The 70,290-nt window shown below is 51.0% G+C and overlaps 4 protein-coding genes across 4 annotated transcripts; 2 read left to right on the top strand and 2 right to left on the bottom strand.

Moving 5' to 3' along the window:
• Window positions 1-12,727: 12,727 nt before the first annotated feature.
• LOC136787762 (olfactory receptor 14J1-like) lies at window positions 12,728-13,642 on the bottom strand. The gene has a single exon (XM_066985079.1). It carries the CDS (start codon window positions 13,640-13,642, stop codon window positions 12,728-12,730), a length of 915 nt encoding a protein of 304 aa, XP_066841180.1.
• Window positions 13,643-20,742: 7,100 nt separating this feature from the next.
• Window positions 20,743-21,675, bottom strand: LOC136787660 (olfactory receptor 14J1-like). The gene has a single exon (XM_066984972.1). The coding sequence runs from the start codon at window positions 21,673-21,675 to the stop codon at window positions 20,743-20,745; it is 933 nt and encodes a 310-aa protein (XP_066841073.1).
• An 11,245-nt stretch (window positions 21,676-32,920) lies between these two features.
• Window positions 32,921-33,613, top strand: LOC136787659 (olfactory receptor 14C36-like). Its single transcript, XM_066984971.1, has one exon. The coding sequence runs from the start codon at window positions 32,921-32,923 to the stop codon at window positions 33,611-33,613; it is 693 nt and encodes a 230-aa protein (XP_066841072.1).
• A 10,826-nt stretch (window positions 33,614-44,439) lies between these two features.
• Window positions 44,440-45,366, top strand: LOC136787658 (olfactory receptor 14C36-like). The gene has a single exon (XM_066984970.1). It carries the CDS (start codon window positions 44,440-44,442, stop codon window positions 45,364-45,366), a length of 927 nt encoding a protein of 308 aa, XP_066841071.1.
• The last annotated feature ends 24,924 nt before the right edge of the window (window positions 45,367-70,290 follow it).

The raw sequence follows: 70,290 nt of genomic DNA, 5'->3' as shown, positions 1-70,290 counted from the left end.
ACAAGAATGGAAGGCCGCAGCAGCACTGACATCTTTGTCTCCGCAGCCAAGGCTTATGAGGAGACGTGTTATACTCATGGCACTGGGACCATGTATTTTCCTTTCAACCATGTGCAAACACTGGGAGGTTTCATACCATTGTCCTTCACATGATCTTATGGGCATCGTCCCCTACCCCACAGACCCCAGGAAGAGCCCTGAGTGAGACATGGGGGTGCAGGATCTGTCCTCCAGTGGCTAGGGTCAGGTCTTGGCCCTTCTGCTTCACCAAAACCAACCAAGACTTTTCTCAGCACAGCGCTTTGCCTGTCTGTAATCACGGCCTCCAGTTAGCTGCCCTAACAAGTCCCTGGGGATGCTTTGTTAGTAACAGACTAGAATAGCCAACAGAGTGTATAGTGTACTCTAATACTACAGGATAGAGTAACCAACAGAGGTGAGACAGGTACTCTGAGATCATGAAAGGCATCAGATAGCTGATCCCAGTTAGATGACTGATATGGGGATGTCAGGAGTAGCCTGGCAAGGAGATATGTGAGATTTGGGGGTGGGAAGAGGAAGGGAAGAGGAGCTTGGAAGCTTCCTTTCTAGAGGTTAGAGGGTTCATGTAATGTTGATGCTGTAACACTGACTTCAAACAGTCTTCTGTGTCCCTTACACTATTTTCAACAGTAACAAAAATCCCTCAACATAAACATTAGTCCACCACCCTGACAGGAATCCACTACTCTAATGCAGAAGTCAAAGTATCACTTTGAGGAAAACTCAGTCCATAGCCCCTTTCCCTTAACTTTCCTTTCTTGCTCACCCTAATCACTGCCCTTAACACTAACATTGAAACGCTCTATTTAAACCCAGACTTTTTGAGAAACCTAAGCAAAACCGTTAACCATACTGCATGCCCATACCCAAACCAGAGACCTGACTCCACAAACAGAAATCCAAAAACACCCACTAAAACTTTGCTTAATCTCTAACCGAGAAAGTGAAAAACAGGTACCGAGGGGGCTCTCTACGTCAGCTGCGTCTCCCCTAGGTCAGCTCTGCCTCAGGATCTCCTGCCCCAGCAGGAGGAATGTGGCTGGGGCAGTGACTGGGAGGTCACTTCTGTCTCTGCAGCTGATAGGGCAGCAGCAGGAACGTGTCACGGAAAGGGACTGTGAGGTCCCTTGTGTCTGGAGGTGGCAGGTCAGCCTTGGCTTCTCCCTGGGATGTGCACTTTGGGGCTGACATCTGCCAGTGGCCCTGCTAGGCCAGCAGAAGGCCCCTGCTTGGCATGCTGCCTGTGGGATCCCCTCTGCCTCCATCCCCAGGAGGACCCAGACACAAAGAAGGCCCGCAGAGGGCTTGTCCTGTCCCTTCTGCTTGAGGCCAGGACTGGACAGCAGGAGGCACAAGGCTTGGCTGTGTCTAGCCAAGAAGCTGCAAGGCCAGCAGCAGGCCCAGGCCTTGGAAGATGCTGCTGAGGTGACTTCTGTGTGCTTGGCTGACAGTCCGCAAGGAGCCTGATGGGTTGGGATGCCTGCTTCAGGAGTGGTTTCCACCCTGATGGAGCTTTCCTTGGTAGTAGGAAAGAGCAGGAGAGAAAAAAGTGCCACAGAATTCCCTTTGGAATGTTGGCACTCACCATGAGGAGGAGGAAAAATCCAGGGGAACAACTGGTCTTGCTGCTAGAGCCTGAGGCAAAGAAGACATTAAGTGCCTCAGCCTTTGCCTCATCTCTTGTCACCAGGTTTACCCCCACATCCATTAAAGGATGATGAGTCTTCTTAATCCTCCTTTATTAAAGTGTTTATATAAACGGTTTTTATTGTCTTTGACAGTAATAGACAGATTGAGCTCTACCAGCGCTTTGGCCCTTCTAACTTTGACCTGCACAGTCCCATAACATTCAGGACACAGCTCCAGACAAACTGACAGCATGCATGAGAAGGAAGCACAGAGGAGGTGGAACCTGGCAGCCTTCCATCCCCTGCCCTTCTGTGACTCTGTGCTGTGATTCCATTCAGCTGGTTACTCCTGTGTTATCCAAACCTTCCTGCAGCTCCTCATGCCACTGTCTTGTCAGAGAAAGCACAATCACACGAAGGTTGAACTGTCTGCCTGCAGATGTTAACAGCTGACAGAATGCAGCATCCATGTGGGAGAACCTTGAGAAACTGCAGGATTTTGCCTATGGAAACATCGTGGCATTTACAAGGAGAAGAGCCCAGTCCTGCACCAGAAGAACAATAACCCCACACATCAGGGCAGACTGGGACCCTGCTGAGTGAGCAGTGCCCAGGAGGGAGAGGGCCTGGGCACTACGAGGGATGCCATACGAGCAGAGGTGCTGCTCCCCAGGAACCAGGCCAGCTCCCTACAGAGCTGCCTTACGAGGAGCATGGCCACCAAGAAAATCTGAGTTATCAGACTCAGCTCAGATCCTGTGAGGTACCACACGGACAAGGGTCTGCAGCCAGCAAGAAAACAGGTACAGGTCTGGAAGTGCCTAGGACAGCCTCGTGTGGAGAGCAGCAAGGGCTGTGACAAGGCTGAGAGTCCCAACAGGACCCAGGTCTTTGTGTCCATGGCTCTGGCTGTTGTCTCTGCCACTGAGGCCTAGGAGGAGACAGCTTATTGGTAAAGCACCAGGGCCTCATTGCCTCCTCGCCCCCACCCACGAACCAGGCAGGGCTTGTACCATTCTCCTGCACTTGGCCATGCACATCCCCATCTCCTCCTGCCCCAGAAAGAGCCCTGAGCAAGGTGTGACAGGAACAGGTCTCTCTTCCAGGGTTCCAGGGGTCAAGGCCTGACCCTTGTGCTTGGTGAAACTCATCCAGTTTGCAAAAGGGACATCAGGGTCACCTTCACATTGCCTTTGTCTCCTTGTCCTCACTGCCTCCAATGCTCTGCTCTAACGAGCTCCAAGGGAGGCTGTGTCAGTGCTGGCCCTCAGGGGGACACTGCAGGAAACTTGCCTCTGACTTGGACTTGTTGAGAGATGTCTTCAATTGTCTCTCAGTGCCTGAGGTTCGTGGGCTCCTCACCAGAGTCCCCCGAGGGGGGATTCCAATGCCTTGGGCTGGGCGTGTGGTGCTGAGCTGGGCCGGGCTCGTGGGACAGAGAGAGCTCGTGGCAAGAGGGCCCTGGTGCAGAGAGACAGCTGTGCCCAGGAGCAGCTCCTGTGCACAGCGCAGCAGGGCTGGGGGCTCTGACCGCAGGCACCCAGGCAGAAAGGGATTCTAGGCAGCCTGCAGGGTGCGGGCAGAGGAGAGCTGAGTGCAGGAGAAACCTTCACAGCCCTGCACACGGTAAGTCTCTGGCTGTAGGACAGTGCAAGGGAGGCTCCTGGAATGGGCTCCTGGGTCCAGGACATCTCTGCCTTGCCAGGAGCTGCCAGGATATCTCTCATGGCTTGTGCGGTGTGGAGGAGAAGGTGCTGCAGGGCATCCCTGGGCAGAGGAAGCAGAGGGCAGGGGCTGCCTGCGAAGAGAAGGCACTTTCTTCAGTCTCTGCCTGCATTTTCCTTCTCTAATACTTGGGTAGGCTCTGTGTTAACAGAGTTGTAGGGATTGCACAGATGATGGAAATTCCTGTTTCATTGAACGGAGACAATTAATCCTATCCCCAAATTCCTACCATACGACAAGGAGCACATTCCCAACGCTTCTTGCACTCCAGAGCTCTTTTCCCTCTGCTGGCTGTGCCGGGCAGATGGCACAGGGGTGTGAGGACAGGCTCTACCTCACCGACACCGCAGCCTCGGCACCGCGTTGGGTCCGCCCTGCCTGCCCATGCCTGCTTCTCTCCCTTGCCCAGCGTGGCAGCTGCTGGTGCCTGATTCTGACAGGGAGTGCTGTGCACGGAGGGTGAGGCAGGAGGAGATGCTCCCTGCTCTCTCCGGCCAGACACGCACGATCTACCTGCTGCTTTTGTCTCCTGGGTGTTGGACAGGGAAGACGCACATGGAGTCACACAGCCAAACACCCCTCACTCAACCGAGGGAGCCCCTTCCCAGGAACCTTCCCTCTTGGGACCTCCAATGGAGCAGAGCAGGCTCATTGGGAGCTGCTGGGCAGAGGCAGCTGCAGTGTACAGGACACTCAGCAAGCACAGAGCAGGGCTCCAGACAGGGAGACAGACAGAGGTCCTCTTGGAAACAGGGAATGTATGGCTTTAATTGGGAATTAACTGAATTATACTCACAGACTTTACTCATAACACTCTTTTTTTTTTTTTTTTTTGTCATTTGGCAGTGCCATGACCAAAACCAGCAAATGCCCAACACCAGCTCTGTGAGCGAGTTCCTCCTGCTGGCATTCGCAGACACGCGGGAGCTGCAGATCCTGCACTTCGGGCTCTTCCTGGGCATCTACCTGGCTGCCCTCCTGGGCAACGGCCTCATCCTCACCGCCGTAGCCTGCGACCACCGCCTCCACACCCCCATGTACTTCTTCCTCCTCAACCTCGCCCTCCTCGACCTGGGCTGCATCTCCACCACTCTGCCCAAAGCCATGGCCAATGCCCTCTGGGACACCAGGACCATCTCCTACCAAGGGTGTGCTGCACAGGTCTTTTTCTTTCTCTTCTTCATATCAGCAGAATATTCCATTCTCACGGTCATGGCCTACGACCGCTACGCTGCCATCTGCAAGCCCCTGCACTACGGGAGCCTCGTGGGGAGCAGAGCTTGTGCCCAGATGGCAGCAGCTGCCTGGGGCAGTGGCTTTCTCAATGCTGTCCTGCACACGGCCACTACATTTTCCCTGCCCCTCTGCCAAGGCAATGCTGTGGACCAGTTCTTCTGTGAAATTTCCCAGATCCTCAAGCTCTCCTGCTCAGACACCTACCTCAGGGAATTTGGGGCACTTGTATTTAGTTTTTCTTTAGCATTTGGCTGTTTTGTTTTCATTGTTGTGTCCTATGTGCAGATCCTCAGAGCCGTGCTGAGGATGCCCTCTGAGCAGGGCCGGCACAAAGCCTTTTCCATGTGCCTCCCTCACCTGGCTGTGGTCTCCCTCTTTCTCAGCACTGCCATGTTTGCCTACCTGAAGCCCCCCTCCATCTCTTCCCCATCCCTGGACCTGGTGGTGGCAGTTTTATATGTGGTAGTACCTCCAGCAGTGAACCCCCTCATCTACAGCATGAGGAACCAGTACCTGAAAGCCACACTGAAGAAACTGATTCTAGTGGTAATATTTACTTAGCAATAAATTGGCTGTCTCACTTTTCTAGTTTTATTCAAGTTAATCTCAGGCAATTCTTGACCTTTAGGTACGTATTCTTTAAAATTCTCTTTGCAGATAAATATTTGTTTTCATTTCTCTTTTCCAGATGACCAACCCTCTGTGTGACTCAGAGGCTTGCTCTGAATGTGTTTATTTCTAAATGACACCTGCCCTCTGTTGTGGCTCCTTGGTACTAAAAGTGAAGTTGCTCAGTGCTCAGGGCTCTTCTTCCCAAACTGGAGTGCAGAAGGCGCTCAGGGAATGCCAGACTCAAGGCCTCACTCTTGTGCTTGGGTGCCACCTGGACACAGGGGCATGAGGGCACGGGGTGGGGGGTGAGGGAGCCAGGGCTGACCTGAGTCGTCACTGGTGGATTCCCAGTGCCCCTGGAGGCGCTGACCGGTCAAGAAGCGGCTTCCTGGGATTGAAATGTGACAGGGCTGGCGGCATCAGGGAGGTATCGGGAACCACCAGGATACCCTAAGGGTTCTCCTGGGATGCCGTGTGCCTTGTGTTGGGTGGGCAGTGAGTGGGTCTTCACAGTAAAGCCAAGCCAAACGATGCACGGGCTGATGGGAGCTCTGCAATGCCAGGACACACAGCGAGGCCACAACACGAAGGTCTCAGAGTCCTTCAGTGATCAGTAGGAAAGGGCCAAATGTGGGTGACCAGGCGAGGGCAGGGGGGTGGGGAGAGGTGGGCAGGGGCTGGGCTGGGCTGGGCAGTGCCCGGCAGAGGGCAGCAGCAGCGTCAGGGAGCGGTGGCAGCATGCAGGGGAGGGCTCCCAGCAGGGCTTGGTGCTGCAGAGCCAGGGCTGGGGAAGGGAGCCCAGAGCTGCAGGGGCAGGGGACAGGAGGCCGCTCGGGGCCCTTGCTGGACTGGGCAGAGCAGGAAGGGGGCCCAGGGCATTCGTCCCCTCACCGCAGCCTGCCAGGACCTGCATGGCACTCACGGAGCGTCCAGGGCCAGGCTCTGCCCCGTGGTGCGCAGGGAGAGGGCAAAGCCTCTCTGAAAAAGAGGCTGAAAGTGAGAAATGTCCCTCCGCTGCCTCGTGGTGTGACAGGGCCAGCGGGGGAGAGCTTACCTTTATTTGATGTAGTTCTTGTGTAATTTGCATTGGTGATGGCACAAAAAGACAGCTCCTTCACCAGTGATGTACATCCTTCTTCATGTTAGGACACCACTCAGCGTCCTTCACTCTGCTTTATCTCACAGATGAACTGGATTAGGTCTCCTTGATTACTCTGAGGCACAGTGCAGTGCTTTTTGCCTTCTGCTACTGCAGCACAATATGTGTGACTTTCCCTTACTCTGTGCATTGACCTGACGGGTCATTTCACATTTTTCACTTTGCCTAGTTAGAAGGGGATGATTCCCTAAAGTGGGGCAAGCTGATGGGTTCTGCCTCAGCCATTTGAAGTGTCCTGCTCTTGAGTCTTTCAGCCTCAGTTCTCCACAGATGACCTAGGACGGTAAATGGATGTTTAGGTGTCTCCTAGGAAGAAGGGAGAGTGTCTTGGGATCCCAACGGCCATTTCAAATTTAGGTCTATCCAAAGAAACGGCTGAAGAAGGAATTTGCCTTGAAGGGGTTTCCTGTGCTGGTCTGGGCTGCAGTTTCAAGGAGAAAGAGCACTGCTGGCAGTGGAGGTGCCCGGGAAACATCACCTGTCTCCACCGTATCCACCAACGGGCTCTGGTCTCCTGCAGGTCCTTTCAGACAGCTTCCATTCCAGGGAATTACTCTAACTGCACCAGAGCCTCTGGAGGCCTAATGATTTCATTGAAAGCATAACCAGGAAATGGGATTTCAAGGAAATATTTCAAATGTGAGTAAACTACTCTGAGGACCTTGGCACTGGTTGCTTATGGTCAGACAGCAAAGCTCTGCCTCAGTACCCAGTATTTTCTTCAGGACTTAAGTCATAAAGCTCATTACCTCATTACCTCAACTGATTCAATCCCTTCCGTAAAATGTCGCACAGTGTAGTTTCTCTCATGAAGAAATAGGCATTTTCAGGATGTATTTTCATCACAGAAAAAGAAATACTGGTGTTCACCTGTACTTGCATTGTCATCGTTTTGTCTATCATGGTGTGCTCCCTCATCTCCCAGGTACATCCACCTGTCTCGATTAAACAGTCCATGCTGAATGTCCCCTTTCCAGCTGCCTGTCTGGACCTATGCACTTCCCATGGTTCTCCTGGCTTGCCCTCCCCTTCCTCCTGGATCACTCAGACCGCCCTCACCAACCCAGGTGCTGCTTTGAGCTTCAGGGAGTTGAAGCTTGCCCAGCTATCTGCAGTCTGTCTAATTGTGTCCTTAGAAAGCTCATCATCATTTATCATTGAATTAATATCATATGGATTAATTCTAATCTTAACACTTATAATTTCCGGTCTATCAGTATAAAAGACTTCTGGTCCAGTCGTCCTTTTGGGACCATAAACCTCACAGGAGGCATACAGGATGAGGAGCTTGCTTTGCTTTTGGAAGATTGCCGCATGTTTTCCTGTTGTTTGGTTTGAAATAAGGAGAAACCCTTCTGCGCCTGTGTGCATCCAGGTCTCTAAGGCAAGCAGGAGGGAGCTGGTGCAAAGGAGCTGTAACACCCAGCTGCAGACCTCTGTGCCAAAGTCTGGTGGAAGGAAAAGTGATGCAAGCGCCAAAGAGAGAAATGTCAGGGCTGGGGTGCTGAGGAGCAAGGTTCTCCACGCAGTGTCAGACCTCAAGAGTCTGCTTTTCCTCCCTATGCAGGTCTCCAAAGGAGACACCCTCGATCAATATCAGTTGGAGAATAATGCTCCAAACCGAAATTCAGCTAAAGGCATCCTTTAAGATGAGAAAAGATTTTTTTCAGGTGCTTCTTGAAATCTTCCTCATTAACTACACCATGAAAGCTCTCCAATTAGCTCTACAAGTCTTGAAGACTTGAAGAAAATTATGGGAGAGATATGTCTGCCTAGGACATTCTGCATTTTAATGAGTTCCATGGTGTATTTTGGTGCTCAGTCTATGAAGCTCAGGTACTGAGAGGAGAATGATGTAACCGCTTGAGAAGGTAAAGTCAGGAGGAAAAGTTGAAGTGACTTGGAGTATTAATGGGCCCCACTGAGGGCTGTTCCTAACAAAGCCTCCCCAGGGACTTGTTAGGGCAGATCATTGGAGGCCATGATTGCAGACAGGCAAAGCGCTGTGCTGAGAAAAGTCTTGGTTGGTTTTGGTGAAGCAGAAGGGCCAAGGCCTGACCCCAGCCACTGGGAGGGGAGATCCTGCACCCCCACGTCTGGCTCAGGGCTCTTCTTGGGGTCTGTATGATGTGGTGGGCAGTGTGATGCCACGAGAAGAACTTCATTAGGACACCCCCCCACCCCTGCACAGGGTGTCAAGGAAGCAGTGAGGGCCCATTGCAATGACTCTGTCTCGTCTCCTCAGAAGCTCTAGCCAAAGGGACAAAAACTTCAGGGCTGTTGGGGCCTCCCATTCCTGACAGCACCCTCTGCCTTCTCCTCTGCAGGCTTTCCTAAGCTGTTCCACACTTTGCCCTATTTCCTTGAAGTCTGCAGACACCCATCTCTGTCCAACACCTTGCTCTCATCCCAGCATTTCCATCATTTCACCAATGCCTCATCAACCCTCACCAGCTGTTCCTTGAAACACAAAGCTAGAGACTGATAATAGATAGTCTTTGGGTGACCTCAGGCACCACAGTACTACTCTTTGAGGGACATTTCTTCCTCCTCGTGGCCAGTGCCAACCTTCCAAGTTGAACTTTGTGGCAGTTTTTTCTCTCCTGCTCTTTCCTACTAGCAAAGAAAGCTCCACCAGGGTGGAAACTACTCCTGAAGCAGGCATCCCAACCCATCAGGCTCCTTGCGGACTGTCAGCCAAGCAGACAGAAGTCACCTCACCAGCATCGTCCAAGGCCTGGGCCTGCTGCTGGCCTTGCAGCTTCTTGGCTAGACACAGCCAAGCCTTGTGCCTCCTGCTGTCCAGTCCTGGACTCAAGCAGAAGGGACAGGACAAGCCCTGTGCGGGCCTTCTTTCTGTCTGGGTCCTCCTGGGGATGGAGGCAGAGGGGATCCCACAGGCAGCATGCCAAGCAGGGGCCTTCTGCTGGCCTAGCAGGGCCACTGGCAGATGTCAGCCCCAAAGTGCCGATCCCAGGGAGAAGCCAAGGGTGACCTGCCACCTCCAGACACAAGGGACCTCACAGTCCCTTTGCGTGACACGTTCCTGCTGCTGTCCTATCAGCTGCAGAGACAGAAGTGACCTCCCAGTCACTGCCCCAGTCAGATTCGTCCTGCTGGGGCAGGAGGTCCTGAGGCTGAGCTGACCTCTCTCTAGTCTCCTAGCGACTAGATTTTACCTTTCTCAGTTAGAGATTAAGCGAAGTTTTAGTGGGAGTCTTTGGTGTTCTGCTTGCGGAGTCAGGTCTCTGGTTAGGGTATGGGCATGCACTATGGTTAAGGGTTTTGTTTAGGTTTGTCAGGAAGTCTGGGGTTAAATAGACCATTTTAATGTTAGTGTTAAGGGCAGTGATTAGGGTGAGCAAGAGAGTAAAGGTAAGGGAAAGGGGCTATGGACTGAGTTTTCCTCAAAGTGATACTTTGAGTTCTGCATTACAGTAGTGGTTTCCTGTCAGGGTGGTGGACTAATGTTTATGTTGAGGGATTTTTGTTACTGTTGAAAATAGTGTAAGGGACACAGAAGACTGTTTGAAGTCAGTGTTACAGCAGCATCAACATTACATGAACCCTCTAACCTCTAGAAAGTAAGCTTCTGAGCTCCTCTTCCCTTCCTCTTCCCTCTCCCAAATCTCACATCTCTCCTGGCCAGGATACTCCTGACCTCCCCATATCAGTCATCTAACGGGGATCAGCTTTCTGATGGCTTTCATTATACCAGAGTACCTGTCTCACCTCTGTTGGCTACTCTATTCTGTAGTTTTTGAGTACTCTATACTCTGTTGGCTATTCTAGTCTGTTACTATGAAAGCCTCCCGTGGGAATTGTTAGGGCAGATAACTGGAGGCCATGATTACAGACAAGCAAAGGCACTGTACTGAGAAAAGTCTCGGTTTGTTTTGGTGAAGCAGAAGGGCCAAGGCCTGACCCCAGCCACTGGAGGAGAGATTCTGCACCCCCCTGTCTCACTCAGGGCTCTTCCTGGGGTCTGTGGGGTAGGGGACGATGCCCATAATATCATGTGAAGGACAATGGTATGACACCTCCCAGTGTTTGCACATGGTTGAAAGGAAAGTACATGGTCCCAGTGCCATGAGTATAACATGTCTCCTCACAACCCATGGCTGCAGAGACAAAGGTGTCAGTGCTGCTGCAGCCTTCCATTCTTGTCAGAGCCCTCTGCCTTCTCCTCTGCAGGCTTTCCTGTGCTGTCCCACACCTCTCTGAAGGCTGCAGACAGCCACTTCTCTTCCCCACCTGGCTCTCACTCTGGTATTGCCAGGATTTCACTGATGCCTCTCCACTCTCACCAGTTGTTCCTTCAAACACAAGGGCATGGGCTGATCCAAACTCCCTCTGGGTGACCTCTGGACTCACAGCACCAGTGCCAGTGCCTCACCTCCAAGTCAAGAATTTCATCTGACTATCTACTCTAAATCTACCCTCTTCAAGTTTAAAACCATTCCCCTTGTCCTATCACTGCACACCGTGAGAAAAAGTCTCTCCCCAGCTTTTCTGTTGGCCCCCTTTAAGTACTGGATGGATGCATCTCCTCAGAGCCTTGTCTTCTCCAGGCTGAAAAACCCCAACTCCCTCAGCCTGTTTCAATAGGAGTGGTGCTCCAGCCCCTTGATCATCCTTGTGGTCCTTGTCTGGACTCACTCTAATAGCTTCATGTCATTCTTACATTGGGATCCCCAGAGCTGAACGCAGTACTCCAGGTGGCATCTCATGAGAGCAGGTGGGGTCTCATGAGGTTCCCACAAGCAACCTCTCGAGCCTGTCCAGTTCCTTACCCCCAAGAAGGAACATGACAACCTATAGCCAGGCCTTCTTCCTCTAAGGGTCCTACTGGGTATGTAGGCAGAGGGGATCTCACAGTCAGCATGCCAACCAGGTGTCTGCTTGTACTGGGTCTGTCTGGGATGGAGTTAACTTTCCCTGCAGCGGCCCACATAGTGTTGTGCTCTGCGCAAGGTGAAGTTGCTCAAGGACTCCTCCTAGCTTGGCATCATCTACAACTGAGCTGAAAAATGCACTCCATACCATCATAAAGGGAGATAACAAAGATGTTCAATGGTGTTGACCCACGTGCCCCATCACTGAGGGATGCTGCTGGTGTCTGGCTGGCAGGAGGACTTTGTACCACTTATGTCCAGCCACCCTCCCCCCCACATCATCATCTCTTTCTTCAGTCCAATTATCACCAGTCTGGCTAGAGGGAGACCCCAGGAGACCATGGCAAAGGCCTTGCTAATGTCTAGGTTCACCATGATCCCTTCTTTCCCCTCCCCTACTGCTTCAGCAATCTCTTGGTTTTCCTCCAAGTGCCTGAAGATGGCTGTGGCAGGACTTTCCCCATCGTGTTACCAGGAGTAGAGTTGACAATTGCACTTCTGCCAATCCTTTTTGTTTCCCTTCCTGAAGATGGGTTTGATGCCTGCCTTTTCCAAGTCCCCAGAAATCTCTGATCCAAACCTTTGACAGCCCAGTCCAGAAAGGCGGGGTATTGTGACATGGCAGAGAGGAGCATCTGCATTGAACCTGTGCAAGCGGGGGTTACAGGAATCTCACAAGGACACCAGGGATAGTTTCTGGAGTCACACAGGGCAGTGTCAGGGCTCTGTGAGGTGTCCACATCTGAGCTGTCCTCCTGTGCTCCTCACACACACGGGGCTGTTGAGAGACATGAGCCCCTGCCTTGCACACCCACAGGCAGTGCACTGCAGCACTTGCAGTGTCCCTCTGGCTCCTGCAGCCACTGATAGAGGCTGGGAGGCACCTCAGCCCTGCGGTGCTTCACCCTGCTCTGCCCTCCTCTGAGATGCCCCAAGGCATGAGGAGTGGGCACAGGGACCTCGGTTCAAGGAGGCACATCCCAGAGCTGCACTCAGGTGGCTTCCCAGGGGATGTTACTTGGACTTGTGGCACTATCTGCCCCACTGGCCTTCAAGAGGCTTGTAGGAATAGCTGATGGCCTTGGTGCTCACTCATGTTCATCTCTCCACATGCATGCGATGGCACCACCAGCAAAGGGTTTCTCTTCCCATTTTTCTCCTGCACACACAGGGGGACCTGCTCTTCTCCCATGACATCCCATCTCCCAAGGAGCATTTGCCAGGTGAGCACGTCTGCGCTGGCCTGGACAGACACTGTGGCAACCCTTCCCCATGCAACCCACTTTCTACACAGCCCCGAGTTGCTGCCCTGCCCGGCAGAGTATTAAAAATGACCACAATACCAATAGAATAACCCTTGTGCCAGTAATGTGTTAGATTAGAAGATGAAGGGCTGAAGACGAAGGGCAATATCTTGATTTTGAAGAACATCAAGGCATTAGTTTCCTCAAAGCATCTTTCAGCTCCAGGTTCCTCATGCTGTAGATGAGGGGGTTCACTGCAGGAGGTACCACCATGTACAGAACTGCCACCACCATGTCCAGGGATGGCGAGGAGATGGAGGGGGGCTTCAGGTAGGTAAACATGACAGTACTGATAAACAGGGAGACCACGGCCAGGTGAGGGAGGCACGTGGAAAAGGCTTTGTGCCGGCCCTGCTCAGAGGGGATCCTCAGCACAGCCCTGAATATCTGCACATAGGACACCACAATGAAAACAAAACAAGCAAATGATAAACAGGCACTAAATACAATAAGCCCAACCTCCCTGAGGAATGCCTTTGAGCAGGAGAGCTTGACGATTTGAGGAAGCTCACAGAAGAACTGATCAAGCTCATTACCTTGGCAGAGGGGCAAGGAAAATGTATTAGCTGTGTGCAGGACAGCATTGAGAAAGCCACTGCCCCAGGCAGCTGCTGCCATCTGGGCACAAGCTCTGCTGCCCACGAGGCTCCCGTAGTGCAGGGGCTTGCAGATGGCAACGTAGCGGTCGTAGGACATGACAGTGAGAAGGGAATACTCTGAACCAAAGAAGAAGACAAAAAAGAGAACTTGAGCAGCACACCCTTGATAGGAGATGGCCCTGGTGTCCCAGAGGGCATTGGCCATGGCTTTGGGCAGAGTGGTGGAGATGCAGCCCAGGTCGAGGAGGGCGAGGTTGAGGAGGAAGAAGTACATGGGGGTGTGGAGGCGGTGGTCGCAGGCTACGGCGGTGAGGATGAGGCCGTTGCCCAGGAGGGCAGCCAGGTAGATGCCCAGGAAGAGCCCGAAGTGCAGGAGCTGCAGCTCCCGCTTGTCTGCGAATGCCAGCAGGAGGAACTCGCTCTCAGAGCTGCTGTTGGGCATTTCCTGCCCTTCATCAAGGGTACTGCAAAGAAGAAAAAATACAGACTGTTAGGGTAATTTTCCCTGAGGAATACTCTTTTCTTTTCTCATTAAAGCCTTCACATTGTCTTTCTTTCAGGGTTACCTTTGTGTCTCTCCCTGGTTGTAGCCCTGATTTGTGCTTGCTGAGTGTCCCGTACTTAGCAGCCACCTCTGCCCATCAGCCCCCAATGCGCCACCTCTGCTCCACTGCAGTGGTAAATGTTGTTGCTGTGGCGGCACACCTCAGCCAGAGGTCACATCCAGGAGGGCTGCTCTGTCCATCCCCTGGTGCGCAGCTGCTGCCTGCTTGCAGCACTCAGGTGTGGGATGGCTGCACTCAGAGGTTGTGCTAAAAAATTACATCTCCTTGTCTGCAGGTCCTAAAGAACAGCACAGAAAAACCCTGGTGCAGTCTGTGAGTAGAGAGAAGGGAGGGGATATTCTGAGGTTCGTCAGTAACCTGCTTAGGTCTCAGTTCAAGGCAGTGGAAGCTCAGTCACCTGTGCAAATCCAACCACTCAACATAGAGCCTGCCCCAGAATCAGAGCAGGAAAAGGCAGGCAGAGACTGCAGAAAGTGCCCTCTTTTTCCAGGAAGCCCCTGCCCCCCCCCTTCCTCTGCCCAAGGCTGCCCTGCAGCAATTTCTCCTCTGCACCGCACAAGCCACGAGAGACATCCTGGCAGCTCCTGGCCAGGCAGAGATGTCCCGGACCCAGGAGCTCCTTCCAGGAACCTCCCCTGCACTGTCCTGCAGCCAGAGACTTACCGTGTGCAGGGCTGTGAAGGTTTCTCCTGCACTGAGCTCTCCTCTGCTCGCACCCTGCAGGCTGCCTGGAATCCCTTTCTGCCTGGGTGCCACCTGCGGTCAGAGCCCCCAGCCCTGCTGCGCTGTGCACAGGAGCTGCTCCTGGGCACAGCTGTCTCTCTGCACCAGGGCCCTCTTGCCACGAGCTCTCTCTGTCCCACGAGCCCGGCCCAGCTCAGCACCACACGCCCAGCCCAAGGCATTGGAATCCCCCCTCGGGGGGCTCTGCTGAGGAGCCCACAAACCTCAGGCACTGAGAGACAATTGAAGCCATCTCTCAACAAGTCCAAGTCAGAGGCAAGTTTCCTGCAGTGTCCCCCTGAGGGCCAGCACTGACACAGCCTCCCTTGGAGCTCGTTAGAGCAGAGCATTGGAGGCAGTGAGGACAAGGAGACAAAGGCACTGTGAAGGTGACCCTGATGTCACTTTTGCAAACTGGATGAGTTTCACCAAGCACAACGGTCTGGCCTTGACCCCTGGAACCCTGGAAGAGAGACCTGTTCCTGTCACACCTTGCTCAGGGCTCTTCGTGGGGCAGGAGGAGATGGGGATGTGCATGGCCAAGTGCAGGAGAATGGTACGAGCCCTGCCTGGTTCGTGGGTGGGGGCGAGGAGGCAATGAGGCCCTGGTGCTTTACCGATAAGCTGTCTCCTCCTAGGCCTCAGTGGCAGAGACAACAGCCAGAGCCATGGACACAAAGCCCTGGGTCCTGTTGGGACTTGCTGCCTTGTCACAGCCCTTGCTGCTCTCCACAGCAGGCCGTCCTAGGGACTTCCAGACCTGTACCTGTTTTCTTGCTGGCTGCAGACCCTTGTCCATGTGGTATCTCCCAGGATCTGAGCTGAGTCTGATAACTCATATCTTCTTGGTGGCCATGCTCCTCGTAAGGCAGCTCTGTAGGAAGCTGGCCTGGTTCCTGGGGAGCAGCACCACTGCTCGTATGGCATCCCTCGTGGTGCCCAGGCCCTCCTCCTCCTGGGCACTGCTCACTCAGCAGGGTCCCAGTCTGCCCTGATGTGTGGGGTTATTGTTCTTCTGGTGCAGGACTGGGCTCTTCTCCTTGTAAATGCCAAGATGTTTCCGTAGGCAACATCCTGCAGTTTCTCAAGGTTCTCCCACATGGATGCTGCAGTCTGTCAGCTGTTAACATCTGCAGGCAGACAGTTCAACCTTCGTGTGATTGTGCTTTCTCTGACAAGACAGTGGCATGAGGAGCTGCAGGAAGGTTTGGATAACACAGGAGTAACCAGCTGAATGGAATCGCAGCACAGAGTCACAGAAGGGCAGGGGATGGAAGGCTGCCAGGTTCCACCTCCTCTGTGCTTCCTTCTCATGCATGCTGTCAGTTTGTCTGGAGCTGTGTCCTGAATGTTATGGGGCTGTGCAGGTCAAAGTTAGAAGGGCCAAAGCGCTGGTAGAGCTCAATCTGTCTATTACTGTCAAAGACAAAAAAACCCGTTTATATAAACACTTTAATAAAGGAGGATTAAGAAGACTCATCATCCTTTAATGGATGTGGGGGTAAACCTGGTGACAAGAGAAGAGGTAAAGGCTGAGGCACTTAATGTCTTCTTTGCCTCAGGCTCTAGCAGCAAGACCAGTTGTTCCCATGGACTTTTCCTCCTCCTCATGGTGAGTGCCAACATTCCAAAGTGAATTCTGTGGCACTTTTTTCTCTCCTGCTCTTTCCTACTACCAAAGAAAGCTCCATCAGGGTGGAAACCACTCCTGAAGCAGGCATCCCAAGCCATCAGGCTCCTTGCGGACTGTCAGCCAAGCACACAGAAGTCACCTCAGCAGCATCTCCCAAGGCATGGGCCTGCTGCTGGCCTTGCAGCTTCTTGGCTAGACACAGCCAAGCCTTGGGCCTCCTGCTGTGCAGTCCTGGACTCAAGCAGAAGGGACAGGACAAGCCCTCTGCGGGCCTTTTTTGTGTCTGGGTCGTCCTGGGGATGGAGGCAGAGGGGATCCCACAGGCAGCATGCCAAGCAGGGGCCTTCTGCTGGCCTAGCAGGGCCACTGGCAGATGTCAGCCCCAAAGTGCAGACCCCAAGGAGAAGCCAAGGGTGACCTGCCACCTCCAGACACAAGGCACCTCACAGTCCCTTTGCGTGACACGTTCCTGCTGCTGCCCTATCAGCTGCAGAGACAGAAGTGACCTCCCAGTCACTGCCCCAGTCACATTCCTCCTGCTGGGGCAGGAGATCCTGAGGCAGAGCTGAGCTCAGCAGAGCATTCCCACCCATCTCCTCCTTGTGGCCCACAAGCTGATCAGATCCATGGCCCCTCACACTCATCTCTGAATGCCATGTGGCTGCGGAGAAGTCTCACAGTTCCTGCCTTGCCCCAAGGGGCCAAGCACCTTAAGTTAAGGGTTAGGAGAGGGGCTGAAGGTGAGGAGGTTAATGCACAGGGACAGGGGCTTTATGTGTTAGATTTTCTTGAATGGAATTAGGGACTAGGTCTCATATTTCTGGGTTAGAGATTAAACAATGCACAGGAGTTCAGGGTTTGGATGTTAGTTGTTCATGTATGGCATTAGGGACTACGGCGAAGATTTCTGGCTGTGAGCTTAAGCAAATATTGAGTGGGAGGGTTTGGTGTTGGGCTTTGGGTTTCAGGTCTGTGGTTAGGGTATGTGCAAGCTCTTTGGTTTAGCATTTTGTTTAGGTCTGCAAGAAGGCTTGGGTTAAATAGAGCGTTTTAATGCTTGTGTTAAAGGCAGGGATCAGGGTGAGCAAGAGAGTAAAGGTAAGGCAAAGGTGTTATGGACTAATTTTGGCTTCAAGGGATATTGTGGTCAATACTTAGAGCAGTGGATTCCTGTCAGGGTGTGGAGTGGCATTTAGATTTAGGTATTAATGTTACAGGTTAAAATAGGGCAAGGGCCTCACATGACTGCTTTAAGTCAGCTTTACTGCAGGATCAACATTACCTGAGCATTCTTACCTCTCCAAAATCATTAGCTTCTGCTGGCCAAGCTCCTCTTCCCTCCCCCAGATCTCACATCTCTCCTGGGCAGGCTTCTCCTGACTTCCCCATATCAGTCATCTTCTAAGGGGCAGCTTTCTGATGGCTTTCATGAACTCAGAGTATCTGTCTCACCTCTGTTGGCTACTCTGCTCCTGAGAAAGAAGCAGCTCCTAAGCCAGCACAGAGAAGGACACAAAGGCTGTAGGAGTACCCTGCACAATGTGTCCAGCAGCTCTGCACCACCCTGAAATTGTGCTTCCTGCCTCCAGCTTTTGGATCTAGAATGGCTCATATGGATTCAGGTTAACTTCTCCCAGGCCGTCATGCATGCTTCAGTTTGCCCCTGGCATCTTGGAGGCAGTGGCCACTTCTTTGTAGAGACCTGAAAGGAGTCCTGAAGGATGACTTTAGGCAAAAGCCAACACCTCTGACATGACGACCCCTGTCCAAGACCTCTTCCTCTATGGGGCCTACCCAAGACTTAGGAAGAGAGGATCTCACAAACTGTGTGCAAAGCAGATGCATCTGGTGTCCTGTCATGGAGACCAGCAGATGTGAGCCTAAAGGCACTGATCCCAGCCAGTAGCCAAGGGGGGAACTGTCGGCTGTTTCAGAAAGAGCTCAACTCACAATCCGCTTTAGAGACATTGACTTTGGAACAGATTAGGAATTTCTGAGGCAACACTTACCTCATAATACCACACCTACAAAACACCCCCTTTTTGGCCCAGAATCTGCCCAGGTAAAAGTGATCTGGTTGTGACCTGTCAAGCCCGTGGCACTGCTGCTGGACTCCCAGACCTTCTGATGCATGGGAGCCAGTTCCGTGCCGGTCCTGGGAGGTGCTAGGGCAGGAGGGACCTTGCAGGCAATGTTCCAGCCCCGTGCCTGTTGGTGGTCTCTCAGCTCCTTGCACACAGCAAAGAACACGCTCACATCCCGAAGCCATGTGCCTGAAGCTGGCCTAGAAGACACTCAGGGGAAGCGCCCTCCCAGCCCCAGCCCCAGCCCCAGCCCCAGTCCCAGTCTCAGCCCCAGCCCCAGCCCCAGCCCCAGCCCCAACCCCAGCTGGCGATGCTGCTCTGCAGAGCGAGGGGGCTGTGGTGCCCAGGGCACGGGGGCATTCTGCAGGGCCGTGCTGGGCAGGCGGGGAGGCAGACCCAGCTCATGGGGTCACTGCTGTTGTCCCAGGGCTGCAAGGAATCGCTCGCCAGACTCCTTTGCTGGGGCTGCTGCGTGCCCTGGGGCTGCAGAGCTCTCCTCTGCCTGCTCACAGCAGATTGAGCACTTGAGCTCTGGTCAGTCCACCTGGGACAGGCTCACGCTCTGCAGGCTCCATTCACTGCTGTCTCCCAGGCTCACGCTGCCCCTGCAAATATCCCCAAATGCTTTGCACACACTACTCTTGCCCGCAGGTCCCACGTGGCTCTCCAACCTTCCCCTCTTCCCCTGCAGTAGTGGCATCTCACTGGAGGAGCTCTGTGCATCCCCCTTAGCACATGGTCCCCTCAGATTTGACTTTTCCTTTACCAGACTTTTCTTTGGATGGTCACTCATTTTATGAAGTTTTCTATTCACTACCCACTGAGCTCCTTGTCCCTGGAGATCCCCTGACATCTCCTGGCAGCTCCAGATTCCTCTCCAGGCTGGCATCGGCCATCAGATCCACTGCGGGAGGCACAGTCCCGTGCTGATAAGTCCAAGACCAGTTGTTGTCTGCTTGGGGAAGTGCCACCACAAATTGAGCTCTTGGTCCATCACTTTGTTCCTTCACAGACCACCCTGGGACTTTCAGCCGGTGTCCTTCGCTCCATGAAGAAGCCCAGAAAACAGAAGAGCAGGGAGCAACCCCTTGGCTCTATTCCTGATAGCACATTTGGAAGAGGTGCCCAGGCTTCTGGGTTTGCCCTGAGCAGCCTCTCGTGTTACTGTGGTGCTAGCAGGGAGGCCAGCTGTGACCCAGGGCTGCACAGTGCCTGCTGCTGCCTGCAGCCACAGGGATGTCACTGCAGAGACAACAGGACTGTCACCAAGGTACATGAGACCTCAGGACTAACACAGATACAAGAGCACAAGAAAACAATGAGGAACCAAAAAGAGAGCAGCAGTGAAAAGGCCACGTCCTGCTGCTGGCCATGGCCATGGCTCCAGGGAAGCAGCAGCCCCGACCCGAAGGCAGCAGAGAGGCAGAGCCCAGCGGGCAGTGAGGGGCAGCCGCGAGGGCCAGCGGGGCTGCTCCTCCCTGTGGCAGCTGGGCTCTGGGCCCTGAGCCCCTCCTGCATGCTGGGGCTGCTCCCCCAGCTGCACAGGAGATGGGAAGAGACGGCAGCTGATAACAATGAATTTCTCCTGGCTTCTTTACTGTATTTATCTACACGTGAAGCCCAGTTTTACATGAGACTATTGGGTCAAAGTAAGTTAGAAAAAATAACAGGCAGAATGTCAAGAATAACTTTATTTAAATGAAAACCACAACTTGGAGAAAATATTCATAAAGACAAATAATAAAAAATATTTTCCAGTTTCTGAAATAAACCTGGAACTCAAGTGAACATGAATGGTTCAAAAAAAGCATGTATCCAAAGAGTTTCTTCATGGCCTCCTTGAGGTCCTGGTTCCTCATGCTGTAGATGAGGGGGTTCAGTGCTGGAGGCACCACCGAGTACAGAACTGCCACCACCAAGTCCGGGGTTGGGGAAGAGATGGAGGGGGGCTTTAGGTAGGCAAACATGGCAGTGCTGACAAACAGGGAGACCACGGCCAGGTGAGGGAGGCACGTGGAAAAGGCTTTGTGCCGACTATGCATATTAATAATAATAATAATAGTAATAAAAATAATGTGTACAAACAAGTGATGCACAATGCAATTGCTCACCACCCGCTGACCGATGCCCAGCCTATCCCCAAGCAGCCGGCCACCCTATCGTGGCCAGTACCCCCATATAAATTGTTCAGCATGACGTCAGATGGTATGGAATACCCCTTTGGCCAGTTGGGGTCAGCTGTCCTGGGTCTGTCCCCTCCCAGCGCCTGCTGCACCCCGAGCCTGCCTGCTGGCAGGACAGAGCGAAAAGCTGAAAAGTCCTTGGCCTGGTGTAAGCACTGCTCTGCAACAATTAAAACATCAGCATGTTATCAGCGCTCTTCTAATCCTAATCCAAAACAGAGCACCCTACCAGATACTAGGAGGAAAATTAACTCTGTCCTAACTGAAACCAGGACAAATGCTACACCTAAGGGTCACAACTTGCCTGAGATTAACTAGAGTTAAACTAGAAAGGAGAGATAGACAGTTCCTTACTAAGTAAATAATACAACTAGAATCAGTTTCTTCAGTGTGGCTTTCAGCTCCTGGTTCCTCATGCTGTAGATGAGGGGGTTCACTGCTGGAGGTACTACCACATATAAAACTGCCACCAGCAGGTCCAAGGATGGGGAGGAGATGGAGGGGGGCTTCAGGTAGGCAAACAGGGCAGTGCTGACAAACAGGGATACCACGGCCAGGTGAGGGAGGCACGTGGAAAAGGCTTTGTGCCGGCCCTGCTCAGAGGGCATCCTCAGCACTGCCCTGAAAATCTGCACATAGGACACCACTATGAAAACAAAACAGCCGAATGCTAAACATGCACTAACAACCAGAAGTACAACTTCCTTTAGGTAGTCTGAACCTGAGCAGGAGAGCTTGAGGATCTGGGGGATTTCACAGAAGAACTGGTCCACAGCATTGCCTTGGCAGAGGGGCAGGGAAAATGTAGTGGCCGTGTGCAGGACAGCATTGAGAAAGCCACTGCCCCAGGCAGCTGCTGCCATCTGGGCACAAGCTCTGCTGCCCACGAGGCTCCCGTAGTGCAGGGGCTTGCAGATGGCAACGTAGCGGTCGTAGGACATGACTGTGAGAACATAAAATTCTGCTCCAATCAAAAAGGCAAAGAAAAAGACCTGTGCAGCACACCCTTGATAGGAGATGGCCCTGGTGTCCCAGAGGGCATTGGCCATGGCTTTGGGGAGAGTGGTGGAGATGCAGCCCAGGTCGAGGAGGGCGAGGTTGAGGAGGAAGAAGTCCATGGGGGTGTGGAGGTGGTGGTCGCAGGCTACGGCGGTGAGGATGAGGCCGTTGCCCAGGAGGGCAGCCAGGTAGATGCCCAGGAAGAGCGCGAAGTGCAGGAGCTGCAGCTCCCGCGTGTCTGCGAATGCCAGCAGGAGGAACTCGCTCACACAGCTGATGTTGGGCATTTGCTAACATTAAACACAGCTGTCTGTTGAAGAGGATAAGGCAGAAAAAAGTTAAAACAGACTTCTCTGAGGAAAACCTACTGCAAGCCTTAGAGCACCCCCAGCCCAAGCCTCTCTCTGTGCAGAAGAACCTTTTTGCAGCTCTCCTGCTTCAGTTGCAGCTGGTGCTGGCTGAGAGTGGCACTGGGAGCAGGGGCTGCTGTGGGCTCCAGAGGAGTCCTTCCTGCTGTGCAGCAGGAGGGAAGCAGGAACATGGGGGAAACTCAAGTTCAGTCCACTGGTCAGACCAGAAGATTTGCAGTGTTGCTTCAAGGAAAGTACCCAACGATTGTGTAGAAGAAGGGACATTTATTTGCTTCATTTTCTGGTAGCTACGGCTGTAATGTTTAGGAAGAACCATCTATTCGGTGTTCCCAGGAGAAGAAACTACTGAAAGCTGAGAGCAGAGAAGCCCCAGACCAAGTGCAGCTGGACAGGATCCTCACCTGGTCTTGCATGAGCAGGATCTCAGCTTTTCCCTCTTTGCCAGGGCTGCAGAGGCCTCACTCCAGCTGCCCACAGGCAGCCATCCAGCAGCACGGACATGGCCTTAGCACGGAGGTGTCTTCTCCTTGGGGCACCTGGATAACACAAGGATGCCACGAGAGAGCTGCATCGTGCTGGAGAGCAGCCTCCAGCCCAGAAGAACACCCCACAGACAGACATGAATATCTGCAGTCCGGGCTGTTCCACTATCCCATCTGCATCCCCTGCAGTATCTGGAGGAGGATTGGCCACTCCAATCTTGGCTGACCAGGGGCAGCTGGGTTATGACACTCCAAGGGGCTTCTGCCAGACTTCCTCACCTCGCAGTGCCATCCAGCAGGACCCCCAAAGCCTACTGCATTGCCCACTGCCCTCCCAGGAACAAGACCCAGCAGGAGACCCTTCCAGGACGTGCAGCTGCATGGCCCTGCAGCCAGAGACGTACCTTGTCAAGGGCTGTGCAGATTTCTCCTGCAGGCAGCTCTCAGCATCCTCCCACTGCCAAGTGCCTCCAAGCCCTCTCTCCTTCTCTCCTGTCCCCGTGCCAGCTGCGGTCAGAGCCCCCAGCCCTGCTGCGCTGTGCACAGGAGCTGCTCATGGGCAGAGCTGTCTCTCTGCACCAGGGCCCTCTTGCCACGAGCTCTCTCTGTCCCACGAGCCCGGCCCAGCTCAGCACCACACGCCCAGCCCAAGGCATTGGAATCCCCCCTCGGGGGGCTCTGCTCAGGAGCCCACGAACCTTTGAACAATTGAACAATTGAAGAATCACGAACAATTGAAGACATCTCTCAACAAGTCCGAGTCAGAGGCAAGTTTCCTGCAGTGTCCCCCTGAGGGCCAGCCCTGACACAGCCTCCCTTGGAGCTCGTTAGAGCAGAGCATTGGAGGCAGGGAGGACAAGGAGACAAAGGCAGTGTGAAGGTGACCCTGATGTCACTTTTGCAAGCTGGATGAATTTCATCAAGCACAAGGGTCAGGCCTTGACCCCTGGAACCCTGGAAGAGAGACCTGTTCCTGTCACACCTTGCTCAGGGCTCTTTCTTGGGCAGGAGGAGATGGGGATGTGCATGGCCAAGTGCAGGAGAATGGTACGAGCCCTGCCTGGTTCATGGGTGGGGGCGAGGAGGCAATGAGGCCCTGGTGCTTTACCGATAAGCTGTCTCCTCCTAGGCCTCAGTGGCAGAGACAACAGCCAGAGCCATGGACACAAAGACCTGGGTCCTGTTGGGACTCTCAGCCTTGTCACAGCCCTTGCTCCTCTCCACACCAGACTGTGCTAGGGACTCCCAGACCTGTACCCCTTTTCTGCTGGCTCTCAACCCTTGTCCGTGTGATGTCACACCTGATCTGAGCTGAGTCTGGTAACTCAGATCTTCTTGGTGGCCATGCTCCTCATAAGGCAGCTCTGTAGGAAGCTGGCCTGGTTCGTAGTGAGCAGCACCACTGCTCGTATGGCATCCCTCATGGTGCCCAGGCCCTCCTCCTCCTGGGCACTGCTCACTCGGCAGGGTCCCAGTCTGCCCTGATGTGTGGGGTTCCTCTTCCTCCTGTGCGGGACTGGGCTCTTCTCCTTGTAAATATCAAGGGGTTCCTGTAGGCAAAACCCTGAAATTTCTCTAGGTTCCCCTGGACTGATGCTCTTTTCTGTCAGCTGTTAACATCTGCAGGCAAAGAGTTCAACCTTCGTGTGATTGTGCTATCTCTGACAAGCAGCATCAGGAGCTGCAGGGATGTTTAGATAATACAGGAGGAACCAGCTGAATGGAATTGCAGTGCAGAGTCACAGAAGGGCAGGGGATGGAGGGCTGCCAGGTTCCACCTCTTCTGTGCTTCCTTCTCATGCTTGCTGTCACATTGTCTGGTGGTGTGCCCTGAACGTTATGGGGCTGTGCAGGTCAAAATCAGAAGGGCCAAAGCCCTGCTGGAGCTCAATCCATCTATTACCGTCAAAGACAATAAAAATTGTTAATATAAACACTTTAATAAAGGAGGATTAAGAAGACTCATCATCCTTTAATGGATGTGGGAGGAAACCTGGTGACAAGAGAGGAGGTAAAGGCTGAGACACTTAATGCCTTCTTTGCCCTAGTCTGTAGCAGCAAGGCCAGTTGATCCCCTCGACTTTTCTTCTTCCTCATGGCCAGTGCCAACCTTCCACGGTACACTTTGTGGCAGTTTTTCCTCTCCTGCTCTTTCCTACTACCAAAGAAAGCTCCACCAGGGTGGAAACCACTCCTGAAGCAGGCATCCCAACCCATCAGGCTCCTTGCGGACTGTCAGCCCACCAGACAGAAGTCACCTCAGCAGCATCTTCCAAGGCCTGGGCCTGCTGCTGGCCTTGCAGCTTCTTGGCTAGACACAGCCAAGCCTTGTGCCTCCTGCTGTCCAGTCCTGGCCTCAAGCAGAAGGGACAAGACAACCCCTGTGCGGGCCTTCTTTCTGTCTGGGTCCTCCTGGGGATGGAGGCAGAGGGGATCCCACAGGCAGCATGCCAAGCAGGGGCCTTCTGCTGGCCTAGCAGGGCCACTGGCAGATGGCAGCCCCAAAGTGCAGATCCCAGGGAGAAGCCAAGGCTGACCTGCCACCTGCAGACACAAGGGACCTCACAGTCCCTTTGCGTGACACGTTCCTGCTGCTGCCCTATCAGCTGCAGAGACAGAAGTGACCTCCCAGTCACTGCCCCAGTCCCATTCCTCCTGCTGGGGCAGGAGATCCTGAGGGAGAGCTGACCTAGGGGAGACGCAGCTGACCTACAGAGCCCCCTCGGTACCTGTTTTTCACTTTCTCGGTTAGAGATTAAGCAAAGTTTTAGTGGGTGTTTTTGGATTTCTGCTTGTGGAGTCAGGTCTCTGGTTAGGGTATGGGCATGCACTATGGTTAAGGGTTTTGTTTAGGTTTCTCAAAAAGTCTGGGTTTAAATAGAGCGTTTCAATGTTAGTGTTAAGGGCAGTGATTAGGGTGAGCAAGAAAGGAAAGGTAAGGGAAAGGGGCTATGGGCTGAGTTTTCCTTTAAGTGATACTTTGACTTCTGCACTAGAGTAGTGGTTTCCTGTCAGGTTGGTATACTAATGTTTATGTTGAGGGATTTTTGTTACTGTTGAAAATAGTGTAAGGGACACAGAAGACTGTTTGAAGTCAGTGTTACAGCATCAACATTACATGAACCCTCTAACCTCTAGAAAGGAAGCTTCCAAGCTCCTCTTCCCTTCCTCTTCCCACCCCCAAATCTCACATATCTCCTTGCCAGGCTACTCCTGACCCCCCCATATCAGTCATCTAACTGGGATCAGCTTTCTGATGCCTTTCATGATCTCAGAGTACCTGTCTCACCTCTGTTGGTTACTCTATCCTGTAGTAATAGAGTACACTATACAGTCTGATGGCTATTCTAGTCTGTTACTAACAAAGCATCCCCAGGGAATTGTTAGGGCAGATAACTGGAGGCCGTGATTACAGACAGGCAAAGCGCTGTGCTGAGAAAAGTCTTGGTTGGTTTTGGTGAAGCAGAAGGGCCAAGACCTGACCCTAGCCACTGGAGGACAGATCCTGCACCCCCATGTCTCACTCAGGGCTCTTCCTGGGGTCTGTGGGGTAGGGGACGATGCCCATAAGATCATGTGAAGGACAATGGTATGACACCTCCCAGTGTTTGCACGTGGTTGAAAGGAAAATACATGGTCCCAGTGCCATGAGAATAACACGTCTCCTCATAAGCCATGGTTGCGGAGACAAAGATGTCAGTGCTGCTGCGGCCTTCCATTCTTGTTAGAGCCCTCTGCCTTCTCCTCTGCAGGCTTTCCTGTGCTGTCCCACACCTCTCTGAAGGCTGCAGACAGCCACTTCTCTTCCCCACCTGGCTCTCACTCTGGTATTGCCAGGATTTCACTGATGCCTCTCCACTCTCGCCAGCTGTTCCTTCAAACACAAGGGCATGGGCTGATCCAAACTCCCTTTGGGTGACCTCTGGACCCACAGCACCAGTGCCAGTGCCTCACCTCCAAGTCAAGAATTTCATCTGACTATCTACTCTAAATCTACCCTCTTCAAGTTTAAAACCATTCCCCTTGTCCTATCATAGAATCATAGAAATCATAGAAACACAAAGTTGGAAAGAATCATTTAGTCCAACCATCCTATCACTACTACTACCCACTAAGCTACTAAATCAGATACCGTAGCACCTTGTCCTGGTGCTTCTTGAACACTGCGAGGGGCGGTGACTCCACCACCTCCCTGGGCAGACCATTCCAGTGCCTGACTACTCTTTGAAAGAAAAAGTCTTTCGTGACATCTAATCTAAATCTCCCCATGCGCAACCTGTGGCCATTTCCTCGAGTCCTATCGTTAGTTATCTGAGACAAGAGGCTGACCCTCGCCTCACCACAACATCTCTTCAGGTAGTTGTAGAGTGCAATAAAGTCTCCCCTGAGCCTCTTCTTCTCCACACTAAACAATCCCAGCCACTCTTCATAAGACTTGTGCTCCAGACCCCTCACCAGTTTGGTTGCCCTTCTCTGGACACACTCCAGGGCCTCGATGTCCTTCTCGTAGTGAGGGGCCCAAAACCGAACACGGTACTCGAGGTGTGGCCTCACCAGAGCATAGTACAGGGGGACAATCACCTCCCTGCTCCTGCTGGCCACGCTGTTTCTTATACAAGCCAGGTTGCCGTTGGCCTTCTTGGCCACCTGGGCACACGGCTGGCTCATGTTCAGCCGAGCATCAATCAACATTCCCAGGTCCCTTTCCTTTTCACAGTCTTCTAGTCACTCTGCCCCAAGCCTATATCGTTGCATGGAGTTATTGTGGCCAAATTGCAGGACCCGACACTTGGCCTTGTTGAACTTCATCCCATTCACCTCAGCCCAGCAATCCAGCCTATCCAGATCCTTCTGAAGAATTCTAAAGAATTCCTTCCGTATATCTCATTTAAACCTACCCTCTTTTAGTTTAAGGTCATTACTCCTTGTCCTATCACCACACTCCCTGACAAAGACTGTCTCCCCAGCTTTCCTGCAGGTCTTCTTTAAGTACTGCAAGGTTGTTCTAAGGTTTCTCCAGTGCTTCGTCTTCTCCAGGATGAGCAGTACCAGCTTGCTCAGCATGCCTTCATAGCAGACGTGCTCCAGCCTCTTGACCATCTCTGTGGCCCTCCTCTGGACCTGTTCAAATAATTCCATGTACTCGAACTGCCGCGTTAAACCACAGCAGTCTTTTTGGCACGCAGAGTGGGGCACGAAGGGTTGAGATAATGACAGATCTTACCAGAGAGTGCTAAAATTAAATTGTTATAAGCATTAGACCAGTTTAATAGTTGCTGATCACAATGTCGATGTTTTGGATCTCAGGTCTGTTGTGCTTGCTTTCAGAAATGTGTTGTGTAGCACATTACTTACTGCATGTGTTCCCGTTGTGCTGTTCATCATTTCTGGGGCTGGTTTAAAGTTATTTTGCTATGTTGTGTAACACTGGCTTATGATCCTATAAAATGTCTGGTCATGTGACAGATGTGTTATTTGTACTGAGCATTGCCATCACCTCCGTACCTCAGGAACCATCGCTCAGAAACTGAAGAATTACACTCTTGACCTTTTTGCTTTAGGGAGCCAATCTAGGGGGAGAAAAGGGAGGGACACTTCTCCTTTTATTCAGTCCCCCTTTCTCCTTCACCTCCCCCTTCTCCTCCAGGCTAATTACACTAGCTCTACAAATCTTTGAATATCCTTGGGATGCTCCTATTGTGATGTCTCCTGAATGTGTTTCAAATTCTGTTTAAGGATAAACAACTATTTAAGAATGCCCTCCAGAGACCTGCCCCAGGGCAGGAGAGTTAGGAGAGGCAGGGAGTGTGGGAGGATAAGGGCAGGCACCTAGAGCAGTGGGCACCTCCAGGGCTTTGGAACTTCCCCCCTGAGCATGTGCAAAATCCTTAAAAACTGTAGAAGTGCTTGAAAAGGAGGTGTTATCACCTTGGCAATTCCAAAGGGACACAAATCACTGGAATGTGCTGGGACTTGGTCTGTGCTTACTGAGCCTCAGTCAGTGCCACTGCAACCCCTGTGACAGGCCCTGCAGCTACTCCAACACCTCTGACATGTCCTGCAGCCGCTCCAGCCCCTGGGACAGGCCCCAGGTCTAGTCTGGGGACTAGACCAGACCCCCCAGGTCTGCTCTTGCTAGGCCACAGCACCAACCTGTGCCAGTATCCGTTGCCTCTATATGCAGGAGAAAACAATGGGTGTGAAAATCAGGCTCCTTAGAATGGAAAAGAACTACTACCCAGAAAAGAAAGGAGGAAGAAGAATGTTGATCTATAAAACCTTGACACAGACTTCCCCACGAGGGGGTACTTCAAAGATCCAAACTGGTACAGGTGGGGTTTTGGGATAGCTGCCTTGGAGACAGAGGATATTAAAGAGTTGTCTACCTTGCCCAGTCTCTGGGAGGAGCCTTCCGTTTGTGGAGTTGTTGAAGGTCAAAGAAGAGCAGGTGCAGGTGGTTACCACAATGTTCTACCAGTTGGGGACAGGCTGGACATCAGTAAGTAATGACCAATTGCGCTGTGCATAGCTTGCTTTGCACATAACAATAATAAAAATAATAAATATCATCATAATCATCATTATCATCATCATCATCGTCATCATCATCATCATCATAAAAGCTACTATTATTATTATTTCTCTTCCCTTTCGGTCCGTTAAACTGCCCTTATCTCAACACATAAGCATTTGGGGGGTTGGTGTGAGCCAACTGCTGTGTGGTGCTGAGCTACTTGCCAGATTAAAGGACAACATGTTTGACAACCACACCCTAATAGCACAAATCGCACTTGTAAAATTCATCTCTCCTGTGTACAGAGAAGGGCAGTTGCTGATGATTTCAGTCTGCTTCAAGCACCACACCCCCTGAGATGGGCCTAAATTTAAACCAACCCCTGTGACAGGCCCTAGAGCCACTCCAAAACGTGCGATAGGCCCTGCAGCCACTCCAACTCCTCTGAAAGGCCCTGCAGCCAGAACAACTCCTGTGATGGGCCCTGCAGCCACTCCAGCCCCTGAAATGGGCCCCATGGCTGGGCCAGAGAACCAGCCTGTGCCACTATTGGTTGCCTCTTTATTAAAGAGAAAACAATGTGTGCGGAAGTCAGTTTTTCTTTAGAAAGTGAAGAAACTCCTACCCAGACAAGAAAGGAGGAAGAAGAAGATAAGGCAGGTTTCACCAAAGAAGGGCCACCATGGAAGCAGGATGACAAAGAAGAAGAGATCATCTAAACATCAGAAACCACGTGATCCCTTTCCCAGGGTAAGCTACGAGATAAGGGAAAAGATTTCAGCCATCATCTTGGTGAGCACATTGTCACCTGGCTGCCCCAGTGCTGGGAGAACAGGGCCAATAGCCTGGAATTAGAGGGCAGGGAAGCCAAGCAGCTGGGATCCCCCTCTAGAGAAGGAGTGATTGACAAAGCCATTGGAAAAGGGCACAAGGAATTTAATCCTGTCAGGCGTCAAGGAAAGTTCTCCCTTCAAGAAAGATCTTGTATGTCAACCAGGAAAGTGGACCAACATGCAGAGGGGTATCCGGTACCTGAGGGAATTAGCCATGCTGAAGGTGATTGATAGTGACCTAGACAACAAACAGCTGTCCAAAGTTCCAGATGAAGTCGAGTGCCCATGACCCATGTGGCAGAAGTTTGTACAGAGCGCACCATCACCGTATGCCAGCTCATTGGCAGTTATGACCTGGAAAGACCAAGAGGAACCCACATGGATGAATCGGATGTAGTTGGATGTAGCCAACTACAGCATTACAATGAAAGTCTCTCTTCTTCCCTATGGGCCTGCATCTCGTCTTGAGAGAAATTTTCTCACGAGGTGCTAGAACTACAAGAGGATACATCCTCCTCCCCACCTGCATGAAACAATAGCTCGGCTATCAGGTGTAAACATCCCTCTGCTCAAGAAAATTGATATAGTGGGTGCATACTACGTGCCACCCTGTGGTTTTAACTGTGTGACCCCGGAAAGACCATGAGAAAACAGGATGCAAAAATCTGCCCTACCTCCACCCTAGAGGCAGGGATACATGAAGCGCAAGGAAAAGCATTTGCAAAAAGTGGTTCTTCTGAGAAAATTACTGCTCCAGTTTCTAGCAGACAGTCCTCCAAACAGAGTAATGAATACTATGAGCAGGACTAGAGGGGCCCAGCCTCCATCCAGGGGGAGGAAGGGGACAATCGGGTGTATTGGACTCTGAGGAGTATTGGCCTGGCACATCAAACCCAAGAGTTAACTGTACTGGAGGCTGAAGTGAGCCTAACTGGGAAGGAGTGGCAAAAGTTACCCATTGGGACTGGTCTGGAGGCTCTGTGCAACCTTGGCACTGACTAAATCAAGAGAGTGTACTTCAAAGATCCAAACGTTTACTGGATGGACTTTGGGCATGACTCCCCTGGAGACGGAGACCATCAAACAGTTGTCTACCTTGCCCACTCTCTCACAGGACCCTTCTGCTGTGCAGGTGCTGATGGCCAATGGGCAGCAGGTGCAAATCGCTACCACAACAGTGCACCTGAGGCAGTATTGCACTCACAGAGACTCCCTGCTTCCCATGCATGAGCTGGTTCATTGACTGCAGAGCCAAGGGGTGATCAGCAACACTTGCTCACCCTTTAGGAGTCCCATACGGACAGTGCAAAATTCTAATGGTGAGTGGAAGAGAACGGTGGACTTCTGTGCCTGAATGAAGTCACACCACCGCTGAGTGCTGCTGTGCTGGGCATGCTAGAACTTCATTGAGTACGAACTGCAGTCAAAGGCAGCCAAGCGCTCTGCCGCAATTATTACTGCTAATGCATTTTTCTCCATCCCTTTGGCAGCAGTGTGAAGGCCGCACTTTGCTTTCAGCTGGAGGGGCGTCCTGTCCACCTGGAATGGCCTGCGCCAGGGGTAGAAACACAGCCCTACCGTTTGCCATGGGCTGATCCAGACTGCCCTGGAAGAGGGGGAAGCTTCTGAACATCTCCAGTACATTGATGTCGTCATCACATGGGGCAACACAGCTCAAGAAGTATTTGAGAAAGGGAAGAAAATAGCTTTAATAGTACAAATCACACTTCTAAAACCAGTCTCTCCCACTTTCAGTTAGGAGCAGTTGGTGATGAAGTCAGTCTGCTCCAAGCACCACAGCCCAGGAGAGACCCTGCTGCCTTTTGGAGCTGTCAGCCCTGAGGCCTTGAGGACACCTCTAGGGAGCCCAATGGCACAGAGCAAACGATGCCATGGTCGGGTGCTGTGCTGCTGAGCTGGGCCGGGCTCCTGGGCCCAAGGGGAGCTCGTGGCAAGCGGGCAGCGCTGCAGAGAGACAGCTCTGCCCAGGAGCAGCTCCTGTGCACAGCGCAGCAGGGCTGGGGGCTCTGACCGCAGGTGGCACGGGGACAGGAGAGAAGGAGAGAGGGCTTGGAGGCAGTGAGGAGCACAGCAACAGAGGGCAGCGTGTGGCAGGACAGATCTGCAGGCTCTTGGCACTGTGAGTCTCTGGCAGCAGGAACATGTAAATGGGATTTCCAAAGAGTTTCTCTGAAGCCAACATAGCTCATGGCAGATAGCATCTGTCAGGATGGGTCTCTCTCTTTCTCCAATATGAAGTAGACGCTGCCATTCCTCCTGGCTTCTCCTCCTGGCCGTGCTGCTGCTGCTCTTGTTCCCAGGCTGCCTCGGGATGGGGGTTTCACCTGCCCATGGAGTGAGCCCTCGGTGTTCTTGGGTGAAGGGGAGTATGGGGACAGGGTGAGGGTCTGGAGATGGGCGCTTTGAGCCTGGCTTCTTCTGTCCACAGCAGTGTCCTGGTTCTTCTCAGGGCAACCTCTGAAGGCAATTGTCCTGCAGCTCAAATGCTCAAATGTGCTGCTGATGCCAGCACAGCTCAGACCAGCACTGATGGTCAGACTGGGTGTTGTCTGTGTGGGATGCTCTGCACTAAAGGGACAGTCTCTTTGCCTCTGAGGATCCACAAGTTTTACTTGGAGTGCAGCAGAACGCCCAGGATTTATGCCTTAGAAACACTCCTCAGGTGTGGTGGGGCAGCTAGAACCAAAAATAGAAAACAAATAATTAAATAAGTAAATCTCCACACCTCTGCTCTGCAGTTGGGTGAACTAGGATCAAAACTGGGGAAATCTCTTTGATATGAGCAGTAAAGTGAATCTGAGACTACCCCATGTTCCTACCATTTTACTACCATGCTACTACCTCTGGCTGTAGTGCAGGACTGATTCTTGCATTGCCCACAGATGAGTCCCCTGTTCCCAGAGACACTCTCAGGCAGAATCAATGAGAGAGACCTTCAAAATATCTGCCTAGAAATGGGCAATTTTTGGTGATTTTAAGTGAGAAAATGGAAAGAGTTTTCCTCTGATATGCCTGTGGTAGATTACCACTGCCTTTCTCCTCCTTGTACAGGACCTCATGACCAGAATTAGCAGATGCCCAACAGCAGCTCTGTGAGCGAGTTCCTCCTGCTGGCATTCGCAGACACGCGGGAGCTGCAGATCCTGCACTTCGGGCTCTTCCTGGCCATCTACCTGGCTGCCCTCCTGGGCAACGGCCTCATCCTCACCGCCGTAGCCTGCGACCACCACCTCCACACCCCCATGTACTTCTTCCTCCTCAACCTCGCCCTCCTCGACCTGGGCTGCATCTCCACCACTCTGCCCAAAGCCATGGCCAATGCCCTCAGGGATACCAGGGCCATCTCCTATCAAGGGTGTTCTGCTCAGGTCTTTTTCTTTCTCTTATTCATATCAGCAGAACTTTATGTTCTCACCATCATGTCCTACGACCGCTACGTTGCCATCTGCAAGCCCCTGCACTACGGGAGCCTCGTGGGCAGCAGAGCTTGTGCCCAGATGGCAGCAGCTGCCTGGGGCAGTGGCTTTCTCAATGCTGTCCTGCACACGGCCACTACATTTTCCCTGCCCCTCTGCCAAGGCAATGCTGTGGACCAGTTCTTCTGTGAAATCCCCCAGATCCTCAAGCTCTCCTGCTCAGATGCCTACCTCAGGGAAGTTGGGGCACTTGTGTTTAGTGTTTCTTTAGTCTTTGGTTCCTTTGTTTTCATTGTGTTGTCCTATGTTCAGATCTTCAGGGCAGTCCTGAGGATGCCCTCTGAGCAGGGCCGGCACAAAGCCTTTTCCACGTGCCTCCCTCACCTGGCCGTGGTCTCCCTGTTTGTCAGCACTGCCACGATTGCCTACCTGAAGCCCCCCTCCATCTCCTCCCCATCCCTGGACCTGGTGGTGGCACTTTTATATGTGGTAGTACCTCCAGCAGTGAACCCCCTCATCTACAGCATGAGGAACCAGGACCTGAAAACCACAATGAAGAAACTGATTCTACTGGTAATATTTAATTAGCAATCAATTGGCTATCTCCCTTTTCTAGTTTTACTGAAGTTAATCTCAGGCAATTTTTGACTTTTAGCTACAGTATTCTTTAAAATTTTGTTTGCAGATAAATATTTGCTTTCATTCCTCTTTTCCAGATGACCAACCCTCTGTGTGACCCACACGCTTGCTCTGAATGTGTTTATTCCTAAATGACACCTGGCCTCTGTTGTGGCATGTTGTTAATAAAAGTGAAGTTGCTCAGTGCTCAGGGCTCTTCTTCCCAAACTGGAGTGCAGAAGGCGCTCCGGGAATGCCAGGCTCAAGGCCTCACTCTTGTGCTTGGGTGCCACCTGGACACAGGGGCAGGAGGGCACGGGATGGGGTGTGAGGGAGTCAGGGCTGGACTGAGTCGTCACTGGCGGATGCCCAGTTCCCATGGAGGCCCTGACCGGTCAAGAAGCAGCTTCCTGGGATTGAAACGTGACAGGGCTGGCGGCATCAGGGAGGTATCGGGAGCCACTAGGATATGCTAAGGGTTCTCCTGGGATGCCGTGTGCCTTGTGTTGGGTGGGCAGCGAGTGGGTCTTCACAGTAAAGCCAAGCCAAAGGATGCACGGGCTGATGGGAGCTCTGCAATGCCAGGACACACAGCGAGGCCACAGCACAGAGGTCTCAGAGGCCTTCAGTGAACAGTAGGAAAGGGCCAAATGTGGGTGATAAGGCGAGGGCAGGGGGGTGGGGAGAGGTGGGCAGGGGCTGGGCTGGGCTGGGCAGTGCCCGGCAGAGGGCACCAGCAGCATCAGGGAGCGGTGGCAGCATGCAGGGGAGGGCTCCCAGCAGGGCTTGGTGCTGCAGAGCCAGGGCTGGGGAAGGGAGCCCAGAGCTGCAGGGGCAGGGGACACGAGGCCGCTCGGGGCCCTTGCTGGCCTGGGCAGAGCAGGAAGGGGGCCCAGGGCATTCGTCCCCTCACCGCAGCCTGCCACGACCTGCACGGCGCTCACGGAGCGTCCAGGGCCAGGCTCTGCCCCGTGGTGTGCAGGGAGAGGGCAAAGCCTCTCTGAAAAAGAGGCTGAAAGTGAAAAAGGTCCCTCCGCTGCCCTGTGGTGTGACAGGGCCAGGGTGGGACAGGTTACCTTTATTTGATGTAGTTCTTGTGTAATTTGCATCGGTGATGGCACAAAAAGACAGCTCCTTCAGCAGTGATGTACATCCTTCTTCATGTTAGGACACAACTCAACGTCCTTCACTCTGCTTTATCTCACAGATGAACTGGATTAGGTCTCCTTGATTACCCTGAGGCACAGTGCAGTGCTTTTTTGCCTTCTGACACTGCAGCACAATACCTATGTCTTTCCCTTCCCCTGCGCATTGACCTGACAGGTCATTTCACACTTTTAACTTTCATATCCCTAGTTGGAAGGGGATGATTCCCCAGAGTGGGGCAAGCTGATGGGTTCTGGCTCAGTCATTTGAAGCACGCTATGCTCGAGTATTTCAGCCTGAATTTGCTAGAGAAGACCCAGGAAGGTAAATGGATATTCATGTGTCTCGTAGGAATAAGGGAAAGTATGTCAGGTTTCCAATGGCCATTTCAAATCTAGGTCAGTCCCAGGAACCCACTGAACGAAGGTGTTGTCTTTGAAGGCGTTTCCTGTGCTGGGCTGGGCTGCAGTTACAGGGACAAAGACCACTGCTGGCAGTGGAGGTGCCCTGGGAATTCCACCTGGCTCCACCTCATTTTCCCAAAGGGCTCCGGTCTCCTGCAGGTCTTTTCTGACATCTGCTGGTCCAGGGAAGTGCCACAAACACAACGGGGCCACAGGAGGTTTTCCCTGGTTATGCTTATGGTCAGACAGCAAAGCTCTGCCTCAATACCCAGTAATTTTTGTAGTACTTCACTAATAATGCGACTACTCATTACCTCAAATGATTCAATCCCTTCGATAAAAAGTCTCACATGAAGTGGAATTTCTATCATGAAGAAATGCTAATTTCCATTATCTATATTCAGCACAGGAGAAGAAATACTGTTGTTCACCTGTACTTGCATTGTCATCACTTTGTCTATCATGGTGTGCTCCCTCATCTTCAAGGCAGAAAAACCGTCTTCATTACACAGAACATGCTGAATGTCCCCTTTCCAGCTGCTTTCCTGGACCTATGCACTTCCCATGGTTCTCCTGCTTTGCCCTCCCCTTACTCGTTGATCATTCAGACCGCTCTCACCAACCCAGTTGCTGCTTTGAGTTTCAGTGAGTTCCAGCTCGCCCATCTCTCAGCACTCTGTTTCATGGTTCCTTAGCAAGAAACTCATCATTTATCATTGAATTAGTATGATATGGGTTAATATTAACAATATAATTTTAAATTTCCTATTAATCAGTGTAAAATATATCATGTACAGTCATCCTTTTGGGAAGGTAAACATCACTGGAGGCAACAAAATGAGGAAATTGAACTTTGTTTTTTTTTGTTGTTTGAAAATTGCAGCATGGTTTCCTACTCTTTGTTTTTACATAGGAAAAACCCTGCTTTTCCTACCCTAGGCAGAGCTCCAAAGGAGAAACCCTAGACCAGTATCTATAGGAGAATGATGCTCTAAACTGAAATGGTATAAAATTCAGACTTTAAAATGAGGAAAGATTTCTGTTAGTTGCACTTTGAAATCTTCCTCCTTAACTACACCATGAAAGCTCTCCAATTAGCTGCACAAGTCTTGAAGACGTGAAGAAAACTGTGGGAGAGATATGTCTGCTTAGGACGTTCTGCATTTTAATGAGTTCCATGGTGTGTTTTGGTGCTGAGTCAGTGAAACTCAGGTGCTGAGAGGAGAATGATGCAACTGCTTGAGAAAATAAAGTCAGAAGGAAAAGTTGAAGTGACTTGGAGTATTAATGGGCCCCACTGAGGGCTGTTCCTAACAAAGCCTCCCCAGGGACTTGTTAGGGCACATCATTGGAGGCCATGATTGCAGACAGGCAAAGCGCTGTGCTGAGAAAAGTCTTGGTTGGTTTTGGTGAAGCAGAAGGGCCAAGGCCTGACCACAGCCACTGGGAGGGGAGATCCTGCACCCCCCCCGTCTGGCTCAGGGCTCTTCTTGGGGTCTGTATGATGTGGTGGGCAGTGTGATGCCACGAGAAGAACTTCATTAGGACACCTCCCCACCCCTGCACAGGGTATCAAGGAAGCAGTGAGACCCAATTGCAATGTCTATATCTCGTCTCCTCAGAAGCTCTAGGCAAAGGGACAAAAACGTCAGGGCTGTTGGGGCCTTCCATTCTTGCCAGCACCCTCTGCCTTATCCTCTGCATCCTCTCCTATGCTGTCCCACACTTTACCCTATTTCCTTGAAGTCTGCAGACACCCATCTCTGTCCAACACCTTGCTCTCATCCCAGCATTTCCATCATCTCACCCATGTCTCATCAACCCTCACCAGCTGTTCCTTGAAACAAAAAGCCACGGTGTGATCACAGACACTCTTTGGGTGACCTCTGGCACCACAGCACGACCCTTAGAGGGACATTTCTTCCTCCTTGTGGCCAGTGCCAACCTTCCAAGCTGCTCCTTGTGGCACTTTTTTCTCTCTTGCTCTTTCGTACTACCAAAGAAAGCTCCATCAGGGTGGCAGCCACTCCTGACGTAGGCATCTCAACCCACCAGGCTCCTTGCGGCCTGTCAGCCAAGCAGACAGAAGTCACCTCCCCAGCATCTCCCAAGGCCTGGGCCTGCTGCTGGCCTTGCAGCTTCTTGGCTAGACACAGCCAAGCCTTGTGCCTCCTGCTGTCCAGTGCTGGACTCAAGCAGAAGGGACAGGACAAGCCCTCTGCGGGCCTTCTTTCTGTCTGGGTCGTCCTGGGGATGGAGGCAGAGGGGATCCCACAGGCAGCATGCCAAGCAGGGGCCTTCTGCTGGCCTAGCAGGGCCACTGGCAGATGGCAGCCCCAAAGTGAAGATCCCAGGGAGAGGCCAAGGCTGTCCTGCCACCTCCAGACACAAGGGACCTCACAGTCCCTTTGCGTGACACGTTCCTGCTGCTGCCCTATCAGCTGCAGAGACAGAAGTGACCTCCCAGTCACTGCCCCAGTCCCATTCCTCCTGCTGGGGCAGGAGATCCTGAGGCAGAGCTGACCACTTTCTCGTCCCCACGGGAATAGGGCTCACCTTTGTGGGTCAGAGAGTAAACAAAGCTTTAATGGGAAGGTTTGGTCTTCTTCTGTGGTTAGGGTATGGGAAAGCTCTTTGGTTTAGGGTCTTTGTAGGTCTGCCAAGAACTTGTCTAGGCCTCAATATAGCATTTTAATGCTAGTGTCAAGGGAAGGGATTAGGGTGAGCAAGAGAGTAACGAGAAGGGAGAGGGGCTATGGGTGAGTTTTGCTTCAAGGGATACTTTGAATTCAAGCATTAGAGTAGGGGATTCCTGTCAGAGTGTTGTAGTAGCATTTAGTTTTAGGGATTAAAACTACTGGTTAAAATTAGGTAAGGGCCACACATGGCTGTTTTAAGTCACTGTTACCATAGCTTCGACATTACATGAACTCTCTTATTTCAGCTGGCCATGCTCCTCTTCCCACCCCAAAATCTCCCATCTCTCGTGTCCAGGCTACTCCTTATCTCTCCATATCTTACTGGGATCAGCTTTCCGATGACTTTCCTGATCTCAGAATATCTGTCTCACCTCTGTTGGCTACTCCATTCCTGAGAAGGAAGTGGCGGTGTAGTCAGGAGGGAAAAGGACACAAAGGTCTTTAGGAGTATCCTGAACAATGGGCCCATCAGCTCTGCACCTCCACAGAATCACACTTCCTACCTATAAATTTGTTTCCCAAATGGCTTCTATGGATCCAGGGTTACTTTCTTCTCATGCATGTTTCAGTTTTGGATGTGAAGAGATGGGATAAGGTAAGCCAAGGCACAGATGGAACTGACCTTGTCAAGAGATGCAAGGAATAACAGGAAGGGATTCTATAGATGCTTTGCTCAGAAAAGAAAGGCCAAGGAGAGTGTTCCCCCTCTGATGGATGAGAAGGGTGAACTGGTAATGACAGACATGGAGAAGGCTGAGGAACCCAACAACGTCTTCTCCTCAGTCTTCCCTGCCAGTCAGGCTTCCCAATCTTTCATTTCCCTGAACCCACAGATGGAGGCTGGGGGTCAAAGTCCCACCTGCTGTAGGTGAAGAGCAGGTTTGGGAACACCTGATGAAACTAAACAAGTACAAGTCTATGGGGCATGATGACTTGCACCCCAGGTCCTGAGGGAACTGGCTGATGTAGTTGCCAAGCCTCTCTCCATCCTTTTTGAAGAGTCCTGGCAGTCGGGTGAAGTCCCTGGTGATCTGTAAAAGGAAAACATCAGTCCCATTTCTAAAAAGGGTAGAAAGGAGGACCCAGGGAGCTACAGAACGGTGAGCCTCACTTCTGTGCCTGGCAAGACCATGGAAAAGATCCTCCTGGAATCCATGTCAGGCACCTGGAAGACAAAGAGGTGATCCAAGACAGTCAGCATGGCTTCACCAAAGGGTAAAGTGTGCCAGACCAGTCTGATGGTTTCTACAATGGAGTGACAACATCAGATGACAAGGGAAGACCGACCGATGTCATCTACTTGGACTTCTGTAAGACCTTTGACATGGTCCCACATGACATCCTGGTCTCCAAATTGGAGAACACGTATTTGATGGGTGGACCATTGAGTGAATAAGGAGTTGGCTTGAAAGTCATACCCAGAGAGCGATGGTCAACGGCTCTATGTCCAAGTGGAGGCTGGTGATGAGTGGTGTCCCTCAGGGATCTATCCTGAGACCGGTACTGTTTAATATCTTTATCAGTGACACAGATAGTGGGGTAGAGTGCACCCTCAGCAAGTGTGCAGATGACACCAAGCTGAGGGGTGTAGTGGATACAACAGAGGAAGGGATGCCATCCAAAGGGTCCTGGACAAGCTTGAAATTTGGGCCCATGTTAACCTAAGGAGGGTCAACAAGTCCAAGTGCAAGGTGCTGCACGTGGGCCGGGGAAATCCCAGACATGGGGATAGGCTGGGAGAAGAACTCATTGAGAGCAGCCCTGCAGAGAAGGACTTGGGGGTTCTGATGGATGAAATGCTCAACATGAGCCAGGAATGTGTGCTTGTAGCCCAGGAGGCCAAGTGCATCCTGGGCTGCATCAAGAGAGGGGTGGCCAGCAGGTGGAGGCAGGTGATTGTCCCCCTCTGCTCTGCCCTTGTGAGGCCTCACCTGGAGTAATGTGTCCAGGTTTGGGGCCACCAGTACAAGAAGGATGTGGACCTCTCGCAGCAAATGTAGAGGAGGGCTACAAAGATGATCAGAGGGCTGGAGCACCTTGCCTGTGAAGACAGGCTGAAAGAGTTAGGTTTGTTCAGCCTGGAGAAGAGAAGGCTCCAGGGAGATCTGGAGTTCAGTTAGATGATATTTCAGGTGACTTCCAACCCAGGCCATTCTACAATTCTATGATAATAGCATGAAAAATAAATCAATCCCAACCAAAACCAGGACACAAATAGACTAAGGGCAAGATATCTCTGCGTGTATATCAAAAGAGAGGAAAAGTGGTGATAGTTATTTAGAAAGTGTCAGGCCTGAGTAGGACATAGGAACAATGGTATGGAGTAAGGGGTGGATATAGTCTGAGTTTTAGCTGGGATAGACTGAATTTTTCTTCCTAGGAGCTGGTGTGGTGCTGTGTTTTGGATTTACAGAATCAGCGAATCACAGAGTAGTTTGGGTAGGAAAAGACCTAAAAGATCCTAAAATTCCAACCCCTCTGCCATGGGCAGAGACACCTTCCACAAGACCAGGTTGCTGAAAGCACCATCCAAGCTGGCCTTCAAAACTTCCAGTGAGGGGGGATCCACAACATCTCTGGGCAGCCTGTTCCAGTGCCTCACCACCCTCTGAGGAAAGAACTTCTTTCGAATATCTAATCTAAACCTACCCTCTTTCAATGTAAAACCATTTCCCGTAGACCTATCGCTACGCTAGTTGATGAAGAGTCCCTCCCCAGCTTTCCTACAGCCCCCTTTAGGTATCAGAAGGCCGCCATAAGGTCTCCCCAGAGCCTTCTTTTCTCTAGGCTGAACAACACCAAATCCCACAGCCTGTCTTCAGAGGAGAGGTGCTCCAGCCCCTTGATCATCCTCGTGGCCCTCCTCTGGATTCATTTGAATAGATCCCTGTCATTCTTATGCTGGGGGCCCCACAGCTAAACACAATACCTGACATGTGGCCTCACCAGGGCTGAGTAGAGAGGCACAATCACTTCCCTACTCCTGCTGACCACACCATTCCTGGTACAAGCCTGGATGCTGTTGGCCTGCTTGGCCACCTGAGCACCCTGCTGGCTCCTATTCAGCCGACTCTCCACCAATACCCCCAAGTCCCTTTCCGATGGGCAGCATTCCACGCGCCATTCCTCAGCATTGCATGGGGTTGTTGTGCCCCAAGTGCAGGATCCAGCACTTGGCCTTGTTGAACTTCATAGGTTTGGCCTTGGCCCATGAATCCAGCCTATCTAGGACCCTCTGCAGAGCCCACCTACCATCCAGCAGACCAACACTCTCTTCTAACTTGGTGTTGCCTGCAAACATACTGAGGGTGCACTTAATCCCCGTGTCCAGATCATTGATGAAAATATTCAAGGGAACTGGCCCCAGAACTGAGCCCTGGGGGTCACCACTAGAGAACGGCCTCTAACTCCATTTAGCTCCATGTACCACAACTCTTTGGGCCCAGCCACCCAGACACTTTTTAATCCAAGGAAGCGTATAAGTGTCCAAGCCTCGAGCAGCCATTTTCTCTGGGAGAACGCTGTAGGAAACAGTTTCAGAATCCTTACTGAGGTCTAGATAAACCACATCCACGGCCATTATGTCATCCACTGAGTGCATCACTTTGACATAGAAGGAGTTTAGATTTGTCAAGTAGGACCTGACTTTGATAAAGCCCTCCTGACTGCGCCTGATCACCTGGTTGTATTCTAAGTGTTGCATGATGGTACTCAAGATAATCTGCTCCATGAACTTCCCTGTCACTGGTCAGACGGCACCGGTCATGACTTCCAGCCATTTTGTAGGTGGGCATCATATTTTGTTGTCACCAGTTGACTGGGAACAACCCTGATAGCCAGGACTGCTGATAAATGATGGAAAGCGGCTTGGTGAGCACTTCTGCCAGCTCCCTCAGTACCAAGAGGGGGATCCCATCTAGCTCCATAGACTCGTGAACATCCCCCATGAGGGATGCCATACGAGCAGTGGTGCTGCTCACCAGGAACCAGGCCAGCTTCCTACAGAGCTGCCTTATGAGGAGCATGGCCACCAAGAAGATCTGAGTTATCAGACTCAGCTCAGATCCGCTGAGACACCACACAGGTAAGGGTCTACAGCCAGCAGGGAAAGATGTGCAGGTCTGGGAGTCCCTAGGACAGTCTGGTGTGGAGAGGAGCAAGAGCTGTGGAAAGGCTGAGAGTCCCAACAGGACCCAGGTCTTTGTGTCCATGGCTCTGGCTGTTGTCTCTGCCACTGAGGCCTAGGAGGAGACAGCTTATCGGTAAAAGCACCAGGGCCTCATTGCCTCCTCGCCCCCACCCATGAACCAGGCAGGGCTCGTACCATTCTCCTGCACTTGGCCATGCACATCCCCATCTCCTCCTGCCCCACGAAGAGCCCTGAGCAAGGTGTGACAGGAACAGGTCTCTCTTCCAGGGTTCCAGGGGTCAAGGCCTGACCCTTGTGCTTGGTGAAACTCATCCAGTTTGCAAAAGTGACATCAGGGTCACCTTCACATTGCCTTTGTCTCCTTGTCCTCACTGCCTCCAATGCTCCCATCTCCTCCTGCCCCAAGAAGAGCCCTGAGCAGTGTGTGAAGGGAAAGGATCTCCCTTCCCAGGGGCTGGGGGTCATGCCTGTTCCTTTTTTTTGTGAACCACATCCAGCTTTTCTACATATCAGGGTGCCTTGACATTGTCTTTCTCTATTTGTCCTCACTGCCTCCAATGCTCTGCTCTAATGAGCTCCAAGGGAGGCTGTGTCAGTGCTGGCCCTCAGGGGGACACTGCAGGAAACTTGCCTCTGACTTGGACTTCTGGAGAGATGTCTTCAATTCTCTCAGTGCCTGAGGTTCGTGGGCTCCTCAGCAAAGCCCCCCGAGGGGGGATTCCAATGCCTTGGGCTCGACGTCTGGTGCTGAGCTGGGCCGGGCTCATGGGACAGAGAGAGCTCGTGGCAAGAGGGCCCTGGTGCAGAGAGACAGCTGTGCCCAGGAGCAGCTCCTGTGCACAGCGCAGCAGGGCTGGGGGCTCTGACCGCAGCTGGCATGGGGAGAGGAGAGGAGGAGAGAGGGCTTGGAGGCAGTGAGGAGCCAACAACAGAGGGCAGCGTGTGGCAGGACAGATCTGCAGGCTCTCGGCACTGTGAGTCTCTGGCAGCAGGGCCATAGAGGTGGGGTTGCCAGAGGGGTCTTCTACAGCTGGCACATCCGATGCCTGACAGCATCTCTCGGGATAGTTGTCTCTCTGTTTCTCCAGAAATGAGTAGAAAATACTTTAGGGAATGGCATTTTTGATTGCATTTTTCAAGAGAAAGACCAAGGCAGGGACTACCAGAAAGGCAAGACTTTGTCTGTAGCCTGTGCTTGAAGAATTCTGCAGTGGAGGGGAGGCAGGTTTCATGGTAATGAGTGGTCAGGATTTTGCAGGAGATGGAGACTCCTAGAGCATTGCAGTGAGGGACCAGTATGTCATCAATGAACTTCATAAAGTCCCTTCCCACACCTCAGCCCACAAACTGCACTGACATCATCATTGTGGTCCTCTCAGGCTTAATCCTAACTGATCCTAAGGAGCTGGAAACCCTCCTATGCCCAGTGCCCTGTGCCCAGACCTCCTCTCTGGGAGGTCTCTGCAGGCTTGAGGTGAGCACAGATCGTTTGCAGTGACCAGGAGCTGCCTCCTCTGCACAAGAGGAGCTGCTGAGTGTCCGTCTTTCCCTCCCTGGCCTTGCCTCCCCTGGCAGCAGCACGCTGCCATTCCTCCTGGCTTCTCCACCTGGCCGTGCTGCTGCTGCTCTTGTTCCCAGGCTGCCTGGGGATGGGGGTTTCACATGCCCATGGAGTGAGCCCTCGGGGTGCTTGTGGGAAGGGGAATACAGGGACAGGGTGAGGGGTCTGGAGATGGGCACTTGGAGCCTGGCTTCTTCTGCCCACAGCAGTGTCCTGGTTCTTCTCAGGGCAACCTCTGAAGGCAATTGTCCTGAAGTTGAAGAGATGCCAGCACAGCTGAGACCAGCACTGATGGACAGACTGGCTGTCGTCTCTGTGGGACACTCTGCACTAAAGGGACAGTCTCTTTGCCTCTGAGGATCCACAAGGTTTTACTTGGAGTGCAGCAGAACGCCCAGGATTTATGTCTTAGAAACACTCCTCAGCTGTGGTGGGGCAGCTAGAACCAAAAATACAAAAAAAATAATTAAATAAGTAAATCTCCACACCTCTGCTCTGCAGTTAGGTGAACTAGGATCAAAACTGGGGAAATCTCTTTGATATGAGCAGTAAAGTGAATCTGAGACTACCCCATGTTCCTACCATGTTACTACCATGCTACTACCTCTGGCTATAGTGCAGGACTGATTCTTCCATTGCCACAGATGAGTCCCCTGTTCCCAGAGACACTCTCAGGCAGAATCAATGAAAGAGACCTTCACAATATGTGCCTGGAAATGGGCAAATTTCGGTGATTTAAGTGAGAAAAATGGAAATAGTTTTCCTCTGATATGCCTGTGGTACATTCTCACTGCCTTTCTCCTCCTTGTACAGGAGTTCATGACCAGAAACTGCAGATGTCCAACAGCAGCTCCATCACCGAGTTCCTCCTGCTGGCATTCGCAGACACGCGCGAGCTGCAGCTCCTGCACTTCGGGCTCTTCCTGGACATCTACCTGGCTGCCTTCCTGGGCAATGGCCTCATCCTCACCGCCGTAGCCTGCGACCACCACCTCCACACCCCCATGTACTTCTTCCTCCTCAACCTCGCCCTCCTCGACCTGGGCTGCATCTCCACCACTCTCCCCAAAGCCATGGCCAATGCCCTCTGGGACACCAGGGCCATCTCCTATCCGGGATGTGTCGCACAGGTCTTTCTCTTTGCCTTCCTGGTAGGAGCAGAGTATTGCCTTCCCACCATCATGTCCTATGACTGCTACGTTGCCATCTGCAAGCCCCTGCACTACGGGAGCCTCGTGGGCAGCAGAGCTTGTGCCCAGATGGCAGCAGCTGCCTGGGGCAGTGGCTTTCTCAATGCTGTCCTGCACACGGCCACTACCTTTTCCCTGCCCCTCTGCCAAGGCAATGCTGTGGACCAGTTCTTCTGTGAAATCCCCCAGATCCTCAAGCTCTCCTGCTCAGACGCCTACCTCAGGGAAGTTGGGGCACTTGTGTTTAGTGTTTCTTTATTATTTGGTAGTTTTGTTTTCATTGTGCTGTCGTATGTTCAGATCTTCAGGGCAGTGCTGAGGATCCCCTCTGAGCAGGGCCGGCACAAAGCCTTTTCCACGTGCCTCCCTCACCTGGCCGTGGTCTCCCTATTTGTCAGCACTGCCATATTTGCCTACCTGAAGCCCCCCTCCATCTCTTCCTCATCCCTGGACCTGGTGGTGTCATTTTTGTACTCAGTGGTGCCACCAGCAGTGAACCCCCTCATCTACAGCATGAGGAACCAGGAGCTCAAGAATGCTTTGATTAAAACTGTTTTTATACATGCTTCTTAAGCATCAGTAATGTTGTCATTAGTATTATTGTCATAATACATAATAATAGAATCATAGAATCATAGAATACCCAGCGTTGGAAGGGACCCATAAGGATCATCCAGTCCAGCTCCTGGCACTACACAGGTCTGCCCAAAAGTTTGGACCATGTGACTAAGTGCACAGTCCAATATCTTCTTAATTTCAGACAGGCTTGGTGCAGTGACTACTTCCCTGGGGAGTCTGTTCCAGTGTGCTACCACCCTCTCGGTGAAGAACCTCTTCCTGATGTCCAGCCTAAACTTCCCCTGCCTCAGCTTGACACCATTCCCGCAGGTCCTGTCACTGGTGATAACAGTGAATAGGTCACCTGCCTCTCCACTCCCCCTCGTGAGGAAGTTGTAGACTGCGATGAGGTCCCCCCTCAGCCTCCTCTTCTCCAGGCTGAACAGGCCCAGTGACCTCAACCGCTCCTCATATGTCTTCCCCTATAGGCCCTTCACCATCTTCGTCGCCCTCCTCTGGACACTCTCCAACAGTTTAATATCATTTTTGTACTGTGGTGCCCAGAACTGCACGCAGTACTCGAGGTGAGGCCGCACCAGCGCAAAGCAGAGCAGGACAATCACTTCCCTCGACCGACTAGCAATGCCGTGCTTGATGCACCCCAGGATACGGCTGGCCCTCCTGGCCGCCAGGGCACACTGCTGGCTCGTATTCAACTTGCTGTCAACCACAACCCCCAGATCCCTCTCTGCAGGGCTGCTCTCCAGCATCTCATTGCCCAGTCTGTACGTATAGCCAGGGTTGCCCCGTCCCAGGTGCAGGACCCGGCACTTGCTCTTGTTAAACTTCATGTGGTTGGTGATCGCCCAGTTCTCCAGTCTGTCCAGATCTCTCTGCAAGGCCTTTCCACCCTCATCTGAGTCCACAACTCCTCCAAGTTTAGTGTTGTCGGCAAATTTGCTCAAAACACCTTCTAGTCCTACATCCAAATCATTTATAAAAACATTGAAGAGGACTGGCCCTAAAATGGAGCCTTGAGGGACCCCACTGGTGACCCTCCGCCAGCCAGATGTGGCCCCATTTACCACAACCCTTTGAGCCCTGCCCGTCAGCCAATTGCTCACCCATCGCATGATGTTTTTGTTTAGTTGTATGCTGGACATTTTGTCCAGTAGGATCCTATGGGAAACCGTGTCAGAAGCTCTGCTGAAGTCCAAAAAGATCACATCAGCTGGTTTCCCTTGATCGACTAGATGGGTGATCTTATCATAAAAGGAAATCACATTTGTTAGGCAGGACCTACCCCTTGCGAACCCGTGTTGGCTGGGACCAGTGACTGAATTGTCCCCCACGTGCGCTTCAATAACTTCAAGGATCATCCTCTCCATAATTTTACCAGGCACTGACGTGAGACTGACAGGCCTGTATTTGCTAGGGTCTTCTTTCTTGCCCTTCTTGAAAATTGGCACAACATTTGCCAGCTTCCAGTCCAATGGGACCTCTCCAGATTCCCAAGATCATTGAAAAATAATTGAGAGAGGTCCTGCGATGACATCAGCCAGCTCTTTAAGCACCCTGGGATGAATTCCATCCGGATCTATCGACTTGTATGGATCCAGGTGGAGCAGCAAATCCTGCACACATTCAGGGTCGGTTGGGAGTTTGTCATTCCCTTCCCACTGTCATGTTCCTCCAACTCAGGGCACCCTGGGTCCCGAAGTCCATCATCAGTGTTGAAGACAGAGGCAAAGAAAACGTTAAACATCTCTGCTTTGCCTATGTCATTGTCTGCGAGGAGACCCTCCCCATCTAGTAGCGGACCTATGTTTTCTTTGGTCTTCCTTTTTCTGTTCACATATCTAAAAAAACCTTTTTATTGCCTCCCCCAGACTTGGCCAGCGTCAACTCTAGTTGGGCTTTGGCCACACAAATTTTCTCCCTACAATCGCGAACAGTGTCCCTGTATTCCTTCCATGTCACCAGACCCTCCTTCCAGCAGCCGTACACTTTCTTTTTTCTCAGATCTGTCATCTCAACCTTTGTGCTCCATGCTAGGCACCAAGAAGACTTGCTGTGGTTTGACCAGGCAGGCAGCTCAGCACTACAAAACTATTCATCCACTGGGATGGAGGAAAGAACTGGGAGGAAAAAAAATGTAAAAGTTCATGGGTAGAGATAAAGGAAGTTTCATAGGACACAAAAGGAGGACGTTATTATTATTATTGTTAATGTTAATTTTAATGTTCTAGACACTAATAGACTAAGGACATGATATTTTTGAGTGCATATCAAAAGACAGGAAAGGTGGTAGTGATTAATTGGAAAGTGTCAGACCTGAGCATGACAGACATGATATGGAATGAGGAGTGGATATTGTCGTAGTTTTGCCTTGCAGTAGAGCAAATTTTTCTTCCTAGTAGCTGGCAGGGTGCTGTGTTTCATATTTACAGAATTACAGAACAGTTTGGGTATGAAAGGACCTTAAAGATCAAATCATTCCAACTCACCTGCCCTGGGCAGGGACACCTTCCACTAGACCAGGTTGCTCAAAGCCCCATCCAACCTGGCCTTGAACACTTTCACAGATGGGGCTTCCACATCTTCTCTGGGCAGCCTGTTCCTCACCACCTTCCTAACAAAGAACTTCTTTCTAATGTCTAATCTGAATCTACCCTCTTTCAGTTTAAACCATTACCCCTAGTCCTATCACTGCTCTCTTTGATGAAGAGCCCCTCCCCAGCTTTCCTGTAGGCCCCTTTAGGTACTGGAAGGCCGCTGTAAGGTCTCCCCGGAGCCTTCTCTTCTCCAGGCTGAACAACCCCAACTCCCTCAGCCTGTCTTCAGAGGAGAGGTGCTCCAGCCCCTTGATCATCCTCGTGGCCCTCCTTTGGACTCATTCTAATAGACCCATGTCCTTCTTGTGCTGGGGGCCCCAGAGCTGAATGCAGTACTCAAGGTGTTGCCTCACCAGGGCCGAGTACAGAGACACAATCACTTCCTTACTCCTGCTGACCACACCATTCCTGGTACAAGTCAGGACGCTGTTGGCCTTCTTGGCCACCTGAGCACCCTGCTGGCTCCTATTCAGCCGACTGTCCACCAATATCCTCAGATCCTTTTCCCCTGGGCAGCTGTCCAGACACTCTTCCCCCAGCATTATATTGGGCTGTTGTGCCCCAAGTGCAGGACCCGGCACTTGGCCTTGTTGAACTTCATACAGTTGACCTCAGCCCATGGATGCAGCCTATCCAGATCCCTCTGCAGAGCCCTCCTACCCTTGAGTCGATCTACACTTGCATCTAACTTGGTGTCGTCTGCAAACTTACTGAGGGTGCACTCAATCCCTTCATCCAGATCACTGATGAAATTATTGAAAAAGAAGATACAGCCAATTTTTAACCCAAGAAAGCATACATCCATCCTGGCCTTGAGCAGCCAGTTTCCCCAGGAGAATGCTGGGGGAAGCAGTTTCAAAAGCCTTACTGAGGTCTGGGTAGACCACATCCACAACCTTTCTCTTCTCCACTGAGCACATCGCCTTGTCTTAGAAGGAGATCAGATTTGCCAAGCAGGACCTGGCTTTGGTAAACTCATGCTGACTGGGCCTGGTCACCCGGTGGTCCTGGAAGTGTTACGTGGTGGTACTCAAGATAACCTGCTCCATGAGCTTCCCCAGCACCGAGGTCAGACTGACAGGCCTGTAGTTCCCCAGATCCTCCTTCTGCCCCTTCTTGTAGATGGCCGTCACATTTGCTAGTCGCCAGTCACCTGGGACCTTGCCTGGTAGCCAGGACTGCTGATAAATGATGGAAAGTGTCCTGGTGAGCACTTCTGCCAGCTCCCTCAGTACCAACATGTGGATCCCACCTGGCCCCATAGACTTGCGTACGTCTAAGTGGAGTAGCAGGTCTCAAAACTTTTCCTCATGGATTATGAGGGCTTCATGCCACTCGCTGTCCCTATGTACCAGCTCAGGAGTCTGAGTACCAGGGGAACAACTGTTCTTGCTGCTGGAGACAGGAGGCAAAGGAAGCAATAAAAACCTCAGCATTTTACGCATCACTTCTACCTATGTTTCCCCCCACAACCAATAGAGGATGAAGATTCTCATTACTCCTCCTTTTTTTTTTTATTTTATGAATTAAAAAAAAAAATAATTATTTTTTTAATTATCCTTAATAGATAGATTGGGCTCCAGTTGGTTTTTCGACCTTCTAATTTTGTCCCTGCACAGCCTCACAACATTTAGAATGCGGTTCCAAACAAAATGACAGCATGCATGAGAAGGATGCAGAGAAAAGGTAGAATCCAGTGGAATTCAATCCCCTATAATTCCGTGATAGTATGCTCCAGTTTTATTCCACTACATCCTGTATTGTCCAAATTGTCCTGCAATTGTTGATGCAGTTATCTTGTAATAGACAGCGTAACCAGGGTGAGCCATCTGCCTGCAGATATTAACAGCTGAGAGAATGGAGCATCAGCGTGGAGGAACAACGAACAAATGAAGGATTTCTACTGCAGAAACCTCTTGACATTTGCAAGGAGAAGAGCCCAGTCCTGCAGCAGAGGAAGAGGAACCCCACACATCAGGGCAGACTGGGACCCTGCTGAGTGAACAGTGCCCAGGAGGAGGAGGGCCTGGGCACCACGAGGGATGCCATACGAGCAGTGGTGCTGCTCCCCAGGAACCAGGCCAGCTTCCTACAGAGCTGCCTTACGAGGAGCATGGCCACCAAGAAGATCTGAGTTACCAGACTCAGCGCAGATCCGCTGAGACACCACACAGATAAGAGTCTACAGCCAGCAGGAAAAGAAGTACAGGTGTGGGATTCCCTAGGATAGCCTGGTGTGGAAAGGACAGAGGCGTCTGACAAGGCTGAGACTCCCAACAGGACCCAGGGCTTTGTGTCCATGGCTCTGGCTGTTGTCTCTGGCACTGAGGCCTAGGAGGAGACAGCTTCTCGGTAAAGCACCAGGGCCTCATTGCCTCCTCGCCCCCAGCCATGAACCAGGCAGGGCTCGTACCATTCTCCTGCACTTGGCCATGCACATCCCCATCTCCTCCTGCCCCACGAAGAGCCCTGAGCAAGGTGTGAAGGGAAAGGATCTCCCTTCCCAGGGTCTGGGGGTCAAGGCCTGGCCCTTGTGCTTAGTGAAACACATCCAGTTTTCCTACACACCAGTGCCACCTTCACAGTGCCTTTGTCTCCTTGTCCTCACTGCCTCCAATGCTCTGCTCTAATGAGCTCCAAGGGAGGCTGTGTCAGTGCTGGCCCTCAGGGGGACACTGCAGGAAACTTGCCTCTGACTTGGACTTCTGGAGAGATGTCTTCAATTGTTTCTCAGTGCCTGAGGTTCGTGGGCTCCTCAGCAGAGCCCCCCGAGGGGGGATTCCAATGCCTTGGGCTGGGCGTGTGGTGCTGAGCTGGGCCGGGCTCGTGGGACAGAGAGAGCTCGTGGCAAGAGGGCCGTGGTGCAGAGAGACAGCTGTGCCCAGGAGCAGCTCCTGTGCACAGCGCAGCAGGGCTGGGGGCTCTGACCGCAGGCACCCAGGCAGAAAGGGATTCCAGGCAGCCTGCAGGGTGCGGGCAGAGGAGAGCTCAGTGCAGGAGAAACCTTCACAGCCCTGCCAATGGTTAGTCCCTGGCTGCAGGACAGTGCAGGGGAGGTTCCTGGAAGGGGCTCCTGGGTCCGGGACATCTCTGCCTGGCCAGGAGCTGCCAGGATGTCTCTCGTGGCTTCTGCAGTGTGAAGGAGAAAGTGCTGCAGGGCAGCCTTGGGCAGAGGAAGGGGAGGGCAGGGGCTGCCTGCAAAAAGAAGGCACTTTCTGCAGTCTCTGCCTGTTTTTCCTGCTCTGATTCTGGGGCAGGCTCTGTGTTGAGTGGTTGGATTTGCACAGGTGACTGAGCTTCCACTGCATTGAACTGAGACCTAAGCAGGTTACTGACGAACCTCAGAATATCCCCTCCCTTCTCTCTACTCACAGACTGCACCAGGGTTTTTCTGTGCTGTTTTTTAGGACCTGCAGATGAGAAGATGTAATTTTTTAGCACAGCCTCTGAGTGCACCCATGCCACACCTGAGCACTGCAAGCAGGCAGCAGCTGCGCACCAGGGGATGGACAGAGCAGCCCTCCTGGACGTGACCTCTGGCTGAGGTGTGCCGCCACAGCAACAACATTTACCACTGCAGTGGAGCAGAGGTGGCGGGTTGGGGGCTGATGGGCTGAGGTGGTTGCTAAGTACGGGACACTCAGGAAGCACAAAGCAGGGCTACAACCAGGGAGAGACACAAAGGTAACCCTGAAAGAAACATGATGTGAAGGCTTTAATGAGGAAAGAAATGAGTATTGCTCAGGGAAATTTCCCCTAACACTCAGTCTGTATTTTTTCTTCTTTGCAGTGCCCTTGATGAAGGGCAGGAAATGCCCAACAGCAGCTCTGTGAGCGAGTTCCTCCTGCTGGCATTCGCAGACACGCGGGAGCTGCAGCTCCTGCACTTCGGGCTCTTCCTGGGCATCTACCTGGCTGCCCTCCTGGGCAACGGCCTCATCCTCACCGCCGTAGCCTGCGACCACCGCCTCCACACCCCCATGTACTTCTTCCTCCTCAACCTCGCCCTCCTCGACCTGGGCTGCATCTCCACCACTCTCCCCAAAGCCATGGCCAATGCCCTCTGGGACACCAGGGCCATCTCCTATCAGGGATGTGCTGCGCAGGTCTTCTTTTTTGTTTTCTTGATTGGAGCAGAGTATTCCCTTCTCACCATCATGTCCTACGACCGCTACATTGCCATCTGCAAGCCCCTGCACTACGGGAGCCTCGTGGGCAGCAGAGCTTGTGCCCAGATGGCAGCAGCTGCCTGGGGCAGTGGCTTTCTCTATTCTGTCCTGCACACAGCCAGTACATTTTCATTGCCCCTCTGCCAAGGCAATGCTGTGGACCAGTTCTTCTGTGAAATCCCCCAGATTCTCAAGCTCTCTTGCTCAGAGTCATGCCTCAGGGAGGTTGTCCTTCTTGCAGTTAGTCTCTGTTTAGCATTTGCATGTTTTGTTTTCATTTCATTTTCTTATGTGCGTATCTTCAGGGCAGTGCTGAGGATGCCCTCTTCTCAGGGCCGGCACAAAGCCTTTTCCACGTGCCTCCCTCACCTGGCCATTGTCTCTCTGACTCTCAGTACAGCCATGGTTGCCTACCTGAAGCCCTCCTCCAACTTTTCCTCATTCTTTGACCTGGTGGTATCGTTTCTGTACTCGGTGGTGCCTCCAGCAGTGAACCCCCTCATCTACAGCATGAGGAACCAAGAGCTCAAGAATGCCTTGTGGAAACTCTTTGGATACATGCTTCTTCATCATCAGTAATCTGCCTAAAATACTAACAGGACCCACAGGTTATCTGAAAAAAAAAATATCTCTTGATACAATAGCTTGATATTCTTTTATTTGTATTGTTATTATTTCCTAGAACTTGAGATTTTGATTTAATTCTATTTTTGCCATCCTGTCTATTAATTGTTTTATTTACTTTCACCCAGTCATCTTATATTCTTACAGAACAAGGCTTCCGGTGTGGAAAAGTCAATAAAGAAGCCATGAGGACTTTGCTGGTCTCAGCTGCCATCTCTTCACGCCTTCTCTGGAGCTGGGGAAGCAGTGCCTGCCTGCTGGAGGGGCTCAGGGCCAAGAGCCCAGCTGCCACATGGAGGAGCAGCCCCGGGGGCCAGGTAGCAGCGCAGAGCTCTTTGCCCAGAGTGAGTCACACGGTGCGAGCTCCCTTGGCTGACAGAGTGGACAGCCTGAATAGCACGGTCTCCTCTGAATGGCCACCTTTGCTCTATTATACTATTTTCTGAAACCTTTTTTTTGTTTTAATTATTTTTATTTTTTTGGTGTGTTGTGGTTTAACCCGGCTGGCAGCTAAACACCACACAGCCGTTCGCTCACCCTCCCCCCTCCCTCTCCGGGATGGGGGAGAGAAACGGGAAAGTGAAGCCTGTGAGTTGAGATAAAGACAGTTTATTAAGACAGGAAAATAATAATAACAATAATAATAATAATAGTGATAATGATAATAGTATTAACAATAATAATGTGTAAGAAAACAAGTGATGCACAATGCAATTGCTCACCACCCGCTGACCGATGCCCAGCCTATTCCCGAGCAGCCGGCCCCCCCACCCCGGCCAGCCACCCCTATATATTGTTTAGCATGACGTCAGATGGTATGGAATACCCCTTTGGCCAGTTTGGGTCAGCTGTCCTGGGTCTGTCCCCTCCCAGCTCCTGCTGCACCCCCAGCCTGCTCGCTGGCAGGACAGAGCAAGAAGCCGAAAAGTCCTTGGCCTGGTGTAAACACTGCTCTGCAACAATTAAAACATCAGCATGTTATCAGCGCTCTTCTCATCCTAATCCAAAACATAGCACTGTTAGCGTAGCAACCACATAACCACCAAGTGATTATATGAAGGTGCTTTATTCAGCGCTGGAAGCCGGGGCAGGTGCCCAAATCTGGCTTCGAGTCCTGTTACTTCCCAGCCATTATTTATACATACAACATTGCGTCAGGTATACATATTCATTACAGGTTGCAACATCAGCCTCGCTTTTCATTCTAATTAGCTCCCCTCCCCTTTGCACATGTGTGGCGCACTCTGGTGGTCGTCCAGGTGGTCGTCCAGATGAAGTAAGGAGTCTTCCTCTCCGCTAAACTCTTCACCTTTCTCACTCGACGCATGCTCCCTCCGCTCCTTGGTTCTGCTTCAACTCATTTCAGCATTTCCAGGCCCTTATCCAAGGTCAGGTTGTACCTGTTCCCTCCCAGGGTTCCCCTTCAACGATTCCTTTAAATGTTCAGTGTACTCCCTAAGTTTCCAGTGTACATAGATTAATTGATAATGTAAGTACATTTGGCAATGCTTAATTATACTGTATGTCCCATCACCTAAGAGACATTAGTAAAACATCCATTCGATTCTCCCCAACACTAACATTTCCCCCCTTTGAAAATACTTCACTCATACCAAGAGCAAGTATTTTCATTACTATTAGGTTGAATCAGGTTAGTAGAGGTTAGTGAGTATAATTTGATATAGAGATTAGTAAGTATAATCTTAACGCATCTTCGTTAGTCTACTATCTTATTGATTCCTCTATGCCTGCTTGTTAACGCTAGTACTATAGGATGGGGGTGGAGTAAGTGGGATAGGGTGTTCTGGGTGATTCCCAGTAACCTACTAACCTCCTTAACCACATTGGCAATGAAATGTGGTCCCCTGTCTGAAGAAATACCCAATGGTACACCAAATCTAGGGACTATTTCCCGTAGTAACCATTTTACCGTTTCTTTAGCTTGGTTGGTTCGACAGGGAAGGGCCTCTGGCCATCCTGAAAAAGTATCAACCCCTACCAATAGGTATTTATAACCTCTTGCTTTAGGCAGTTCCACGAAATCTATTTGCCAGTAATCTCCAGGCTCTATTCCAGCTCTAGTTCTCCCCATCTCAGCATGTTTCCTTGCTACCGGGTTATTCTTTAAGCAAAGCTCACATTTTGACATTACTGACTTTGCCATTGTTAACATGTGTACCGAGATGACACCTCGTTTCAAATAGGTCACCATTGCTTCTGCACCCCAGTGACATTCATTATGTTTTATTTGTAAGATTTCTCGCATTACTATAGGAGGCACTATAAGTTGTCCTATCGCAGTCACATACCATCCGTCAGGATTCTTCTGGGCCTTCATCAAATTTGCAAGTCTCTCGTCTTCTGCTGAATACTTTGGGTCTTTAGGTAATTTAAAACAAGAGAGGCCTACCTTCGATGGAATTAGAGCCATTGCTTTCCATACTTCACGCGCAACCTTCCGGGCCGTCAAATCTGCCAATCTGTTACCTTCTGCAATCTCTGACATCCCTCCTTGATGAGCTTTACAATGCATTATGGCCACCTGTTGGGGTTTCTGTACAGCTGTTATTAATTTCAATATTTCTTCCTGATATTTTATATTAGTCCCTTGTGAGGATAGCATTCCCCTTTCTTTCCATAATGCCCCATGTACGTGGACTACCCCGAATGCATATTTTGAATCTGTCCAAATATTCACATTCTTACCCTCGCTTAGTTCCAGGGCTCGTGTCAGGGCAACTATTTCTGCTCATTGGGCTGAAGTCCCCGGAGGTAGGGAATTTGCCTCAATCACTACCTTTGATGTTGTTACCGCGTATCCTGCATAACGAGTCCCATTTTCCACAAAGCTGCTTCCATCCGTGAAAAGTTCCCAATCCGGTCTCCCCAGAGGCTGATCCTTTAAGTCTGTTCTGCTGGCATAGGTATGTTCGATGATCTCCACGCAATCATGACTGAGGTCTCCTTCCTCCGTAGTTGTTCCTAGAAACACTGCTGGGTTCAATAAGTTAGTAGTTCTTAAGATTACATCATCTTGCTCAGTTAGTATAGCTTGATATTTCATCATTCGGCTGGGCGATAGCCAATGGCCCCCCTTTTGCTCCAATACTGTAGTCACCATATGTGGCACGAACACCTCAATTCGTTTCCCTAATGTGAGCTTCCTGGCTTCCTGTATTAAAAGGACTGTGGCTGCCACGGCCCTTAAACACGAGGGCCATCCAGCGCTTACCGCATCCAATTGTTTAGAAAAATACCCCACAGGTCTTTTCCAGCTCCCAAGTCGCTGGGTCAGTACTCCTAATGCCAATCGTTGTCTCTCATGCACAAACAGCTGGAAGTCCTTTGATAAGTCCGGCAAGCCCAAGGCAGGCGCCTTTATCGGGACTTCTTTTAATTTCTTAAAGGCCTCTTGTTGTGGCTTTCCCCAGGTAAATGTACAGGCCTTTTGGGTTTCATAGAGGGGCTTTGCTATGAGTCCATCAAAGTATCCAGGATCACCTGGAGATCATCCCAATTGGGATTTTGGGTTTTAATTATCATTTTCATCACCCTGGCTACTTTATCTGGGTTTTCCCTGTAGGTGCCGGCTGCTTGTTTACATATCATTAAATCCCCAGCTGAAAAAGGCACCTTAACATATACCGGTCCTTCTGTCCCCACTCCTTGCCTGAGGGGAGCGATTATTTTCCCTCCCTGTTCATTTATAGTTTCTCCTGCCCTTCGCTGTTGCCGGGTCCTATGTGACACAGGGGAGACTAAAGTCGGGGATCCTCCATCACTACTGCTATCTTCCTTTTCTCTTTTTTTCCTCCCTGTCCTGGCTCTTCCGGCGGAGCCGACGGCGCAACTTCCAAGTCAATATTTCCATTATTCATTTCCCCATAATACTTATTATTCTCTATTGCCTGATGCTGTATACAGCGTCTCTCCTTAGTACATGCACAACAACGTTCCTCAGTTGAAACTTCAAGCACCATTATTCCACAAGCATGCTGCCATTCAGGCTTTCGGCGCAAATAAAAGAATAATTCCACATACGGCAGTTCATCATATTTTCCTTCCCGCTTACAAAATAGCATCAATTGTAAAATTGTATTATATTGCAATGTCCCATTCTCAGGCCAAGTTTCTTGGTCCTCTAGTTTATACTGTGGCCACCAAATGTTACAATAATTAATCAGCTTTCCTTTCCGCATTTCTTGACCAAAACCTCCCTCTTTCCAATGTGCTAGCAAACACCCCAGCGGGGATGTCCGCGGGATAGGTACATCTTTTCCCAGAATTTCTTTAATCTTTTTCATTTTGAGCTTATGATACGGACCCAAAAGCTGCCGGAGCAGCAACACACTCTCCCGGAAGCTGCCGGAGCAGCAATACACTCTCCCGGAAGCTGCCGGAGCAGCAACACACTCTCCCGAAAGCTGCCGGAGCAGCAACACACTCTTCCGAAAGCTGCCGGAGCAGCAACACACTCTTCCGAAAGCTGCCGGAGCAGCAACACACTCTCCTGAAAGCTGCCGGAGCAGCAACACACTCTCCCAAAAGCTGCCGGAGCAGCAACAGCACACTTTCCAGAAGCTGCCGGAGCAGCAGCGTGCTTTCCCAAAAGCTGCCGGAGCAGCAGCGTGCTTTCCCAAAAGCTGCCGGAGCAGCAGCAGCACGCTTTCCCAAAAGCTGCCGGAGCAGCAGCGTGCTTTCCCAGAAGCTGCCGGAGCAGCAGCACGCTTTCTACATACCAATAATACCAGGTGCTGACCCTTCAGCACAAACCAATACAATCACCAATGCCGAACCTGCAGAGCTTTCGCTCTGTCTAACGGACGGCGCCTAGGCTTACCCCGGGAGCTCCCTGCCCAACCGAGCGTGGCTTTCGCCGCGTCTGACTGGCAGGCTTTCCCAACCAAATCGGTACCGAATACCCAAAGTTGAAAGCACCTTTGCTTACCGCTCCAGTGGTACGTCGTGAGCAGCGGAGGTCGGTCGTGGTCGACTGCTACCCGAGAATCCATCGGTGCCGGCTGGAGTGAAACCGAGACACGATCCGCCTCAGCAGTGCCCACGCAGTCCCATCTGGGTCGCCAAAATGTTAGCATAGCAACCACATAACCACCAAGTGATTATATGAAGGTGCTTTATTCAGCGCTGGAAGCCGGGGCAGGTGCCCAAATCTGGCTTCGAGTCCTGTTACTTCCCAGCCATTATTTATACATACAACATTGCGTCAGGTATACATATTCATTACAGGTTGCAACATCAGCCTCGCTTTTCATTCTAATTAGCTCCCCTCCCCTTTGCACATGCGTGGCGCACTCTGGTGGTCGTCCAGGTGGTCGTCCAGATGAAGTAAGGAGTCTTCCTCTCCGCTAAACTCTTCACCTTTCTCACTCGACGCATGCTCCCTCCGCTCCTTGGTTCTGCTTCAACTCATTTCAGCATTTCCAGGCCCTTATCCAAGGTCAGGTTGTACCTGTTCCCTCCCAGGGTTCCCCTTCAACGATTCCTTTAAATGTTCAGTGTACTCCCTAAGTTTCCAGTGTACATAGATTAATTGATAATGTAAGTACATTTGGCAGTGCTTAATTATACTGTATGTCCCATCACCTAAGAAACATTAGTAAAACATCCATTCGATTCTCCCCAACACTAACAGCACCCTACCAGCTACTATGAGCTACTTAACTCTGTCCTAACTGGAACCAGGACATGGTGGTTTTACCCTGCTAGGTACCTGAACTCCACCAGAACTGCTCTATCACTCCCCCCCCCCCCCCACAGTCCCCCCCAATCAGAAGAGGAGGGGAAAAAGAAAAGAAAAAACAGTTCATGGGTTGAGATATGGATAATTTAATTCAAGGAAGAATAATTGTTAAGGTACAGTTATTATTAAGGGAAAATTAATAATTTAACTACAGGGGAAAACCAAACAAAACAAAACAAAAAACAAAAACAACAACAACAAAAAAAAGCAAAGGCCGTATGGAAGCACAGAAAGAAAGGAAATAAATTACTCTCTACTTCCCACCAACAAGCGATGCTTGACTACGTCCCTGAAGGAAGGCTTCAATACGTGTAGCCATTGTTCAGGAGCACAGACGTTTTCATAACGAGCCCACCCTTCCCGCCTCTTTCCCTTTTTCCACCTTTTATTGCTGAGTGTGACATCACATGGTATGGAATATCCCTTTGGTTGGTTTAGGTCAGCTGCCCTGGTGATGTCCCCTCCTCGCTGTTTGCCCACCCCCACCCTGCTGGCTCTGGGGGGGTTAGAGGGAGTCCTGATGCTGTGCCAGCACTGCTCAGCAGCAGACACAACACTGGGGTGATATCAGTGCTGTTCTAGCTGCAAGTGCAGAGCACAGCACTGTATGGGCTGCTGCAGGGAAAGGTAACATCCCAGCCAGACCCAGTACAACCTCCACCCCTTATTCCATAACATTAGTGTCACACTTAGGTCCCACATACTGTAGTATATAAGTATTCTCATCACCATTGTTCCTTGTTCTTTAACAGATTGATAGGTGTGATAAATTAGTGGGTGTTTGTTCATTGTCTTTAAAAGGAATTCAGAGAATCTGCTGAGAAGATAAGGTTTTGCAATTTACGACCTTGTTAAGGGGGAAGACTAAGGAAGTAGATAGTGGGGAGGGGGTGTTGGATAAACATCCTTGGTAAAACAAAGACTCTGTGAAATACTGTTTGCCGCTTCACCACCCTCCCCCTTGAACACGAGCACAACGCATGATCATTGAAAGAAAAACAACGACCCCCAACAACGAACTGCGCAGCTTCAGAAGGTTCACCAAGTCCTGACAAGCCGAAACTTGGATGCTATAAAACGGCGACACTGAAAAGGGAAAGTTGCGTGCTGTGGTGGAGCGGAGACTCCCCAGCCGCCCAGCGCTGTTTTGCTTGTACCTGCTTACTTAATTAATAAATTATCTTTGACCAGAAAATTGCGTGGTCTCGCTTATAACAATAGGTAGGTACGTCTTTTCATTCTATAGGTCTCTCTCAAAAAATGTTCATAAGAACTGTTGATAATTTAGTCTTCATCTGCCAAAGTGGTCACTCAGGGCAGGTGGAGTTGGACGCCTGGATGCCAACACTGGCTTAGCTCAAGTCCTTGTTACACTTGCCTGGTTCCTTGCAAAGCTGACCTGTCATTGATCCTGCAGCATCTTCCTACCACATGTAACTTAGATTACAGGTTAGTTTTCTCCCAAGGTTAAATCTCCTTGAGGCATGCACCTGATATCCCCGTTCTTTTGCATCACTCACCAGGTACACCCCGGTTCTTAGGCGAAGACAATCCCACGAGTGGTTTTGCCTTTTCCAGAGGTAGGAGCAACCAACACTGCCTTCCCCATCCACCTTCCTACATGCACTATGGGGACTTTAGCTCCTCTCACCGTGTGTAGGGTTTTGTTTCAGCAGGACCAGGATGGTTGTCGGACCCTCTGTTGTTGACTAGCCAAGTGGTCTCTGGTAGATTTATGTCCCATTGTTTCCATGTCCCAGCACTCAATGCTCGTAACATAGTCTTTAACAGTCCATTGTACCTGTCAACCTTCCCAGAGGCTTGTGGGTGATAAGGGATGCGATACACCCACTCAGTACCATGCCTCTTGGCCCAGGAGGTGACCAAATTGTTTCGGAAGTGACTCCCATTGTCAGACTCAATTCTCTCTGGTGTACCATGACGCCACAGCCCTTGTCTTTCCAGGCCCAAGATAGTGTTTCGGGCCGTGGCATGGTTTACTGGATAAGTTTCCAGCCACCCAGTAGTTGCTTCTACCATGGTAAGTATTTAACGTTTGCCTTGGCGGGTTTGTGGGAGTGGTCCGATGTAGTCAATCTGCCAGGCCTCACCATATTGAAATCCAAGCCATCTCCCCCTATTCCAGGGAGACTTTACCCTCGTGGCTCGTTTGATTGCAGCACAGGTCTCACACTCATGGGCAACCTGTGTAATGACCTCAATGGTCAGGTCCACCCCTTGATCATGAGCCCATCTGTATGTGGCATCCCTCCCTAGATGTCCTGATGTTCCATGGGCCCATCGAACTACAAACAGCTCACCCTTACATCCCCAGTCCAGGTCCACCTGAGCTACTTCAGTTTTCAAAGCTCCATCCACTTCTTCGTTGTCCTGATGTTCTTCGGTGGCACGATTCTTAGGCATGTGAGCATCTACATGACGTACCTTTACAGCCAGGTTTTCTACCCAGGCAGCAATATCTTGCCACAGGGTAGTAGCCCAGATAGGTTTACCTCTGCGCTGCCAGTTGCTCTGTTTCCATTGCTGCAGCCACGCCCACAGAGCATTTGCCACCATCCACGAGTCAGTGTAGAGATACAGTACTGGCTGTTTTTCTCTTTCAGCAATTTCTAGGGCCAGTTGTATGGATTTCACTTCTGCATACTGACTCGACGCGCCTTCCCCTTCCATGGCCTCCACGACTCTTCATGTGGGACTCCACGCAGCAGCTTTCCATTTCCGATGGCTCCCTACCACACGGCAGGATCAGTCAGTGAACAACGCATACTGCTTTCTGTTTTCTGGCAACTCATTGTATGGTGGTGCCTCTTCAGCATGGGTTGCCTCTTCTGTCGGCACAAAAATCTCTGCCTCCCGGCCAGTCCGTGATCTCTTCCAGGATTCCTGGGTGATTAGGTTTCCCCATTTGAGCCCGCTGTGTAATTAACGCTATCCACTTACTCCACGTAACATCAGTCGCATGGTGTGTAGTGGGAATTTTCCCTTTGAACATCCGATGTAACACAGGTAGCCGTGGTGCCAAGAGGAGCTGTGCTTCTGTACCCACAACTTCTGAAGCAGCTCGAACACCCTCATATGCCATGAGTATCTCTTTTTCAGTTGGGGTGTAATTGGCTTCTGATCCTCGATAGCCCCGGCTCCAGAAACCCAGAGGTTGACCTTGAGTTTCTTCTGGTGGTTTTCTGCCAGAGGCTCCAGGTGAGGCCATGCTCCCCAGCTGCAGTGTAAAGTATGTTTTGCACAGCTGGTCCAGTACGGACAGGCCCAAGGGCTACTGCACGAGCTATTTCTTGTCTGAGTTGTTCAAAGGCCTGTTGTTGCTCAGGGCCCCACTCGAAATAGTTTCTCTTTTGAGTCACTCAATATAGAAGACTCACAAGCTGACTATAGCCTGGAACATGCATTCTCCAGAATCCCACAAGGCCTAGGACAGCTTGTGTTTCTTTTTTGCTAGTTGGCGGAGACATTGCTGTTCTTTATTGATCACATCCATCAGAATATAGCGACGTCCATCCTGCCATTTTACCCCCAAGAACTGGATTTCCTGTGCAGGTCCCTTGACCTTACTCTGTTTAATGGCAAAACCAGCTTTCAGGAGAATTTGAATTGCTTTCTTCCCTTTCTCAAAAACTTCTTCTGCTGTGTTGCCCCACACGAGGATGTCATCAATGTACTGCAGGTGTTCAGGAGCTCCCCCTTGTACCAGTGCAGACTGCATCAGTCCATGGAAAATGGTAGGGCTGTGTTTCCACCCCTGGGGCAGTCAATTCCAGGTGTATTGGATGCCCCTCCAAGTGAATGCAAACTGTGGCCTGCATGCTGCTGCCAGAGGGATGGAGAAAAATGCATTAGCGATATCAGTTGTGGCACACCACTTGGCTGCCTTTGACTCTAATTCATACTGAAGTTCTAGCATGCTGGCACTGCAGCACTCAGCAGTGGCGTGACTTCGTTCAGGCCACGATAGTCCACTGTTAGCCTCCACTCGCCATTAGACTTTCGCACTGGTCATATAGGACTATTAAAGGGTGAGCGAGTCTTGCTGATCACTCCTTGACTCTCCAGCCGATGAACCAACTCATGGATGGGAATCAGGGAGTCTCGGTTGGTGCGATATTGCCGCCGGTGCACCGTTGTGGTAGCGATTGGCATCTGCTGTTCTTCAACCTTCAGCAATCCTACAGCAGAATAGTCTTCTGAAAGGCCCAGCAGGGTAGACAGCTGCCTAATCTTCTCTGTGCTCAAAGCAGCTATGCCAAAAACCCACCGGTACCCTTCTGGATCCTTGAAGTACCCTCTCTTGAGGTAGTCTATGCCAAGGATGCATGGAGCCTCGGGGCCAGTCACAATGGGATGCTTTTGCCACTCATTCCCAGTTAGACTCACTTCAGCTTCCAATACAGTTAATTGTTGGGATCCCCCTGTCACTCCAGAGATACAGATGAGTTCTGTCCCTTGGTAGCCCGATGGCATTAAGGTACATTTTATGCCAGTGTCCACTAAAGCTTTGTATTCTTGTGGTTCCAATGTGCCAGGCCATCGGATCCACACAGTCCAATAAATCCGGTTATCCCTCTCCTCTACCTGACCAGAGGCAGGGCCCCTCTAGTCTTGGTTGGAGTATCTGCCACTTAATTTTTGTAAATGAGAAGCAGAGGTCCCTTCATCGGGGTCAAGAATAACATCAGCTCTTCTACTGCCTCTGGGGAACTGCCCAACAGAAACTGGAGCAGCATTTTTCTTAGGAGTCCCTCTTCTTTCTGCTGTATTTCCTTTCAGTTCAGGTACCCGAGCAGCTAGGGTTGAAGTAGGTACACCATCCCATTTCCTCATATCTTCCCCGTGGTCACACAGTTAAAACCACAAAGTGCCACATTGTGTGCATCTTGGATACTCTCTCTCTCGAGCAGGAAAATACTGATTCTTAGTGGCTGAAATATCACTCCATCTGGATGAGGATGGGTATGCTCATTCTATGAGGTGGTCAAGTCTTTCGGACAGTTTCTCCACAGCTGAGACACAGGCCCGTAGCGGAGCAGAGAGATTGTCTTCATATTTTTGAATCTGGCAGGACATAGTATACACTGTTGGTCCCATCCCCTCATCCCACTGAATTCCTGCCAGCGTACTGGCATGTGATGATGGTGCATTCCGCACCAATTTACGCCACATGGATGTTGTGCACTGGACTTCATCGGGATCTTGAGGTGTCTGGGCATTGTCCAAATCACTATAAATCATCTCCAGAACAGCTAATTCCCGCAGATGCTGGAGACCTTCATCCATAGTGGCCCACTTGCCTACTTGATATACAATATCTTCCTTATGGGGATACTTTTCTTTCACAGCTGCCAGGAGTCTCCTCCAGAGGCTGAGAACCTGTGTCCCTCTCCCAATTACTTTGTCAATGACCCTTTCTCTAGAGAGGGATCCCAGCTGCTTGGCTTCATTGCCTTCTAATTGTTGGCTATTGGCCCCAGCATCGAAGCAGCCAGGTGAGGATGTGTTCACCTGGGTGTCGACCATAATCCTTTCGTATTTCTCGCAACTCACCCAGGGATAGGGATCGAGTGGTTTCTGATTCCTTTATGATTTCCATCTCTTCTTCCTGCTGTTTTTGTGATGGCTCTGCTTTAGAGGTGCCTGCCTTCTCCCCTTCTCCCTCCTTCTTAGGAGAGGCTTCTTCCCTTGCTAAATGAGCTGACTTCCGTTTCCACTGTTTTGACTTGACTGTGGGGGCGACTGATACCATAGTCGGTTGATCCTCTGGGTCAGCCACAGCATGTGTTATCTGGTCATCAGATTCAGAGACTTCCTCCCTCTCCTCAAGGTGCTGGATGATGTTAAACAGTGTTTGATAGGAGTAAGCCAGGACCCAGAACAATGCTGCAAGCTGTCGTTCTCCAGCATTATCAGGGTCAGGGCATACGACTCTCAAACATTCTATCAGGTTTTTAGGATTTTCCACTTGTTCAGGGGTGAAGTTCAAAACTACTGGAGGAGACATCCGTGACAGGTACCTGCCGATATCCTCCCACACACCTTACCACCTGCCACAAGACTGTTTCGGGACAGATTCCCGGGTAAGCTTTCTAAACAATCGACTAATCTTAGAGAGAAGAGGAAACCCATTATTCCGAATTAGAAATAGCAATATATGGGTTACACATGGATATTCAAAATACTCAAAAACTGTTGTAATTAGCACACTGTGAAAGAAGGAGGAGGTACCATTCCTCATATTATTCATAAAATGACTTCCAGATGAGGAAAAGAAGGCAGTGTAATTCTGAATATTCTCTAAAAGACAGTTTCCATGAGACCCAAATGATAACAGTGCAGAGCCTGAATGCCAGATTAAACTCAAGGCCAGTGCTTGGCAGCACAGCGAATTTAAAAAGACGAACACAGATTGTAGCACATTCTCGGATCGGATATAGAAGAGGAAGGAGAACATGACACGGATTGCATGACACATGACCAAACAAGCCAATATTAACAGGACACTGAACATGGTGACTAGCAAGTAAGTGTGTTAGTTGTAAGCGTTTTAATCAATTCTACTGTTATCTCAACCCTTCGAGCCCCACGTTGGGCGCCAAAAAGGACTGTGGTGGTTTTACCGTGCTAGGCAGCTGAACACCACAACCGCTCTCTCACTTCCCCTCCTTAGATGAGGAGGGGAAGAAGTAAAGGAAAGACCAACTCATGGGTTGAGACAAGGATAATTTAATTAAAGGGAAAAAAGTTATGAAGGAAAAATTATTACTAATTAAACAATTTAACTAAAGGGAAAAAAAAACAGGGACGGGGGAAAAAAATGACAAGGAAAGGCTGTGTGGAAGTGCAGAGTAAAGAAATTACTCTCTGCTTCCCACAAAGGAGCGATGCTTGACCACATCCTTGAAGCAGGACCTCAACGCACGTAGCCGTTTTTTGGGAGGGCAGACGTTTTTGCAACGAGTGCCTACCCCTCCCCTCTTCTTCCTTTTTCCACCTTTTATTGCTGAGTGTGACATCACATGGTATGGAATATCCCTTTGGTTGGTTTAGGTCAGCTGCCCTGGTGATGTCCCCTCCTCACTGTTTGCCCATCCCCAGCCTGCTGGCTCTGGGGGGGGGGTTAGAGGGAGTCCTGATGCTGTGCCAGCACTGCTCAGCAGCAGACACATCACTGGGGTGATACCAGTGCTGTTCTAGCTGCAAGTGCAGAGCACAGCACTGTATGGGCTGCTGCAGGGAAAGGTAACATCCCAGCCAGACCCAGTACAACTTCCACTTCGAATCAACTGTCCCAGGGCTGGAAACACAGCCCTACCATTTGCCATGGGCTGATCCAGACCCGCCTGGAAGAGGAGGAAGCTCCTGAACACCTCCAATACATTGATGACATCATCACATACAGCAACCTAGCAGAAGAAGTGTTTGAGAAAGGGAAGAAAATGTTCTAAATCCTTCTGAAAGCTTGCATTGCCCTAAACCAAAGTAAGGTCAAGGGACCTGCACAGGATATCCTGATGCAGGCTGGCTAGGTTCAGGGGGACTGCTGCCTGGGGACGGGCTGGGCATCGGTCAGTGGGTGATGAACAATTGCATGGTGCATCACTTGATTTATACATGTGATAATAATAATAATTGTTCTTGTTGTTGTTGTTTTTACTGTTATTATTGTCTCTTCAATTTATGTCCTTTTAAACTGTCTTTATTTTAACGCAGGAGCTTTTGGGAGCTGAGGGTGAGCTAACAGCTGTGTGGTGCTGAGCTGCCTGCCAAGTAAAACCACAACATCATGTTTGACAACCACACTCTAATGGCACAAATCACATTTCTAAACTCAGTCTCGCCTGTGTTCAGAGAGGAGCAGTTGGTGATGATGTCAGCCTGCTTCAGACACCACACCCCAGCAGAGACCCTGCTGCCTTTGGGAGCTGTCCAAGAAGGCTCTGCAGGAGGATCTGGATAGGCTGGAGTGATGGGCTGAGGTCAACTGTATGAAGTTCAACAAGGCCAAGTGCCGTGTCCTGCACCTGGGGCGCAACAACCCCAAGCAGAGCTACAGGCTGGGAGATGAGTGGCTGGAAAGCTGCCTGGCCGAGAAGGACCTGGGAGTATTGGTTGATAGTCGGCTGAATATGAGCCAGCAGTGTGCCCAGGTGGCCAAGAAGGCCAACAGCATCCTGGCCTCTATAAGAAGCAGTGTGGCCAGCAGGTCTAGGGAAGTGATTGTGCCCCTGTACTCGGCTCTGGTGAGGCTGCACCTTGAGTACTGTGTTCAGTTTTGGGCCCCTTGCTACAGGAAGGACATGGAGGTGCTCGAGAGAGTCCAGAGAAGGGCGACCAAGCTGGTGAGGGGTCTGGAGAACAAGTCTTACGCGGAGCGGCTGAGGGAGCTGGGATTGTTCAGCCTGGAGAAGAGGAGGCTCAGGGGAGACCTTATCGCTCTCTATAGGTACATTAAAGGAGGCTGTAGCGAGGTAGGGGTTGGTCTATTCTCCCACGTGCCTGGTGACAGGACGAGGGGGAATGGGCTAAAGTTGCGCCAGGGGAGGTTTAGGTTGGATGTTAGGAAGAACTTCTTTATTGAAAGGGTTGTTAGGCATTGGAATGGGCTGCCCAGGGAAGTGGTTGAGTCACCATCCCTGGAGGTCTTTAAGAGACGATTAGATGTTGAGCTCAGTGATATGGTTTAGTGGAGGACTTGTTACTGTTAGGGCAGAGGTTGGACTAGGTGATCTTGGAGGTCTCTTCCAACCTAGACGATTCTGTGTGTGATATTAACACTATTATTTTAAATTTCCTATTACTCAGTGTAAAATTTATCATGTACAGACATCCTTTTGGGAAGGTAAACATCACTGGAGGCAACAACAGGAAGAATTTTTTTTTTTTAAATTCCAGCATGATTTCCTGTTGTTTGTTTTTAAATACGAAAAACCTTGCTCTTCCTACATAAGCAGGGCTCCAAAGGAGTAACCCTAGACCAATATCTATAGGAAAATGATGCTTCAAGCTGAAATGCAACAAACTTCAGCCTTTAAAATGAGGAAAGATTTTTATTAGATGCTCTTTGAAATCTTCCTCCTTAACTACACCATGAAAGCTCTCCAATTACCTGCACAAGTCCTAAACACTTGAAGAAAACTGTGGGAGAGATATGGCTCCTTAGGACTTTCTCTCTTTTAATGAGTTCCGTGGTGTACTTTGGTGCTGAGTCAATGAAACTTGGGTACTGAGACGGGAATGATGCAACTGCTTGAGAAAGTAAAGTCAGAAGGAAAAGTTGAAGTGACTTGGAGTATTAATGGGCCCCACTGAGGGCTGTTCCTAACAAAGCCTCCCCAGGGACTTGTTAGGGCACATCATTGGAGGCCATGATTGCAGACAGGCAAAGCGCTGTGCTGAGAAAAGTCTTGGTTGGTTTTGGTGAAGCAGAAGGTCCAAGGCCTGACCCCAGCCCCTGGGAGGGGAGATCCTGCACCCCCCCATCTGGCTCAGGGCTCTTCTTGGGGTCTGTATGATGTGGTGGGCAGTGTGATGCCATGAGAAGAACTTCATTATGACACCTCCCCACCCCTGCACAGGGTATCAAGGAAGCAGTGAGACCCCATTGCAATGACTCTATCTCCTCTCCTCAGAAGCTCTAGCCAAAGGGACAGAAACGTCAGGGCTGTTGGGGCCTTCCATTCCTGCCAGCACCCTCTGCCTTCTCCTCTGCAGGCTTTCCTCTGCTGTCCCACACTTTGCCCTATTTCCTTGAAGTCTGCAGACACCCATCTCTGTTCACCACCTTGCGCTCATCCCGGCATTTCCATCATTTCACCAGTGTCTCATCAACCCTCACCAGCTGTTCCTTGAAACACAAAGCTAGGGTCTGATCATAGATACTCACCAGCATCTTCCAAGGCCTGGGCCTGCTGCTGGCCTTGCAGCTTCTTGTCTAGACACAGCCAAGCCTTGTGCCTGCTGCTGTCCAGTCCTGGACTCAAGCAGAAGGGACAGGACAAGCCCTCTGCGGGCCTTCTTTGTGTCTGGGTCCTCCTGGGGATGGAGGCAGTGGGGATCCCACAGGCAGCATGCCAAGCAGGGGCCTTCTGCTGGCCTAGCAGGGCCACTGGCAGATGTCAGCCCCAAAGTGCACATCCCAGGGAGAAGCCAAGGCTGACCTGCCACCTCCAGACACAAGACACCTCACAGTCCCTTTGCGTGACACGTTCCTGCTGCTGCCCTATCAGCTGCAGAGACAGAAGTGACCTCCCAGTCAGTGTCTCAGGCACATTCCTCCTGCTGGGGCAGGAGATCCTGAGGCAGAGCTGACCACTTTCTCATCCCCACGGGAATAAGGTTCACCTTTGTGGGTCACAGAGTAAACAAAGGTTTAATGGGAAGGTTTGGTCTTCTTCTTTGCTTAGGGTATGGGAAAGGTCTTCGGTTTAGGGTCTTTTTTGGTCTTCCAAGGACTTGTCTAGGCCTTAATATAGCATTTTAATGCTAGTGTTAAGGGCAGTGGTTAGCGTGAGCAAGAGAGTAACGGGAAGGGAAAGGGGCTATAGGTGAGTTTTGCTTCAAGGGATACTTTGAGTTCAAGCATTAGAGTAGGGGATTCCTGTCAGAGTGTTGGAGTAGCATTTAGTTTTAGGGATTAAAACTACTGGTTAAAATAAGGTAAGGGCCATACATGACTGTTTTAAGTCAGTGTTACCACAGCTTCGACATTTCATGAACCCTCTTATTTCAGCTGGCCATGCTCCTCTTCCCACCCCAAAATCTCGCATCTCTCGTGTCCAGGCTGCTCCTGACCTCCCCATATCTTATTGGGATCAGTTTTCTGATGACATTCATGATCGCAGAGTATCTGTCTCACCTCTGTAGGCTACTTTATTCCTGAGAAGGAAGTGGTGCTGTTGCCAGGAGAGAAAAGGACACAAAGGTCTTTAGGAGCATCGTGCAAAACGTGCCCATCAGCTCTACCTCCACAAAACTGTGCTTCATACTTAAAAGTTTTCTTTCCAGAATGGCTTCTATGGCCCCGGGTTCCTTTTCCCAGGCCTTCATGCATGCTTCAGTTTTGGATGTGTAGAGATGGAATAAGGAAAGCCAAGGCACAGATGGAACTGTGCTTGTGAAGGGATGCAAAGAATAACAGGAAGGGATTCTGTAGATGCTTTGCTCAGAAAAGAAAGGCCAAGGAGAGTGTACCCCCTCTGATGGATAAGAAGGGTGAACTGGTAATGACAGATATGGAGAAGGCTGAGGGACTCAGCAACATCTTCTCCTCAGTCTTCCCTGCCAGTCAGGCTTCCCAAGTCTTTCATTTCCCTGAACCCAGAGATGGAGGCTGGGGGACAAAGTCCCACCTGCTGTAAATGAAGAGCAGGTTTGAGACCACCTGATGAAACTAAACACGTACAAGTCTATGGGGCCTGATGACTTGCACCCCAGGTCCTGAGGGAACTGGCTGATGTAGTTGCCAAGCCTCTCTCCATCATATTTGAAGAGTCCTGGCAGTCGGGTGAAGTCCCTGGTGACTGGAAAAAGGGAAATATCACTCCCATTTCTAAAAAGGGTAGAAGGGAGGACCCAAGGAACTCCAGAACAGTGAGCCTCGCCTCACTGGATTATTTCTAATATTACATTTTGATAATAAGTGTAATGAAAAAATGGTATGATAATAATCACAATAATGAAGTCATTATTGATGATGAAGAATCATGTATAGAAATATTTTCCTCACTGTATCTTTGAGATCCTG

The sequence above is a fragment of the Anser cygnoides genome, chromosome 30, assembly GCF_040182565.1.
Source record: "Anser cygnoides isolate HZ-2024a breed goose chromosome 30, Taihu_goose_T2T_genome, whole genome shotgun sequence".
NCBI classification, from domain to species: domain Eukaryota; kingdom Metazoa; phylum Chordata; class Aves; order Anseriformes; family Anatidae; genus Anser; species Anser cygnoides.
This window is presented reverse-complemented; position numbering and strand designations above follow the sequence as displayed.

What these genes read in the sequence shown, in the direction of transcription:
- LOC136787660 (XM_066984972.1), bottom strand. Translation starts at nt 21,675, where the DNA reads ATGCCCAACATCAGCTGTGTGAGCGAGTTCCTCCTGCTGGCATTCGCA.
- LOC136787762 (XM_066985079.1), bottom strand. Translation starts at nt 13,642, where the DNA reads ATGCCCAACAGCAGCTCTGAGAGCGAGTTCCTCCTGCTGGCATTCGCA.
- LOC136787658 (XM_066984970.1), top strand. Translation starts at nt 44,440, where the DNA reads ATGTCCAACAGCAGCTCCATCACCGAGTTCCTCCTGCTGGCATTCGCA.
- LOC136787659 (XM_066984971.1), top strand. Translation starts at nt 32,921, where the DNA reads ATGGCCAATGCCCTCAGGGATACCAGGGCCATCTCCTATCAAGGGTGT.